Here is a 72,089-nt window from a genome sequence, read left to right as displayed (position 1 = left end):
GGAGGGTTTGTGGGTAAGGTACTTTTATTTTATTTTTATTTTAACTTCTTTTTCTTTTCTTCTTTCTTTATTGTTACTTTTGGGTTTGATTATTTGCACATTAGGTTTGGAAAAAGAAAAGGGCGTTATTAGTAGTAGTCTTGTTAGAAGAGGGAGTCAAGAACGCACCATACTTTGGTCTTTTTTCTTTCATTATTATTATTATTATTCTCTACATTCCCAGATTATTACTATTAGCTAGCATCATATATCATGGAAAATGTTGTATGGTTCGGGCATTGACTTCCTGTTCAGAGACATATATTATCTTCATAATTATTGTTATCCTGAAGCTATTGTTCATCTTTTGTTGTAATATCTCCCCCCCCCCCCCCCCCCTTCTTTCTCACCTTCTCTTTACATTAATTTTTTTGATAGCATAGACAAATGAGTTTTGTTTTGATTGTGTACGCTATTCTTCTATATGACGATTATTCAAGTAATAATTGGTATTATAGTTAGCTATTTTTGTTGGTATAGCTATACTTAATTAAATTTTAGTTTAGTTATTCTATTAGTCTTAATAATCTCATCAAATTTATAATTAAGTTTTTATATTTTAAAAAATTTGTAATTGTTTATTAGTTATCTTTAAAAAAAAATAATCCTAAAATATTTAATATGATTCATTTTAGAATATGGATTAATTGACAAATTTTTAAATTATAAAGATTTAATTAAAAATTTGATAAATTATAGAGATTAATAAAATCATACAAAATAATACAGGTTGTAATAATACAAATACATATTAAAAATAAATAAAAATATTACTTGCATACTAAAATTAGTAACTAAAATTAATTATTATGTATTTGTGCATAAATATATGTGTAGTTTAATTTTTTTTTAATGTGTATTTTGTATTTCAATTTATATTCTATTTAGTGGCTTATTTTAGTATATATCTAATATAATAAAAAATAAATTATATATATATATATATATATTTATATATAAATACATTGATAGTTGATTTTGATATATAAATAGTATTTGATATATATATATTAATTATTGGATTCAGGAAAAAAATGTTAAAGGAGAAAAATGTGCATAGATGAGCATGAGCTAAATAGTTGGTCAGGGATTTACGCAAGGAAGGAGTGGGGGGGCAGAGAGATATTGACAGTTTGGGTACTTTTTGTGGCTTGACATCATTAATGGGCTCCATGCATTTTCAAGAGAGTAATGGAACTTGAATATAAAGATGAATTAGTTTTCTGCATTTGGGTTGACAAGTTGATATTCTGTGAGGATTGATGAAGTAACATATCCAATCACCCTCCATTCAATTCAATGCTTAAATTTTTGCCAAAAAGAAAGAATTGTTTTTAATTTTTTTCAAACTCTGACAAACTAAGTGCTACTACTACTACAACACGGTATCAATATCATTCATTCATCGTTTTTGTTGAGCGAATTAAATATGCTTCATGACATGCACCTATATTTACACACACATATTAATCAGTTTTTTTTTAAATATTTTCCTTTAGTTTTTTTTTTATTTTTTTTTATTTGTTTAATTTTTTGTTTCGGTTTATAGTTTTAGCAAGGATATGTGATATGTGCTATTATTTAAGCTAAAGAAAATGGTTGCTTGGAAAATATTTTTTTATTTTTTATTTTTAGATTTTTATCAAGAAAATTTTAAAACGTGAAAATAGTGTTTTTACCCTTTTGTCTAATAAAATGCCAAAATTTGAGAAGAACTAGAATTAGAAAACATTTCAAAAACCAAATTGGTCATACTCTTTTAATCTCTAAAGCATTCTGATTTCGAATATATTTTCACCCTTGAGAAATTCTTATTAGAATTGTTTTCTTTATATATTGCATTTTAGTTTTAAGACAAGTATTTGATGAAGCTCTCTTAGCTCGAGTTTCATTAATGGACCTCTCAATAATAATTATTATGAGATTGTCCCCAATTTTATGTTGAATAATATATTTTTTTTTGTTTCTAATATTTAGAATAAATCTTAAAATTGTCTCTAAAATTTAAATTATATTATTTAATTTTTAAATTTTAAAATTATAATATTATCTTACCATTAAATCTATTAAGTATTAACAGATTATTAATGGAGTTGCACATGTAGAAATTTTTGTCCCTTGTGGCAAACCGCTCTCATACTATCGTCAGTGAGTAATTAAAAAATAAATAAATAAAGGCTAATACTAGATAATCAATAAATTTTTTAAACAACATGAATAATTACTAATCAAATCAAAACATACTACATTTTTAAATTACCCACCTAAATCTTAATATTAGAATAACCATTCGCACATTTAGTAAAATGAACATTCGATATATTTATTGTTCACATTATTTAAAATTTTCATTGTCTACCTATACTTTTCCATAAATAAATAATTGAAACAAAAAATAAGTTTAGCAAACCAAAACCCTAATTTCAACATGTTTGTTCCCTGCCCCACAACTGTCACTTTTCTCAATTTCCATATATCTTCCGTACCCTACAATTGCCTCTTCTCTCCATCACCATCTCCTCTATCCCATTTGGTTGCTACCTCCATGGCGTCTCAAGCCTCCTAAGTTACGCGAAGCAGTACCTAAGCAACGCGAAATAGTAGAGAAGCTCATCGAAGGAGAACAACCTATTATTGTGGAAAAAGGTCGGTGCATGGGACTTTCTCAACTACAGAGATTTCTAGACGCAGGTTATAGGCCGGAACTGCGTTAACTATGAGCTAAGTAGAAAATGTTGTGTTTGTTGTCGTTTGTAGCTTGAGAAACTACAATAAAAATATTGAATACCGTCGAATTTAGTATTGGAGGTTAGTAGGTGGATTTATCGGTGAATTTGGTAATAAATTTATCGGATAAAAAAGTTACTGTTGGATTCGTCTTTTCGACAATAAATTCGTCGATAATAATTGGAAGAAAAAAAAAGGAAAATTGGTACGATTATTACCGTCAAATTTGGAGGCAAAAAATACGACGGTAAGGTAATTAAATGAAACGCATTGTTTTGGTCACAGGTTGTGTGTTACTGGCGGATTTTTCTGACAGTAAATATGCCGGTAAAATTGACCCGAAAATTGAATTTGCAAACCCTTCCCCTCCATTTCTGCAACATCATCAACCTCACTTTTCTTTCTGTTCTCTTTCTCTCTCGCTGTCAGCCCCCTCATTGCTGTTTTGCTGTCATCGACCGCTTCCCACGACACCAGCCATTGTCGCCGTCGAGGAGCGTCTACCTAGATCTTGTTTCTGCTATGGTGGAGCTTGTTTCTCCCTTGCGAGTTGCTGCCTCTGTCAACTGTGATGCTACTCTTCCTCTTTTATCCAGGTATGTCTTATTCCTTTCCTTCTTTTTTTTTTTTTGACATTATTGGCATTTGCTAAATCTTAACCCTACACTTCTTTGTCCTTCGTTTTTATCTCTGAATTTCTAGTATCATTAGTTTATAGATGTGACATTGGTTGAACTCTTCACTCAAGATTATCTAATTGTTTTGATTTTTTTATTTTGTTATATTATATTTTTTTTGGAGACTTTAGTAATTTTAATAAGAATGTTGATAATAGTGTCTTGATTGTGTTAATTTGGAGGTGCCGTGCGAAATTAACATTTCAGAGTGCAAAGGTATATAATTCAGTTACTTTCTTCACTTGACTATGTTTGTATTATTGCGTGTTTGTATTTTTCTTTATTATTATTAATAATAAATTTTATTTTAGTGTTTTTATTCGTTGACATAAAATTATTCTAAGTAAATTTTTGTGTGTTGTATTTTTTTGCGCAGCTCATCATCCTAATATTAATATTGCTGTTGAGTTACTTAGACAGAATAATTTTTTATTGTTTTATTAACTATTTTCTTATTAAATAATTTGAAACTCATAATGTTGCTTGTGATTTTTAATTTTTCATTATATGGTGAATTATTTTGTTAGAAGTTTTAAATTATGTGGTGCATTATTTTATTGAAAGTTTTCTGCTTTAAAATTTATTTTAATTTTACTAGCACAAAACTTACTTCATGAAATTATTTGATGCACTGATATGCAACATTGTGATCTAAACTGAAAGACCATGGATTCAAATCCTAGATTGACAACATAAATCTATATTTTTAAAAATTAACTAAATTATCTACCCTCGATTTATTGTAAATTTGCAATTTGGTAGCTTCATTAATTTGGAATTACATGATACTATTGCAATGGAACTCAGAGGAAATGGTAGATGTTATATAGCTATAGTGAGTGCCTTTTTGTTTTGTCAATTCTCAATGCTAAAATACTGTGCTAGCAATTTTTTGAAAATTAATTTCTAGACAGTCTTACAACTTGCAAGTATCATAAATAGTTTGTTACGGCTGATTCTTTATGTAATATAGTAGCATTAGTATAGCCTAATCTCTAATGCTTATCAATATTGCTCTTTCGATTTCTAGTTTAATTTTGTTCAATTTTTGTAATTGAGAATTTAGTGCATTTCAAATCTGCACTACAAGAAATGCACTGAATACCGTCGAATTTAGCGACGGAAGTTATCGACAGATTTAGTGGCAGATTTTTTGACGGTTACAAGTGAAAATTCTCCCTTCGAATAAGTTACCATCGAATTTAAAATTATGCCGCTAAATCCGACAGTAAATAGAGGCGCAAAAATTAATTTTATTAGCTCTGAATTTACCATCGGATTTTCCGTCAAAAAATTCAAATGGTAACAGGATTTAGTGAAATGTGTCGTTTAGGCAACGACGAACATCTTACCGTCGAATTTTTTGGCCAGTAAATCCAACGATAAATTTGGGATAAAATTCAAACGCGAAATCTTTCTCCCTCTCACTTCTGCAATCTCTTTCTCTTTCTCTCTCTTTCTCTCTCTCTCTCTCTCTTATCTATCTCTCTCTGATCCATTGAAGAATGTTATGCCGCCGCTATCACTTGGAGCTGCCGTCGCCATCGGTAAGCCACATTGTCGTCGTAGATCAGCACGTCGTTGTCACTACTGCTGGAGTCTCTGTGGAAAGCCTCCGTCATGCCGCTGCTATTGGTATCCATTGCCGTCAATCGGAGGTCGTCGCTTTGTCGCTATCACTGTGGCTGATGTTCACCGCGCCAAGGCAAGGTTGTTGTCCATTTTTTGTTGTTGTTTGTTATGTTACTAAACTCTAACTCCACCACTGTAGGTCTCACTGATGCCTTCTGTCACCACCATGCTTCCACCATTCTGTAGCCACCATCAAAGGTAATTTTTCAATAGTTTTTGTATTTTTCATATTTTTGTTTGTTTGTTTCGGATTTTTTAGGCATTTTATTAAATTATTGATTGAATTTTTTAATGAAGTGTGTGATTAGGGTTTGTTATATTAATTTAGTGCAATTAGAAATTAAATAATGTTAGGTTAGGTAGGGCATAATTTAGGGTTTGTTTTGAGTTGATGGTGTTTTGGATGACTGTTAATTTTCTGAGTTTACTATTGTTTGAGTTAATTATTTTTTGAGTTAATTAGTGTTGATTGTTATTAATTCTCTGAGTTAATTTTAGCTTGTTAATCTTCTAAGTTAATTATTGATTTATTGTTAATTTTCTGAATTTATTGTTGTTTGAATTAATTATTTTCTGAATTAATTTTGCCGAGTTGATTGTTGTTAATTTTACTAAGTTTGTTGTAATTTACTCATTTGAATATATGAACTTTGATTTGTTTGTTTAATTATAATTTATGTGTTTATTATGTTTATAGTTTGTGTATTGATCATGTTTATAGTTTGCAATTGAAGGTGCACAGTCTGCTATTTCAAAAAATGCACCTGTAGACAGTAGGTTTATGATGTAAAATCTCCAACTAGGTTTGTAGGTTGCTGAAAGTGTATAAGCTTAAATAGATATACCATTTGAGAGACATACATATGCATGTTAGTGGATTACTTGAAAAATCTGTCGGTAAATATTTTTTTAATAAATCCGCCGATAAATTCAACGGTATTCGACAAATTTTTTGTAGTGCTGATTTTTCTGCTTAATTGAATTCTCTTTTTTTTTTAGTTTTAATAATAAAATTTGATATTTGAACTTATTTGTGAATTTTTAACTAAAAATTATAGACAAATTATTATACGAAATGGTTAATTTTAAAAATTTTTGTTTTATAAATTATTAAATTCAAATATTTAAAATTATATATTGAGTTTTCAAACAAACATTTTTAAAAAAGATTAAAATTTATGTTTACCGTTGGATTTATTGTCGGTTAAATCCGCCGGTAACTATTAATTTAATTATTAATAATAAATGATATATTACCGTCGGACTTACTGAAATAAAATCTGACGGTAACAAGTTCTACAATTTTGCTAATTAAAATTTTATATTCGTAGTTAAATCTACTGGTAGTTAGCGACGGATAAAAAAAATCGCCAGTAAATAATTACCAACAGTAAATAGATTACCAACAAATTTTTTTTGGTAAATCCAACGGTATCTGGCGACTTTTTTGTAGTGAGGGTATTTGTGTGTGACTGTGCTGCTTTTTTTTTTTTTGAGTAAATTGGAGAAAAATATGGATACTTTTTATGAATTATAATACGTATTTTAAACATTTGTGATATAAAGAGTGTAGATATTATTTAATAGTTATTAATTTATATTTTTAATTGTTAAAATGTTCAATTTATTTCTATGTATTTTGATTTTATCCATTTAGTTAGCAAATTGAATTTTATATTGTAGGATTACCATGTGTTCATAACACGCAGCGGAAGAAAAGAAAGTAATCCTAAAGATCTATTTTTGTACTTAAACTTTATTCCAATAATAAACAATCAGATCTAAATACCTTTAGACGCTTTAGTAAAAACTTTATTCTTCGATTGTACGAAGACTCTATGCGTATCCACACCGAGACCAACATTTGCTGTCAACTCGTTGACCAATGGACATCTGATCTAAATTGAGAAACCTCTTGCAACTCTTTGCACACCATAAAATTCTTCTCCAAGAATTAGGCTCACATACATTTATGTGCGTAGAGGTAAAGGAATAACAACCCTTGTTATTCTCTCTGTCTTTTTAATTCCTCTACTCTTGGCATACATATATATAGTATGAGATTTGTTACTGATTTTAAATTTGATTCTCAATTCAAATTTAAATCATATCTTGTTATTTTAAACTTGAATCTTTCAAATTTATGAATCATATCATAACTCAATTTGAAACAGAATCAGTTAGGATCTCATCCAAATTTAGAATTCTAAGTTTAGAAATAGAATAACTAATTATTCTCAAATCTCATATAATATTCTCAATTATCATACTATTATTATATTCTTGGTGCTAGCAAAAAATATAATAATATTCCATTTGAATTAATATAATTATTTATTTGATCAAATCAAATTAATAATTAAATAATTCTATAGCAAAGATTAGAACACTCGTTAGTGTGTGACCCCATAGGTTCAATACTAAGCGGGTAGTAAATTAGTCATACTAAATTTACTAATCAAGGTTGGCGTCTAGCAACACTCCTCAACGACCCGATAGTATGAAGTAATATATTTTTACTAAGAACCTCAGAAGAACAAAGTATAATTCCTTCCATCTTTCCAGCTCTTGGTTAACCTTTAGAGTATGGTTTAATTGTCAAACTCTAACTTGTTACCATTATTATAATGAACTGTGAATGACATAAGAAACTCATTTCTTCATTCATTCAATCCCCTTGGCCAAGGTTTTATTCATCTCAGTCATTATAATCATAGAGCTCAAACTCTTTACCGAGAGTTGACGGATTCCTTATTGACTAATCATTAATTCTACAAGTATTTAAATCATACCCAATATCCATTCAACTAGCACCCTAGGGTATTAGGTGTCCGGAATCAAAGTATAATAAATACATTTGTTAATTACTATGACAGTCGCAGGTCAAAGGAAACTCTATTACCATGTTCATCTTGAGAATATCCTATTGACAAATATGCGGTAATTATAACCATTAGGAATTCTCAAAGTGAGTCAGTTCAATGGTCATATCTCTATATGCACCATCTATATATATAATTTAATAAATGAGATCTATTAATCTTCATCCAATGAAGACCATTATATATATATTGATCTTTTCGGATTATTAATGTCCTTTTTAATAATCATATGACCAAGAACAATTTAGATTAAATTATAAAAGATTTATCTCTCAATATTATGATCACTATCACAATGATAAATCTCTAAATTTAATCAAGGACCTTATTATATTAATATTTTAATATAATAACAATAACAAATTATTTGACACATGATTGATTGGATTGTGGTCATACTCCTTATTCCCAACATATATTAATGGTTTTATGATTTTTTTTTTAATTTAATATGAGGTATATAAATATCTCCTTAAACTATTGCAACAATTAGAAAGAGATTAGAGGAATGTAAAATTTGTTTTTGATTTCGTAATTAAATTATGGTATAGATATGTGAGATTGAATGATTTTTTTTTTTTATTGTAGTAGGAAAAATTGGCAAATATTAAAGTGAGATTTATGTGTTTGTAGTAGCACTAACTCTGGTAGAATGGAGTGATGGACACTTGCACTAATCTTGCTGTGTGAAAGAATAGCAATCATAAAATTTGTGTGATTTTTATTGCAATGATCGATGCTAGAGTTTAGGGTAGAAGAATGTGAAAGGAAACAATAGTTTTTGGTAAAACAAAAATAGTAATTTACATAAAAAAAACACCTCTCGGATGAGAGGGTTTTAGCCTTTTAGGATAATTGGTTTTTAGCCAAAAAAAGACCAGTATGCTTTGAAAAATTGAATTTAAATATAGTTTGAAGTAATGAAGCAGCTAAATTGAACTGGTTATTGTTTTGACTTCAAGAATGATAAGATATTTGGAATAAAAATATATTGGTAAAGTAGTACACAAAAAAAAGGTATATTAGTAAAGTATTATATTATTTTAATTTTTAACGTTTAAATTAAGTCCTAATTTTATTCCTAATATTTAAAATATTTTATTTGTATTCTAAATATTTTATATATTTTGTTATGTTTTAGTTTTCTGATCAGAATTAATTTTTTTTCTAAAATTACATTTTTTATTGTTATTTTTTTCACTTATTATTTTGTTATTTTCATTCTCAAATCACTACAATAACTATTATGACCACTATAATTACGATTTTGATTACTATCTAAAAAAAAATTATAATGAAAAAAGTGTATTTTTAAAAGATTTTTTTTTTTAATTTTAACCAAATAACTAAAATAAAATGAAATGAAACAGTTGGAATAAAATATAATATTTAAAATATTAGGAAGAAAATTATGACTTAACCATACTTTACCCAAATATGTTTTAAGAAGCCGACAAAATGAAAACTTAAAATTATTTTCCTTTTTGAATTTTGACAAATGATATCATACATTATGTATTTAATTTTGTTATAGAGTGATATATGATAAAATATGTTTCAAAGATAATTTTTAAATCAACTTATGTATCTACTACCTCTCTAAACAAAAAGGAAGCAAGATCGTGTTTTTATGAACTAAGGTTTCCGTCTCATCTATGTAGTGCTAGCTAGCAATAAAATGGTGGGAAAGAGAGAGACCGAAGAATAATGGTACAATTAAGATTATAAGAAGAGAAAGATATGTAAGTTATAATTATTCAAAATAAAGTACTTGCTAGCTCCATTCATGGCTGAAATTGCATCAATTGCAAAAAATATAGGTTGCTGACATCTTTCTTGGATCATCAAAATTGAAAACCAAAGTCGTACATGATGAAATGAATGTGCATGTGTGTGTCCAGTTGCTCTCTCGCTTTGCATTTGCTCTTAACGCACACGCACTTACAACATTCCTGTGGGTTTCCAATGGCACTCTTTATGGGAAGAAAATGGCAATTCAAATTAATACATTTATTATAAGAAACAAAAGATCTTCAAAGCAGATGGCAAAGACGATATTCCCAATTTACTATTGTCCTTCAGTTTTCACTATTATGTCTTTTACATTATATTTGTTGTCATACTTTATTGCTTCACTTAAGTATTCATTGTGGTATTTTACCTATATGTATATTTATGGATATATGTGTTCATTGGGCCTTAGGCCCCTTTGACTATTAAAAAAAATACATATGTTCATTCATGTACCTCCTTTATTTTATTATTAATTTAAATTTAAAAAATCATAACATAATATAAAATAAAAGGAAAAAAAAAAAAAGAAGTGAGCTTATTTGTTGTGAACAATATTTGTATATACATAACACCACCAATGCAACAAATCCGGAATTGGCTCAACGATTTACATAAATACAAAAAATGACATATATATATATATATATATATATATATATATATATATATATATATATATATATGAGGTAATTTATATTATAAGATGAATGGAGATTAAAATTATATAGATATTTTAAATAGAAATTGGTTATATGTCTGTCTTAAATAATAGATCTGTATAAATTAAATCAGGCAAGCTCAATTTACGTAATTATACGGTAAATAATAAATTCAATTCGATTTATCAACAAAGTAAAACATCCAAGTAAATTTAAATTATTCCTATTCAATTTACTAAAGTAAGTGAAAAATTGCATCTAGACTAAATTTCTTGCTAAATCTAATTAATTAGCCCAATTCAATTTACTATTATAAGAAATACATCATAAATCGAATCAGTTCAACTCGATTTATTATAGTAAAAATAATTAATGTGGAACACAACCCTTCTATTTAAGTGGTGGTGGCGCTTTTCAAAGGATGAGTGTCCGCTGCAGAAGAAGGTGATTTGCTCTTGTAATAACCTGAACCTAAATGTGTTATTGTCCTCTCAGGTTTTGCCTGTCCGGGACCCCTAGAAGGATATCTGCCAGATATCAGCAAGTAAGACAGAAGATGATTACTGGGTTGGCTACGGAGGTTGGTGATGAGAGAGGGACTCGGTTTTGGGAGGATGTCTAGCTACGTGGTGGTTTTCTGAAAGATCAGTTTACGAGATTTTTCTCAGTTTCAAACCAAAGAGGATCTGTTATAGGGGATTGTGGGTTTTGGGATGGCGTAGAGTGGATATGGAACTTCTTCCAATGGAGGCGAGAGCTATTTCAATAGGAGTTGGATCTAGTGAACCAGTTGCATGATACATTAAAGCTGGTCAAACTGGTTTATGACAGAGAGTATAGAGTTGTGTGGAAATTTGATAAACAAGGAGTCTTTTCTACTAACTCTTTTGTGCAGGTATTACAGGCGGAAATAATTTCGGAGGATATAACGAGTATAAGAACCGCAATTAATCAACCGGTTAATTAAGTAATAAATATTGCCCAAAGTAGGATCTAAAAAGTTAGAGTGAGAATTTGAGGATTTAAATGTGATTTTTGGACTCAGTAGGTCTTTCTGAGTCAGAAAATGTGTTTTCTGCAAAAAACTGTGAAAACTGCGAACCGGTAGTTGAACCGATTCAAGTCTGCCCAGTGGCCAATGCTGCGTGAGAAAAAGTTAAAACAGTAAAAAACCTTAGAAAAATGTTAGAAATGGAAAATCGGGCGTTAATTTTAAAGGTTTGGCCCGAAGTTGGGACAAACGGGTTAAAAACACTAATAGGTTGGATCGGGCCCAAGTTGGGCTCAAGCCCAACATATATAAGCACTTAAGTGAACCCTTTTCACCCTCAAACATAACACACACAGCAAAAAAGAAAAGAGGGAGAGGAGAAGAAATAGAACACTATTCATTTCCATCTTCTCAAGCTCATATCTTGAGCTATAGAGCTCCGATCGTCGCACTGTTTGCGGCTACGCGTTCTTTGTGAAGAGCTCTACAAAATCCACCCAAGAAAATGGTAAGGAAAGCTTGAATCTCCCTCAGTTCTTCTCTTCAAAATTTTGAGTTCTTAGGGCTTTTGATTAAGTGAGTTTTTGTGATTTTGGATGTTTAGGTTCACTCTAATCCTTCCTTAGCATTGGATTTTGGCTACCAAAGCTATTGGAAAAGGTAAGAGGCATTAAACCCTTGTGAGATTATATTTATGTTGAGCCCTAGGTTGATTTGTGATGGTTTATGTATATATAGCTTGAATAATTGTGAGTTTGGAGGCCTTTGGTGATTGTTGGTGGCTTGGATTGTATCTGTTCCCTGATACTTGAGATCTTGATACAAACTTGATTTAAAATCTTGTTAAAAAACCCTATCGAAGTTACCAAAAATCAAGTGAAATAAATTGGCACACCTGGTGAGACCTTGGGTTAAGTAACTTGTCAAATCTTGCATGCGATTACACAGTGGCAAGTTAATAATGACTAATAGAGCCTCTACTTCAACTGATATGTTGAATAGGGATACTTTTGAAAATACAAGAGGCCCAGAGGCAGAGGCAGAGGCTGGTCCCTCAAGTCGAATGACGAATCCTGTTATCATAGAGGAAATTCTGTCGACTGTACCCAGTACATGGCCTCCATACGGATTGCTTCCAAATTATTCTCCACCATTGGAGAATCTCAACAAGGGATATATAGGAGGTACAACCACAACAAAGAATAACCCATTGTATAATCCTACACCTCCTATAGGATATCCTTCAGTGGGTATGCTAGCCAATTATAATCCTAATATGGCAAATTATAATGCTTATTTATATTCGATGAATAAACTCCCATATTTAGGGTCGATAACTATGTCCTTGCAACCTAATATAGCAGTACCAATGTTGTTTTGACACAAGGTACAAGGGCAACCCTAGTAAGGTTGCTAGTTGGTGGAGGACATGCCTCCATATTTCTAGAGATGTCGAGACAAGTTTCTATCAGAACAACGTCTCCTAAAACGGTCGAGTCTTTGGCTATGTTTAGACAAAAATTTGATGATAGCCATCATGATTTGGTCAATATGCTTACATAACAGTTGGCTACAATTTTGAATTCTATAATGAAAAATAATAATGCAAGAACAGAGCAGATAGCTCGACCTGTCGATGATATTGCAGGAGCAATCAATCGACCGTTTATAACACCAATAGGTGGAATGCAGGGTAATAATCCTCCATTAATGTTAAATAGAGGAGATGATCTAAATAGAATTTTGAACAAGGCTAGAGCAAACAATGATGCTGAAGCTTATGGTCAAAATATAACCCAAACTATCAAACAGATTTTAAATCGAGCAGGGTTAAATATTGGGGGTGACAAATCAACCCTATTTTATTTCTCCCTTTCCAGATTATGTCTTGCAAGACAAACTTCCTAGATAAGTCAAAACTCCCAAATTCCTCACTAAGTTTGCACGTGAAAGTGGAGAGTCGACAGTCGAGCATATAGCTCGCTATACAGTCGAAATTGGTGAGTTAGCTGGTAATGAATATTTAAAAAAGAGATATTTTCTCTTTTTTTTTTTGAAAAATAATGCATTCACATGATTTTCAAATTGGCAGCCTAACTCGATCCGTAGTTGGGTTCAATTAGAAAGGAGCTTTCATGATCAATTCTTTAGAGGTGAAATTAAAGTAACTTTGTTTGATTTATTTATGGTAAGAATGAAAAAATTTGAGTCGATCGACGACTATTTGATTCGATTAAATAATATGAGAAATAAATATTTTACTCCTCTTCCTGAACCTGAAGTAGTCAAAATGGCCATCAATGGTCTCGATTTCAATATTGAAAAGAAATTAGTGAACCAGCAACTCCTCAACTTGGCTCAGCTGGCTGATAAAGTTGAACAAATTGAAAAGTTGAATAAGGAAAAAGAAAAACTTGAGTCGAGAAAAAGAAACCTTTTCTTTAATAAAAAAGTAAATTATTAATTATGTCGACTGTATTAGTGAAGAAGAGTCGAGCAATGAGTCTGCCTTTGCTGTAGAATTAAAAGATGGACCCCACATGTGTGTCAATCTCTTAATCTAGCAAAAGACAAATCTCCTTTGACAAGAGAAAGAAGTTACTCTTTCGAATTGACAAAAGCTGAACAAATTTTTGACATGTTATTGAAAGATAAATAGCTTGTACTCCTTGAAGGAAAAAGAATGTTATCTATTTCTGAAATTAGAAATAAAAAGTTTTGTAAATTTAATTAAGTCTCCGGGCATTATACTAATAATTGTGTTCATTTCAGGGACCTGATACAAAAGACAATTGCTGATGGTCGATTAAAGTTTGTAGAGAAACCTAAGATGAAAGTGGATTCTGATCCTTTTAAGGTCACATCGAACTTTGCAGAAATAGAGGAATTGACGTTCTCGATTAACATGGCCTCTGTCGCGCCTATTGAAAAAAATGGTCAGTTCAAACTCGACATATTCGAAACAGAAAGGCCCATCTATTGAAAGGCAGGAGAGGACCTGTTGGATTTTTTGCTAAGGCAAAGAGAAGAGGAAGAAAATGTTGCTATTTGCCCTCGATGCAGTGCTTTGTTTGACACCTCAGTTGCGAAGGCTTTTAACTCATACAAAAAGTGTCAAGAACATGTTTCTTAAGAAGAGCTGAGACAAGCTCGACTGAAACAGGGAAGTAAGGGTCAAGACCTTGTAAATGTCCCTATTAAGCAACAGATGCATACGGTGGTCACAGTTGATTAGAAACCCCAAGGGGTGTCGAGTCGAACTAGACTTCCAGCTGCCAATGTGTCGAACAATAAATGGGTGCAGAACAATGCTCCAAACTACTCAAGGAACTACAACTTTAACGTTCCTAGAGGAGGTTTGGGAAATTAGGCTGGATACCAAAAAATAGCCACCTCTCAGCGAGGAGCAAGAAGAAGAGGTAGCAGTTGAGATAGGTCTCGACGTAACTTTTCAGACAGAGCTCCCTTCATTCCAAGAGTTGTGACTCAAGCAAAAAAGGGATATGTCGACATAGAAGGTCCATATTCTGAGTTGGGTAAAGACAGTAAGTCACCAAATAAGGAGGAACAAAAAGAGGATAAAGCATCCTCGACCCAAAACCAGGAATCAAGGGGTGTGTCGAAAGAAACACTCATGACCAAGCCGATTTCTAAGTCAAACGAAGATGAGGAAGCGTTAACAGAGACTTGCGTCCCTATATTTGAAGATGACTTGGGTGTCATGTTTGGTAAAATTGGTTTTGGTTATGTAGCAACAATGTCGGTACTCCCTTTTGAATTTTAGGATGACTCTGAAAGCCCTTAGAGTTGTCTTGAAGGGGATGATGATGATGCCATTCCAGGAGACGAGTGTAGGTTTGTTGAAAATGGTTTAATCAAAGAGGGGTTATTTGAAAGGCCTAATGAGATAACCAAGGGTCATCTTCAATCTTTACATATCAACGCCAAGGTGGAAGGATTATTGATCAATCGCATCTTGGTCGATGGAGGAACATCAATTAATTTGCTACCTGAGAGCATGCTTCCATTATTCTAGAAAACAGTCAAAGATTTGATTAAGACAAATTTGGCTATTATTGGATTCGATGGTAACTCCACAACTGCCGTGGAAATGATCCCACTCAGGATGAAAGTAGGAAGTGTCAAATGACCCACGGTATTTATAGTGGTGCCTACCAAGGCAACCTTCAATATGCTATTGGGGAGAGATTAGATCCACGAAGTAGGGACGATTCCCTCAGATCTGCATCAAAAGTTGGTGCTCTAGAATGAAGATAGAAGGATTGAAGAAATTGAAGCTGACGATAGCCCTTGCTATGTCAAACAGATGAACGTCAGCTTTAAGGAATATCATACTAGTGTTTCGACCACTAGATATTGATATGAGAACCTTTGACCCAGCTCTTATCAAAGGCTACCATGTCGGGACCCGTGATATGAAGTTGGTCCGTAACGCCAAAGAAAGTTTGGCCACAATATCTACTTAATGGATATATCGAGCCATTGGACTCGACTCTCAGCCTATATGGTTGAGAAGAGGGAGTGCACAAAGAAATGTACACTAGATTGTATATATGATCTCAACTCCTTAGGGTTTGAGAAGTCTGATTTATTTTCAAAAGACTTGCACAATAAAACAGTCAAAGTACAAGACCTTCTCGAGGAAGTCAAGATTGGTGGAGAAGCTTGAGTTACATATGTTAGCAAATACTTATATCCTATTTTTAAGGAGAAGCGAATCGAAGTGCTGAAGAGATATCACGATTGTTTTGCTTAGCAATATGAAAAAATGCCTGGGTTAGACCGATCTTTGGTCGAACATAAGCTTCTCCTTATTGATAATGCTCAACCTATAAAGCAAGCTCCTAGACTTTTTGCACCTGAAATCATGGTTAAAATCAAAAGGGAGGTCGAACATTTGTTGAGAGCTGGTTTTATTTGAACAACCAGGTATGTCGAATCAATATCTAATATTGTACCTGTCCTTAAGAAAAATGGAAAGCTGAGGGTGTGTATTGATTTAAGGAATTTGAATAAAGCGACACCAAAGGATTAGTATCACATGCCAATTGTAGAGATGCTGATCAACTCTGTAGCAGGAAATGAAATTTTGAGCTTCATGGATGGATACTCAGGATATATTCACATATTCATATTCCAGGAAGATGTGTCGAAAACAGCTTTCCGATGCCCTGGGGCCATTGGTACCTATGAATGGTTAGTTATGCCATTTGGACTAAAGAATGCTGGGGTAACTTACCAAAGAGCTATGATTTCTATTTTCTATTATTTTATTGGTAAATTTATGAAAATTTACATCGATGATGTAGTGGTGAAGTCGGAGTCGAAACAATCTCATTTGAATAACTTAGAAACTGCTTTTAAACAAATGAGATATCATCAACTCAAAATGAACCCATTGAAATGTGCTTTTCATGTATTTGCAGGAAACTTTTTGGGATTCATTGTGCAAAAAAAAAAAAAAGAATAGACATCGACACTAACAAATGCAAAGTTATCTTTGACTTATCACCTCCCAAAAACAAGAAAGAACTTCAATCTTTCTTAGGTAAAGTGATTTTTCTTCGACGTTTCATTTTAAACTAATCAGGAAAAATAAGGATATTTACTCCTTTGTTGAAATTGAAACATGGAGAAGAATTCAAATGGGAAGGTAAATACCAACAAGTATTCGACCAAATCAAGTAATATTTGACTTTACCACTGATCTTTGCTTAGCCTTATATTTTTCTTATACTAAGCTGAAAATGTAACACCCTACCATACTTAATCTTATACTTAAGTCATAAAACTGAGGTGGTGAGGTATTACAACCTCTAAAAGTAAAATTATATATAAAATATAGTTGAAAAAGAGGTTTATCTAGGAGTCTTGAAGAAAAGTTATTGAACGAAATACAAGCAGAACAATGCAACACTCACGATCAGATAGAATTAGAAAGGTAGATAAGATCGAACGAAAAAGATAATATATATATATTCCAAATATGCAATTAACAAGCTCTAGGCTCGGCCTGCAAAGCAAAGACCGACCAGAGTATACATATACATATATATACACCCCAAAGTAACCCAAAACAGAAAACCAACAACCTGTTTTTTCGAGTCAACCTCTAAAATGGACAAACATAAAATACAAGGTGGAGAATCTATATACATATATAAATATAAACAAAATACAATCCTAAGTTCCAAGAGTTCTTCACTTCCTTAGAGTCTCCAGAATACACCGTGTGGTGCTTTTCAACCTGCATATGAAAAACAAGAACACGAATGGAATGAGAATCGGAGGTTCTCAGCATGGTAGTGGTGCCCACATACATAATATATAAGGTCCCGAAAAAGTCAAAGGCAATACTAGAACTGTGACACTCAATTTTTAAAACTTAAGGATTTAAAACAGTAGCCATAAGTGGGGTAGCTCTCTAATTTTCTTAATCTTAACTAAACTCTAAGTTGAACCCACAACTATTCACCTTCCTCAACCATCCTCCAAAACACCGGTAGAACCACACAGACAAACAAAACAGACAATGACAAACACAAACAAAATACAGTTACAGCAGGTAGTGAATATAATAGATAAGCATGATAATCACATAGGCAAGCCCAATTAAATGCACGATCAAACAAAACATGCATATGCACATGATGATGCCTGCCCTATGGCTGATGATATCATCTGTCGGTTATATAGCCAACCTGACATGTTTTGGCAGCTAACCATGGACAAAAACACCCATGCGGAGCAAGTGGGTTTGAGCTACAACTTCCTTGCTACTACCCGCTTAACCCAGAGCGAGTGGAAGAACCACTACTAGCGTTACTATCCAGGCAGGTGTTTAAAAGCTCAACCTGGAGCAAGTGGAATAATCTACTACTACTACTACTACTACCTAGGCATCACAATCACTGACCTGGAGCAAGCGGGATGAACTACAATCCTTGCTACTTCCCAAGTATCACAAACATACATCTATTCATTCTTAATTGATTATCACCATTATCACATCTCAGACATTGATCTGGAGCAAGAGGGACGAGCCACAATCCTTGCTACTGCCCAAGTATCACAAACATACATTCAGTCAATCTCAATTCATATTATCAATTATAACTCATCAATATTTTTTTATTCTCATTCAGGTCATATTCATTATTCTCAATAATTCATCGCAAGACTTAGCATTTCCCACACTTCTCAACTTACATCACCCCTTCACAATCTTTCTTCACTCGTAAGTTATTATCCTCTCAAGGTTCAACTCCCTCACTGTAATTAAAACTAAGTTTTAGGGTCTTAGAGAGTAAAAATAGAGGCTTCAAAGCTTGAAATCACACTTAAATCACAAAAACTCATTGTTGCTGAAAACAGGGTCCCGCGTACGCATGCCATGTTGCGCATACGCGAGGGTGTAAATTTTCTCACTTGTGTACGTGAGCCCCCTTGGCTCAAATTGATTTCTCACGTCACGTGCATATGCCTGCGTACGTGAGTTCTGCAGGTTAGGTAAAAATTTATTAAGTGCTGTAGAATCCACTTTACACACCAAATTTTTGACGGGCATTAACTTCTTTGTTAAAAATCATTTTTAACCGGTTCTTCGAACGACGTGAACTTCACGGATCTAATTTTCATATGAAACAAGTTTGGAAAAAATTGTGGGTCTGGAAGCCGAGTTATGGCTCGCCAAAGTTCGGCCAAAATTCAGTTTTCTTTATCAGAAACATCAACCTCTATTTTTACTAAGTTTTCCAACTCAAAACCAACATTCTAAGTTTTTAATCACCTAAAACAAGCTAAATTCAATCTTAACCCTTCTCATACATTTCACAACCCACCAATATACTTACTCATCAACTTCAATCCCAAGAACTCATAATCAAACATAATTCCATACTCAAACATTAAAATAGCATTATTATTCATTCAATATATCATCTCATCAACCTTCCATCACACTCATATCATTAGCTAACACAACATAACTCATAATCAATCTTATAATCAATCCTCAACATTTACATTCTCAATCCTGACAATCCAAAATCCCACAATACATTTTAATCCACTCGTCAATCATCTTTCATAACTCTTCCATATTCACATACATATATTAATTCTCAAATTCATTGCACACATATACATATTAGTTCCATAATCACCTCAACAACCAAACATTCAATCCAAACTTATCCTATAGTCATCTAGCCTAAGTTTTCATGACACATTACATATTATATACGAGAAATCAAAACCATACCTTGGCCGATTCCTCATTAAACTCAGAATACCTCAAGCGTTCACGCACCACAAGCTCCACCACTCCATCCTGTCACCAACGAATTCAGCCTCCAAAGTTAAATAGCAGTCGAACCATGCATATAAATGGTAAATATCTTAAAAAATACCATTGTCACTAAAACAAAGTAAGTCGAGAATACTAAACAGAATAAGTGCAAAGAAAGGTAGAGTAAGCTCCTAAACATGAGTTTCAAATCCTCTTGACGTTGGTCCAGGTTGGAGGACTCTTGCGCTGCTTCTTGAGTATTAGTGGCTCGAGTGACTGCTTCCACTAAAGCAACTCGACTTGAAAGTTTGGAAGCATGAGCCCTTTCAATCGTTTGCAGTCGAAGAAAGATAACAACATTAGTGGATGCAACTTTATTTTTTCCTGATCTTAGATCAGCCAATTCTCTCTCAAAGACTGCAATCTTTATTGCAATCTTTGAGACTTATTCGTGTTATATTTTTTTAGCTGAGTATCACATTTAGTTAAAGCTTCAAGTGTCTTTCTTAGTTCTTGGTCAACATCATGGATTTTGCAAACATGGGAAGGGACGTCCTCAATAAATGAGCTAAGAGATGAATGTATATCGGAAGAAATACGTTGATTGAGAAAAGCAAGTGCATCAATAAGTCGAGCCTTTAGGAAAGTATTTTCATCTATATCCTCAATGGAATGGTCCAAACAATCAAGAACAATGTTGAGTCTATCGATAACTTGAGGATCTGGACTCGTGAGCACAAGGGAAGTGACTTTTTCTATAACCTCTTCTTCTTTGGTCGACACTGCCTGAGTTGACTTCTCAACTTGAGGGATAATAGTGCTCAGCTCTGGACCAGAAGACATCCCTATAGTTTCTTCATAGGAATAAACCTGTCGAGTTTTAGACAGGATATTTTCCAGGTCAAAGTCGACGTCATCGAAATTCAAATCTCCAGCTTCTGGAGAAGGAACATTAAAAGGTGGTTCCATGTCTTGATTGACGAATTTTTGTGTCGATAGTATGGGAATAGTATCTTTGTCGATGAATTTCTGTGTCAATCGTCCAGAAACAATAATGGCAGTTGCAGAAGTCGAACCTAATCCATATGTAGGCCCAAATTCTTGGTGAGTTTTAGCATCACTGGGAACAGGCATATAGTGAATCTGAAAAGGGCAAAAATATAAAGATTAGGTGATAGATGAAAGAAACTTAATGTTGAATATCTAAACAAAAGGAAGTACCAGATGAGAAGATGTCGAAATATGAGATGCTCTTCTCGACGATGGATTCTGAGTCGAAGTTAGAACAGGAGTAGATGGACTAATAGCCTGAGTAGTCTAAATAGGCTGAAGGAATTCTGTTTTAGCATAAACTGACTGATCCACTCCTTGATAAGGAGGATCGTTGATATTAGCAGCTTGAGAGTAAGTCCCTTTCTAGGATTGCTTCGACTACCATATATTAGAAAAAATAAAAATTGCAAGTACAAGGTGAAAACAGTTACGACAAACATCATTATATATACGTTTGAGGTTGTAGGTCGAACTTTTTGAAGCTTTGGTGGTCCATCTCCTATCAGAATATCAATAGGACCACGCTTCTTAGAGGTAAGGGTTGTACCACTCAACCTTCCTCTGCTTCATCTTCCCCCTTGTTTAGTCTTTCTCTTAGGTGGTACGTCCTCATTAATATCCCAGTTTTCCTAAACTGGTTGTGGGTCAGCAGCAACTTTAGTGATGGTTGTCTGTCGAGTAACTAAAGAAATCGAAAAGTAAGGTGAGTCGAGTATCAACATGATGCCTAAAGAAGTACGAAGTACTTGAAAAGAAATTAAAGATTTCTTCTATATGTTCACCTTTGGTTTTCTTTGATGCTATTTACACAGTAGAAAAAACCATATTAGAGAGGGCTTGGTTGATAGATGTATAGTAAGCAGAAAAATACTTTAACCACCACTCATGAAAAACAGGAGTCAACAAGAAATAACAATTGATATTCAGATATTGGTATTGAGTTGACATTCTTTGGTGGTTTATCTCTAACATATTGTCTAATTCTTTTGTCTCTGACACCTCACGGTGAATCATTTGGGCCTTAGAGTCAAGATACTAAGGAGAAGGTAGGGCTTGGGTTAAGCTAAATTGTCGGACTACATACTGAGTAGAATAAATGACTAGTTTCTTTTTAAGAGGCCAGGTCGACTCATGAGGTTGTCCGACAGGGAGAATTTGAGAAGTGTTCTATTCAAGGAACGACTCATTAAAACCTAGGGAACGTTATGTATTTCCAAAAAAGCGCGCGTCATTTTAAATGATGTGTAACTGTCCTTTCAATTTTTGAGAATTTGAAAAGGTTGAATGTGTCTGATACAAGAAATACTAAAACTTGTATTTTTGAATAAAATGATAAGTTTTAAAGTGGTAATTTGTTGGTACGAAAAATGAATTTTTTTCGATAAGAAGGTGTTTCTACTGCCAATGGTTTTGACTACAGAAGCAGTGTTTCGATTACAGAAGCAGAAACGGATAAGCTGATGTCAAAGAAAGATGGTACAAAGAGCGTCGAAGTCGAATGTTAGTTACTGCCTTTCTTTGAGAAATAAAGCTTGCTACTCGACCTTCAAGTTGAGTGGAGGACATGGGTGCGAAATTTGAGGAGCAAGCTGAAAAAATATGGGACTTAAAGACCAAGGAAGACGTGGGTGTCAAAACTTGGGGGTCAGATTCTTCATAGTCAAGGCAAGGTCATGGCTGAAGGAGGAAATAAGATCGTGGACAACATGCTCCATGGCAAGTCTATCTCCATGGTTTATAAATAGTAGAATCTCAGAAGAATTTTGGGACTTCTTCAAAAACACTAGATCATCACAGATAAGCCTCTGCCAAAATTTCCAGTCCCAGCGACGCAATGGAAGACCATGGAGCACAAGTGCATGAAAGTGTTGCAAGTCCACTTTTATTTGTTTTTCTTTTATTTTCTTTTTCCATTTCTTTTCATTTATTTGCTTTCTTTTCATTTATTTGCTTTATGCGTTTTATTTTTACTTCTGTTCTTCAAGCATTTTTGCTATCTTTTAATTGCAATTTTAAAGCTTCATCTATTTTATTGCAATTCTTTATTATATGCCACAATTCAAGCATCTCATATATTGACACAAACGCTAAGTAATTTCTGGGTCGAACCCACTCCTTTTCAGAAAAGTCGTATCTACTGCCAATACTTAAGATCTTAATACATGCTTGATTTGATATCCTGTCAAGGTTACTAAAAATCAAGTGAAACAAAGGTGTTTCAGGAAAGTTTCATGGTATCACAAGTTCAAGAATTCAGATTTATACACACTCAAAAAAATCGATATTTACAACTATAGCTGGACGTGATCGGTGCTTAATAGAATATGCCAAATTCAAGTTAGTCTTATGAAAATTGAGTTTGACTCATAACTTGATTCTTTAATAATCATATCTATTTGTAAAGCTTAAATAAATTTGCAAAGCTTGCGAATTGGTTCGAATGCATAATAATATAGTTCAAATAAAATGCACATAATTTATAATTATATATAAATCAATTATAACTTATATATTAAAAATTATTATTTATATATATTATTATTTATCAATTATAATTTATCTTCTCTATCAAAATTATGTATATAAATTATATATATTAATATTATTATTAATTAATTAATTAAAAATATAAAATACATTAATATCTATTAATATAAATATTTAGAATAAGTAATATATTGTTTAATTTTTATATATAATTGAGCGAATTTACTAATTATTAAATTGAACTTAAGAAACTTAAATTTGACTCCTTTAATATATAAGTTTAAATTCTAACTTAACTGCTTACAAGTTCATATATAAACTCAATTTATGTAATTATTAACAAATGGGTTCGAACTAACATACACATTGTCTTGATTCATTTTCAATCCTGTATGGTTACAAATAACTATTAAGTACACTAACTTATTATTCTGCCAACATCAATTTGCATATGTGATGTCCAAATTTTAGGGGTTAAATTTATACTCCGAAGAAGAAGAGGGCAAAAGTGTAACATCGTCATAAAGAGCATGCATGACGAATGATGATGCATATTTGGATGAGATATTCTCTATATTGATTTTTTTCTTCTTTTCGTAATGATGGATATTCCCTATATTGTGTGGGATTTGACACTCAATTTTGGAACAAAGCAGGCCCATTTGGCCTACACAAGACAAAATATTTCCTTGACTATTGAAGCATTTGAATTTGTTGGTCAGATGAGATGCAACTTTATGTTATATTTTCTCTTCTATTCCCCTGAACGGAGGTTCCCCAATTTGGGAGTCTATTACGCATTTTTACTATTTCTAGTCCAAGTTCAAAAGCATATATATACTTAGAGTTAGTATTCTTTTCGGTCGCAAATAATTTTTTTCAAAGAACAAAACATCCCAACGATTCTAAATGATCAAATTGGTCTCAATAATATAATTTATTAATTGATTTAGTTCCTGCAACTGACTGATAAACAGTAACGTAATATTGTGTCAGTCTAATATTTCACATGAATTTTGTTTGACCAAAATGGATACTAATTAATAGATTCTTGCAGTCACATAGAATACTAATTTGACACATCATCATGTTATTGTATACCAACCGATTACAGGGATTAAATTGAGTAATAAATTATATTGTTGGAAATCGATTTGATAATTTAAAATCTATAAAGAGTACTTTGTCCTTTTAAAAAAATGGTTAGAAACAGAAAAAGATATTAACACAATAACACCTATAATTATTAATAACCAATATACTATTAATTAAAAGGGTCATTTTGGCCGAATCCAAAAAAGTGTACAATATCCGGACAATATAATTATATATTTGGAAAATTAATATTAAGAGGGAACCTCTAAAAAAGAAAAAAGAAGAAAAGTTATTATCAAGAGAAAATCTCTTAAGACAAAGAAAATTATTATCATCATTATTTTATCATTATAAGAAAGAGTTCATCAGATCACATTTGGGTGAAACAAACTTACCAATCAACCAATCAAAAGAAGAAACAAGAAACAACAAAATACCTATTCTATTTCTATGTTATTTTTGGCATAGTTATCAATAACTATAGGAATTAACCAACACTTTACTCACTGAAATTATTAAATGACCTATCAATATTGTTTATCACCTCCGCTGTTTTATTCTTATATCAACAACTAATCACTTCTTGCGTTTTCTTTTTTCATTGGCACAACCCTAACTTTTAAAGTGTTGCTTTATATATGGTATTTAAAATGGTACTTCAGATATAATAAACAAAAATTTATAGATAAATAAATTAAAAAAAATAGAAATTAGGCAATGAGCTTAAGAATCTATTATTGTCCTACTCGTAAACAGAATGACTTAGACGGAAATTTTTTAGAATTAGACATAGATCATCAAAAATACGATTTATATCAATATTTTCGAAAAATTTGGAACAGTACAACCTTATTCTTCTTCTTATTTAAAATTCAACCATACTCTATCCGCGATTTGAGAATTTTTCAATCCTAACCCTACTTGTATCTTAAAGTTTTTCACCCAATCCTACTTGACCCTATTTGCAACAAATTATTTTTTTAATCAAATATAATATTTAATTATTTCATATTTCATAAACATACTAATAAAATAAAAAATATAAAATTAAATGTATATTAAAATTAAAAGCAACAAAATTATAATAAAAATTCATGTTAAAGTTACAAAAGAAAGAGGATGTGGGTTTGATATCTATCAATTATTCACTGTATATGTATGATTCCGCTAACCCAACTAGCGGAATCCAACTAGAAGGATAGCCAACTAGAGCCAACTAGTTGAAAAACAGAAAATTTATTAAAAAAAAAAAAGAAAAAATAATTTTTCACTATCTTAATTTTTCGAATTTCAAAATTAAAAATACAAAGAATTGACTTGAATTGACTTATGTTGTAGTTGGCTCCCTAAACTTTTCTATATATATAATATAATTTTTAACTACACACTATAATATATTAAGGGTATAAGTTAGTCGGGTAGGATTAGACCTAAATCCTCACCCGATCATGCTATTGCTCAATCCGTTCGACTCAACTCGATTCATTGCAGATGAAATTGTCAACTCTACTTAAATGAATTAAATTGAATTAGATACCTACAAATAGCGTTAGTATTATCAATCCTATAAGGATGGAGTCTATTAACGCACTGATCTCTTTGATTTCTTTGACATGTACTTGCTTAGACTAATATATAAAAACATTTTTATAGTCTCTTTTTTGTGGAACTAAGTTTAAAACATAAATTTAAATATACAATATTTTTCAATAGTGTCATTAATTTCATTCTTCGCCTAATTCTTCCTTTTTCGTGCTTAAAAACAAGAGAGATCAGACCATATCAAATAGGATAGTTAAGTGTTGTTGATAAGTACATTTCATATATTTAATTGAATTGATTATTGTGTTATGCACTTCTTTACTTTTGTTCACTCACTTTCTTTTATTCCTTGGTTGGGTAGACGAAGAACTTGTAGTTGCAACACTAGAAGATGGAGGCTCCTAATACTATAATAAAACCAAAATCAATCTATTTGAATAGGCATTATTTGATATAATCATATATCAATAACTTAAACATATGTTCTTAGTCCTAATGTTTATAACATAGAAGTTTTATGATGTTATTTGATTGATAAACAGGGACTTTATATCCAAATCAGACATAAGTAATTTATACCTTGAACCACAGGTTTGAAATTGCTGTGCATCTAGGATGATAATGGTCGAGACACCAATTTCACTTGCTTCCATATATTTGGCATGTTTAGCTTGCAAAAATGACTCCATTTTTGGCAAAGACAGTTAACTTTTATTCATAAAATAAATAAAAGGTATGGTGTATGGTCCATCTAAGACTACATAGAGGGAAATAAAAAGAAGGGATCCACCCAAAAATTAGAAACACTTGATGATTTATTACATCTTGCTAAGAAGAAGTACAAGCTAAGCTGCTAAGGGACATTTCCTTCACGAACGGCACGATGGCCGTGGAGCTCTTCTAACCTTCAATAACAAGAGAGTTTCTCGATTTCCACCGGATCCAAGCCAAATTAGCTTCCAATTCCAATTGTTGCTTCCAATTATCTGATTTTTGAGTTCTATCCATCCTTTTCAGGGCTCGACAATCTGGTGATTGGGAGACCCACGATACTCTAACTTAAACAAATTGATAGAATATGAATCTAACTTTACATACACTATAATCATATGATAGAATATTAATATAACAAGAAAATAAATACATACACTTGCAGATTATGACAACTAAAAAATAAAATAAATATTAGCATAAATAATCTTTAGAATTATTTTCATATTCAATTTCAATTTCATTTAAATTTTTATATATGTTCCATTCACTTGATTTAAGTTAAGTCTGTTTCACACTTAGTGCTTGTTTGGGCGCCGTTATTTTGTTAAAAAATTTCTTTTTTTAATGAAAAAATATCTTTTTTTTTTAATTTTTTAGCGTGTTTGGCAAATTTCTAGTAGTAAAAGTAAAAGTACTAGAAAAATTAAAAAAAAAATATCTTTTTTGAGAAGCTGTAATTTACATCTTTTTTTAAAAGATCTTTTTTCCTTAGAAAAAAGATGTTTTTCATGTAATAAATAAACAAAAAGTACTTTTATATTGTTATACCCAAATATAATTGATAGATAAAAATATCTTTTTGTATGAGATATCCAAACATAAAATTACTTTTACTTCTCCATAAAATCTTTTAAAAAAAGATAACTCAAAAAAAGATCTTTTCTTAGAAGCTCACTCAAACAAGCCCTTGGCCTCCATTGTAACAACTATTTGAGCTATACTTTCTATAAAGAAAGGATTTGTTGTAGAGGACATCAATATTAGAGACTAAAATTAAAAAAAAAATAAATGCTAAAAAAAACTAAGACATATAAATTTGTACTAAAAAAAAATTTTTAGAATTTATATTGTTTAATTCATTGAAGATTTGTCCCTCCACCACAATTATGTTTTCTTTATCATTCTAACTAAAATCGTTTCCAACTATGTTTATCATCTCAACTATTGCAAATTAATTTTCTTTAAGCATTTCACTCTTGATTCAATATGTGGGTTAGCATGAACATAATTGTAATCACTAAAGATAACCATTATAAGTATATCTTAACATCATATCTAGGAAGTTTTTCTTTGAGTATTTTCTTTAAATGTTTTGTATATCATGATTTAAACACGGCAAGAAAAACGTTGAGTATCGTCAAATTATCGTTAGAAAAACGAATAAAATCTGATAATAAATTAACTATGGACGGATTTACCGTCAGAAAGAATCCAACTGTATAAATTTCGTCAGTAATCAGTTACCGTTAGATTTTTTTGTCCGACAGTAATTATCATCGGATTCTGCGACGGATTACTTGTCCGAAAAATTATTTGGTTACTGGTGAATTTTTTTTATGGTAACGTTGGCACCCCAATATCCTGTTTCCTGCATTATTACCATCGGATTATGCTCTCGGTAAATCTGACGATAATGTCAAATTTTTTTTAAATATTGTGACACAATTTTTTTTAATTTTTTTCTTTTTAATTTTAATTTTTTATTTAAATTTATTTTTCACACAATTAGTGGTCAAATTATAAATAATAGAAATCAATTATGTAATATTAAATATCAAATGTTCAAATAAATTAAAAGTCATATAAAATCAAATAAATACAATGAAATAGTAAAACAAAGCCCTAATCACTAAAGATCCTAGTAGCCGTCATCGTCATTTCTGTAGTCATGCTGAGGCGGTGGAGAAGGCAATGATATCTGTGTCCCACTGGCACGCATCTAGGCCTGGTAATACCGCCATCTGTTGCTCCATCTGTTGAAGCCGCTCCAGCTGCTTCCTCCATTCCAGCCTGAGGTCATCTATGTCTGTCACGTGTGTGAGGATCTTCTGATACCTCTCTCGAGTCCCAGTCAGCTTCTGAGCCTGTTCGTGAAGGCTTCGGGTGAGCTCCTACACCTGCAGTCTCAAATTAATGCCTTCCTCGGGATTGACGGCTCAACTGGTGGCAGAGGCGGACGTGGCCTCAACGTGGAGGTGCAGAGGCTGCTAGCGAAAAATAACTCCAACTCGTATACACGGTTCTTGTATGGCACTAAGGCGGTCTCGCGCTAAACCGCATCGGGACCGACCACTGAAGCAGCTAGAGCCACTAGCGTCCTCCCCACTTTGTTGAGATTGCTGAGTTGCGGCCCCCAGTCTCTGCATGTAGGACCCCTGTGTAACACACGTTATTATAATTAGGACGACCACTATATAGTTAATTGAAAATATTATATCACAAGATCAGATGTTTATTCACATAATGACCCGCAGACCGCTGATCATCAAATTTTTCTTTGTTCTCTTTCAAAGTGTGGGTGTACACGAAGGCCTCTGCTAATGTCGCATCGCGATCCAACGACTTCGACTACACATGTTGTATTGAAACAATATGTTAGACTGCCTACTAATGATATGTCAAACTCATTTAACTAAGTTAATAACAAAATTAGCGAAGGTCGCTGAAAGGCGCTGTTCTATTAATCATCTATCAAAGAATTTAACTACATATCATCCTGGTCTTAGTCTATATGAAGGTCACTGAGCCACCAGTATACTTGGATGACCTAGCTGATGCTCTGTTAGCTCTGCTTATGAGACGCCAATGCCTGAACCCCTTATTGGTCTCCCAGTGAACGTACAGAACTTTCTTGATTTTCAGGCGGAGCCAGGTAGTAAGGTAGTCACGCTTCTCACGTACATCCTTCAGCATCTGTTACAGTTCGATGGTCGTATATCTTCTTGATGACGGCATCATACTCCTTGTCCTATATAAAGAGAAGCTGCACAAAAAAAACTTTAAAATTAGTTAATTCAAATATATCGTATTAAACAAAATAAAAGATATAAACTAGCTAATAAGGTTTGAATATATTAAGATTTTACCGCCCACTTCTAAAACCATCGCTATCTGGTCTCAAAAGGGATCTTCTTATAGCACGACCATGGATGGTCGTACATCAGCTTGATGATGTTGGTCATCTCTTGAGTACATGCGTTGTTGTTTAGTGCAAACCTATCAACAATGCACAAACAAACTATTATGGCAATATAAATTAAACTTCAGAAGAAAATAACCATAATATATAGAGTTTTTTAGACATTTTTGCAGAGTTTCATTTATAACTAGAATGCGCCACAAACTCTATCCATCAACAATTAACTTAAACAGTACCAATTGTCAACAATCAATGAACACTAGTCAATAATTAAGAAGTAAAATTCATAAATTAACTAAATCCACTAAACTAGAATCAAAAATCAATAATTAGGATATAACACTTTCAACAATTCAAACCTATAATCCTAAATCCCCTAAAACTAGAATCAAGAATTAATAATAAGGATATATCAAACACTTTCAGCATATAAAGGACTTAAAGTAATACTCATGCCGTGCCACTATCAGGCCAGATCGTCAACAATACGATGGGAGGTAGTGAAAGAGCATCAGCTGGCTGGTTTCCGTGAGAGGATTCCGGCGCCGCGGTGTCCTCGATGGAGGCAGCGTCGCCGAGACAGTAGGCTGCAGAGTAGATGGAGGTGTCGTCATCGTCGCCATAGACACAGGAATGTAGTTGGGGTTTGACACTATGATAAATGGTTGTTCCGATGCACCCACAACTTGTGACATCATCAGGGTAGTCGGATTAGAGGGAGAGGATCCAGAATTTCCAGAGGTACCGGCAGAAACCTTCCCTCTACCACGACCTCTAGGCTGATCCGCAACACCTTTACCTATCGTTATATCCGCGAACATCATACAAATTAAAAATGTGCTAAAAATATTCAAAACATCATTCAAAATTCTTAACCAAAATAAACTACGTTAAACTTAGTTAAAGAAATACATTATCTGACACAACATCTTATATTCCTACGGTGAAGAGACATGTTGTGAAAAGTTCGCGCACGAGCTATTTTTTTAATGGAGGTATTCCAGGGATCCTAACCTTTAATTTAAATTAAGTTTCATTGCAATCGCTTTAAAGTTGAATTTTGTACAAATTTTTAAAGTTCTGTCCATGTCCTAACAATTTCTAAAAAGCTGCAAGTAGCAAGGTTTTTACAAAAATCATGAAAAATTTAATTCTAACTCATTGCTCCTAAATTTTGGTTGGGTTATACTTGACACCTCCAAGTTTGATTTAAAACAAGTTTCAGACTCATATCACATTATATGAGAAAGTTATGTAACTTTAAATTCTATTTTATTTTAATCTTTTCAATCATTATTAAGGCAACATACAAGGGTTCAAATCCTAATCTTCAAGCATTGTTACTAATTAACTCAAATGCACACATTTGCTAAATTTTCAAAGTATTCTAAATTTGTAAAACAAACAAACCCTAAAACATATTATTTATTTTAATTTCTTCATTATCAAACAATTTTTTATAAATTCTCTAACTGATTCTAAATTATCATCTAATTGAAGCAGCAAGTAACTTAAAAAGGAAATTAAAGCACCAAAAAATAATTTTCAAGTAAAAGATTAAGAACAAATTAACAATAATGAAAAAAATATATAATAAAAACTTCACTAAACAACCTGAATAATCAATACAAATCAATAATAATCAATAATAATTAACACAAATCAACAATAATTGACACAAATCCTATTTTATAAGAACTAGTAACAAGTAAGAATAGCAAGAGTCTCGGCCTCACGTTGTCACCGAGAAGAAGAAGAGCGGAAGCGGCAACAGAAGCGTTTGCAGCGGCAACAGAAGCGTTTGGAGCAGCAACAGTAGTAGAATGGTGAGAGGGTGTGATCGGAGGGGGCTGCGGGAGAGGAGGATGTTGATGGAGAGGAGAGATGAGAGGGTTAGAGAGAGAGAGTGAGAGATGAGAGGTTAGAAAGAGGGAGAAAGGAAGGCAAGAGGTTAGAGAGAGAAATTCGAAATGAAGGGTGAGAGGGTTCACGATTCTAATTTAGGGAACGATTACTGTTGAATTTACCATTGGATGCTGTGCGGGTAGCCAAAACGCAGCGTTCCACTAAAATGTTTATCGTCAAATTTTTTCGACAGTAAATCTAATGCTAAAATTCATGCCTATTTTTCTCATTTTTTTTTCTCCAATTATTAGTGATAATTTACTGTCGGAAACAAAAATCTGCCGATAATTATTTGACATCACGAATCCCACACTAAAACCATCGTTAATCCACGGTTAGAGTCACGCTAACGTGTGATGCTAAATTCGAAAATAAATTCAATGGTACTCAACATTTTTCTTATAATAAAACTTGTTATTGTTATATTTATAAGAAGGAATAGTTAGCTTAATCAAATAAAACTAACCTTGCATCCTCATGTAACTTCCATTTAGATGAAGTGAGAACTCTCTTCCATTATGCTTATAAGTTAAAAAAGATACTAAATTAAAAAATAATGCAATTGAACTGAAAACAATACTTTAAGAGTAAACAAATAATTCATATGAAATCAAACTAAAATTATTCTTAAAGTTAAAAAAATTATAAATACAAAAAGCACATGAAGCACAACTGCACAAACATATCAGGTTCTTATATAAGAGTACTCGTTGAGTACATAAACATATATCACGTCCTTATTTTAGTAAGATGTAAGTTTTTGAACTATTAAAAAGAATTTTAGAAAAAATAAATAAAAAAAATTAAATTTTATTATATAATAATTCAGAAATTTCTCTAATTTATGCTTCTTCTATTTGTTACAGGGTTGTGTTGATAGTACCTTATTAAATTTTTTAGAATAATTTTATTAATGATTAATTTTTTGCTAAATTAATTTTTTAATTGTGTTGTTATGTATTTTGTTGAGTTGATTTGTTTAAAGTCATTTTTAAGTGTGTTGTTGGTTGTATGTTAAAAATGGAATAACTACAAAGTAAATTTTTAATGATAAATTATAAATAATTTATTATATAAAATTATAAAATTTAAAATTTTATTAATTTAAAAATTATTAAATTTAAATATTTAAAATTATATATTAAATTTTTAATAATTTTATTTTATATTTAATTAAATTAGTTAATTTTTGATTAAATTTTAATTATATTATTAAACTATTAAACCAATTATTCTATTGATTTATTATTGACCAATTCAGTTCTTACAATTTTTTTTATAGCCGATCTCCAATCTTATAATTATAGTTAATTCTTTAGAGATGCTTTAAATATCACACCCTTAGAATTTTTTTTAAAAGAAAACTCAATAGGCAAACTCCTAACAATAAATTATAAGGTCTCAAATCCTCCAAATTAAACAAATAGATACTGTATAAAGTAAAAATAAATGCATAAATTGTTTGGTTTTGGTTTCAAATTCATGAATACCTTTCGTAGTTTGGTTTCAAATCTAGTATTAGATAGCATTTGTTTTATTTAAAATTATCCATGTCGTTGTGACTATAATTGAGTTCTTATATGACACTTCTTTATTTCTAATTTTTCAACAAACTAAATTTTTATTTCAAGTACTTCACAAGGGATTCCAAGTAATTCAAATACTCAAGTCTCAAGTGCATTTATATTAAACTTTTATTAAACTATATGGCAAATATTTATAATTGGTTATCTTATTTTACAACTCCCATGAGAGCAAAACGAGGGTCAACTAGAGGCTTAAAGGTTCAGAAAAAAATATATTAAACTATTTTGAATGAGGCTAGAGACTTATTTCGTTTGAGCGATTTAGGTTGCACAATTATTATATGAAGTTTGTAACAAATGAACAATAACTACAGAATAGGCCAGCTTACTTAGGGATGTCAATGGGGCGGGGCGGGGCGGAAGATGCCTCCCTGCTCCCCGTCTCCGCCCCCAGAATTAATCCCCGTCCCCTCCCTGTTTTCCGTCATGGGGGGATAGAGCCCAATTTCCTATCTCCTTGGGTTTAACATTCATATAGAAATTATAGTAAAAAATATGAAAAAAACAAAAAAATAAACTAAAAATTATTATTACAAACACACAAACATATCTTATCTAAGATCATAAGTCCAGAAATACAACATAATAAATCATAGTCCATAAAATAAAATCTTAAAATACAACTTTCATTATAAAAAAAGCAATAAAATAAAGTCTTTAACATCAAATATTCTTTCATTGTTAGCATAAAACTTCCAACAAACATCTCCATGTTCTCTGTTAAAACAACAGAGACATAAATATGTTAACATACAGTGACGAGAATGGAAACAAACACGCAGACGCAGAAGTGGAGAGGGGAAGGACGTCGTGCCTGAAGAGAGAGAACGACGCAGTGAAGCTGCCAGGGTGATAGCGCAAGAGTGGCCGGTGGCGAGTTGTGAGGATTTTGAAGTTTGAACAAAGTGGAGAGTGAGTGAGTGACTGGAGGCTGGAGAGTTGGGGCTTGGGTGGGAATCGAGAGTTAGAGACGGCGCAGCAACAAAGGCGAGAAGGGAAGATAGGGTTAGGATTTTAATGAGTGAAATTACTAAAATACCCCCTATGTTAGAAATAAAGTGAGGGTATTTAAGTAAGTTTAACAATTCGAAAATTTATCGGGGATGGGGCGGGGATCCCCGCTCGGGTCCCCGTGCCTGTCTCGAGAAAATTTTGCTCCCCATCTCCATCCCCACGGAGAAAATTATCCACCATCAAAACCCCATTCGGAGTGGTCCTCGCGGGATCCCCGCCTCCTGAGGATTTTTGACATCCCTAAGCTTACTTAACAAAGGTCAATGGGAGTTTTTGATTAAGAATTTTAGTACATCAGATCTTGAGGTATTAATGTTTACCTATATAATATGATAATTGTTTTATATAGCAAATATTTTATATATGAACTTGTCCTTATTATGAACAAATATTTTTCAATTTATTTTCATGTGACAGAAAGTTAGTGCAATAAGGAACAAGTAAATCAGAGCAAAACAAGTAATCAATCATTGTTGTGTTCCAAAAACATTCTAAGCATTTAGCTATGAAAATGTAATAAACCAATTTATCTTATTGTCTTATGATAGGCTTTTGTTTTTATACTAATTTGTTATACCATGTTTGGGTAGAGAGATCCACCAATAGGAATAAAGCCTAATTATCACCAACTATGGCAAATAGCTCATGTTAAAAAGAATGAAATTTGGAGAGACAAAGATTACGAGGAAGGTAGACTTGTTTTAATAAAATTGTTATTTTTTAGAAGTAGTTTATAAAAATTAGTTTATAATATGGATGTGGTGATAATTTTATTTTTAAGATGTACCAGAAATTGAATTATTCGAATGCCTGAAAAGGTATCATTAAAATATGGAATAGTTTAAAAGTTAAATAATTTGGAGAATTGACAACCGTAATAACATTTTTTTAGAAAGATGATTCCAGGTTTTAAATGAAGGGATAAAATTGTTGTTGGAATCATCTTTAAATGATTCAACACAAGATTTTAGTGCCACTCCTTTCTTTTTTGTATCATTTTTCATGTGTGTGATTTCATATGCAAGTAACTTTCTTCTCAGTTTATCATAGGTTATTTTGTTCAGGTTACTGCCTTTGGAGATGATAGTAGCCTTGGTTTCCCACTCTTTGGTTAGACTTCTCAGAACTTTCGTCACAATCACCTGTTCACAATGAGTTATTTCCGTAGTATCCAAGTTATTTATGACGACAGAGAATCTCTCGAACGTTTTATCTATGTTTCTCCTTCCTTCATAGTAAACATTTCATATTCTTTACTCAACATATCAATCATTGTCTCTTTTACTTGTTCAGTGCCCTCATGAATAACTTGGAGTTTATCCTAGATTTTCTTTGCTATTTTGCATCTAGATACTTTCTGGTATTCCTAAAAAATGATTGTGCAGTTCAGCATTTTGACAATTTTGGTATTTAACCCCACCTTCTTCTTGTCCTCGTCATTCCATTATGTATCTTCTTTAGGAGTTATAACTCCTTTAATGCTTGTTTTGGTTGGAATTTGTGGTCCATTCATGATGATCTTTCAGATGTTGTAATCTATAGAGTGGACAAAGATCTTCATTCTGTAACACTCTACCACACAGAGCTTTACACCTAGGATGTAAAATAGAAGTGGCGAGGCACTACGACCTCTAAAATAAAAATATATATAATAATATTGAAAAGGATATAGTATACGAGAAGCCTTGAAAAACGGATAAAGCAAAAATCGTAAAATAAAAAGCTCAACGCTCAGGAAATGAGATTACTTATGTGTGAAGAAAACTAAAGCTCTTAAGCATAACTATACAGGAAATTGGTATAGAAGGTCAAAAGTACAAAATAACAAGCTCCTAACTCAGCCTACGAAGCTAAGGCTGGCCGGAGGATAATTACATACATATATACATAGCCCGAAGCCTAAAAATACATACATATAAGCCTATTTCTCTCCATAAACCTCTAAGAGGTACAAAAGTAAAGCAGTAATATACACAAGAGGAGAGTCTAACACATATACATATCAAAATATCATAAATAAGCCCCAAAATCAAACCACTTCGCGGTAGAACTCCAGACGCCTATCGAGATGCCTCTCGACCTGCATCTGAAAACAACAACACAATATGATTTGCATCAATTTAACCAACATTTAAAATGCCTAGTCGCAACACGGTTAGGAAAGACATCTTGAAGATGTTTGGGGATGAGAAGCTGAAGTTAACTCTTCAACTAGATGAAAATGATAGTAGAGTTGCAATAACAAGCGACATGTGGACTTCCAATCAAGAAAAATGTTACATGATTGTCACAGCTCACTATATCGATAGTTCATGGAAGTTGCAAACGCGCCTATTGAGGTACTTCAAAAACTTCATAAACTTCTATATATTGTGTTGTCTTTGTATGTTGACATCTAAAATGCATGCATGTTTGTTTTATTTTTCAGCTTTTGTTATATTCCTTGTCCCCATACAAGTGAAGTTCTTACTCAAACATCGATGAAAATATTGTTAGAATGGAATGTTGATAGAAAACTGTCTACTGTTACATTGGATAATTGTTCTACTAATGATGCTATGATAGATGAATTGTTGGGGCGGCTAGATTCTTCATTCTTGATGTTTGGGGGGTAAATTGTTGCATATGCGTTGTTGTGCTCATATATTGAATTTGATTGTGAAGGATGGTTTGAGTATAGTTAAGGAAAGTATTGAAAAGATTTGTAGTAGTGTATTGTATTGGACTGCAACGCAGAAAAGGAACGAAATTTTTGTGAGTTGGTGTGCTAAAACAGCGATTCCATTTACTAAGAAATTGGTTCTTGATTGTCCGACTAGGTGGAACTCAACTTATCTGATGTTAGACACTGCATTGTTGTATAGAGCTCTCTTTCCTAGGTTAAGGCAGAAGGAACCCCAATATAAAACTGTGCCAAGTAATGAGGAGTGGGAACTTGCCAAGGAAATATGTGATAGATTGAAGTTGTTTTGTGATGTTAATCAACTGTTTTCTGGTTCTAAATTTCCGACTGCCAATCTTTATTTTACTCTGGTTTGTAAAATAAAAGTCTCATTGAATGATTGCTAATATGACATCTAGCATGAAGAAAAAATTTGAAAAGTATTGAGATGAGATTCATGGCATTATGGGTGTTGCTGTTGTTTTAGATCCTAGGTACAAGATGGTTGGGGTTGAATTTCAATTTGAAAAAATGTATCCAGATCCAATAGAATGTTCCAAGCAAGTTGACAGAATTCATCAGTTGTGTAATGAGTTGGTAAATGAATACAATCAAAAAATGAGTTCTAATGTGTCACATGTTGGTACAAAAGAAGTTGATGAAAGTGGAAATACAAGTTTATTTGGGGGTGATGATTATATGGTGTATCTTAAGAGAAGAAAGATGACAAGGGGTTCATTTGTGAATGTTGAGTTTGATCATTATCTTGAGGAGGAAATTTATCCTCAAAATGATCCTAACTTTAATGTTTTGAAATGGTGGAAGAACAATCAAATGAAATTTAAGGTTTTGGCAAAAATAGCCAAGGATATATATGCCATTTTGATATTCACTTTTGCTTCTGAATCTACTTTTAGTACAAGTGGTCGTGTGATTTCTCCTCATCGTGGAAAGCTCAAAGAAAGCATAATTGAAGCTTTGATGTGTGGCCAAAATTACTTAATTATTCATTTATGTTAATTTTTTACATAATAGTAATTAGTTTATTAATTACCATCTCTTTTGATTTTTAGGTTTAAATCTTGACCTTCAAACCTTTAATGATGATGAAGATGTGGAAAGTGATCAACAATGAGAATTGAAGACTTTTTAATATTTTAATGATGTAATTTCTTTATGTTTGTATTTTAATTTAGTTATGAATTTTAAGTTTGTATCTTAATTTATATATGAATGTGTAATAATTAAAATGCCATTTAATTTTTATAGGGGCGGGGCGGGTAACCGTGGGGGCGGGTAGTAGTGGAATGTAAGGAGGGCGGGGCGGGGTCGGGTAGGACAAAAATCCGCCCCACTGCTACCCTTATCCTAAATCTCTTTGGGATGCATTTTATTTAAAACAAAATTATAAAAAAAATATGGAAAAATCTGTTTGCAGAAAATTCAAAGCCAAAATTATCATCTTATACCATCATATTCAAAACCAAAAACGTTTCTCAACAGAAATTCCATATCAATCACAATTTCAAATTTTAGATTCAGAATTTCAAGCAAAAATCACAATTCAGTGCTCCATAGTAGACAGATAGAAAAGCCTTCAACAGACCACAAAATTAGAAGCAGAATTGTCAATCAGAAATCAAGCTCAAGCGGCAGAACCTTTGAACGCTAGCTGTCCTACGTGGTGGAGAATATAACCAGTTGAGGAGGGCGACGACATCCATGGTGGCAGAACCACTCGGAGCAGTGGCGGCAGGCTCAGGAAGGCCAACAGTGGCGCCGAGGATGACGCCTTCGCGAAGGGGAAGGTGGATGACACAGATCTATTGGATTGGGAACCGACACCGAAGCCGCCTTGTTGGTTTACGGACGTGGTGGTCAGAGGTGGAGCAGCTGCAAGAAAGCCCGCACTGAAACCAAGACAGCAGAAGACGAACGACGTAGTGGTAGTAAGCGGCGCATTCGCGAAGGGAAAGCTCGTGACGACCCAAGTTGACGAAGCGGCGAAGGTTAGAAGAGGCTTTCTGTTCCATTGTGTTCCCTCAATCGTGGCCAAGCCACCACCACTCACGGTGGCAGTTTTTCCGTGGGACCGCGAGACAAGGTGTTATCTCCGTGGGTGGCGATGGACCAAGCAGCAGCACAGGAGCCTACCCAAGCAAAGCAGACAGTAGAAATGCATAGTGGTCAAGAGATGAGTGGTGAGAGGAGCTGGAGTGGTCAAGAGATGAGTGGTGAGAGGAGTTGGAGTGACAGAGAAAGCAAGGCAGTTACTAGCCATGGTTGCCACCAAGCCATCTTTCTTTGAGCAATCAATTCAGGCTACACCTCAGAACAGGTTCAAATTTTGAAGCACATCCATTAGGATATACACAATATCAGGATTTTTTTCTCAAATAAAATAAAATAAATAAATATTTTTCCAAAAGCTATTTTCTAGCTTTATTTTTCAGGATACGATTTTTCTTTTGGGTAATTAGAGCAAGTTCGCCATGCCCCGTCTAACTCTATTTAAATTATAGAGTTTGCCATACCTCCGGCGAACTCTCTATGTTGAGTTCAGCGCACTATATAAACCCAGTGGAACCATGTGTGTTTGTTCTTTTCTTTTTCAATCTCTCTTCCAAATTCACTCTCTTCCTCTTTTATCCTGTCTCTTCGACAGACGTGAAGTTCATTGCAGACAACATTCTCAGTTCCAGATCAGTAAATAATAGTTTAGTTAGAGTTGATTTTTTTTTAACTTAGTTAGATTTAGTTTTTTTTAGTGTAGTTAGAGTAACTGTTGACATGTTAGTTAAAATAATTAATTATAGGTTGTATGTTAGTAAGAGTTACAGATTTACTGATGACATGTTAGTTAAATTTACTGTTAAGTATTTTTTACGTTAGTTAAAATTTTTTATGTTATTGTTTTTAAGTATAGCTGTTGTTTGTTGTCTAGAACATGTTAATTAGTGTAACGAAGTAAATTGTTAGTTAGTTTAGTCAGAATAATTAGTTTAACTTAATGACTCAGAAGGTAATTACTTTGGTGGAATAATTAATTAGGTTAAGTTGGATTAGAAAGAAATTTGATTTGAAAATGGAATAATTAATTAGGTTAAGTTGGATTAGAAAGAAATTTGATTTGAAAAATTTAAAGTTCAGTTAGTTATTTATTAATTAATTAGGTAGTTGACCGCATCAGTTAGTTGGGTCAGAATTAGAATTATTAAATCTATAAGGTGAGTTAAATAATTAAATATATTTTTTTAATAATTTGGTTAACATAAAGGAGCTAAGTCTAGTGTGTGATTTCATTTTATTAGATTGTATTTAGATGGAGCAGCAGTTGTTGGGTTATGAGGGTAAGATGTATAGACTGGATCACGCTGAGCACATTGCTGGCAGGCTTGATAGAGTGATACATTTTTTTAATTAGTTTTTATTTTATTATAATTAAGTAGCAATGAAATTGTTATTTAAGGTGTTTACTGTCTCTTTTTTATGTGGTTTTTGTTTCCGTTTGGTAGATGCCTCAGATTTTGCGCAACAGGCGGAATTTGATGGCACGGTTGTCGGAGCAGATTCGGCCATATCTCAGACGAGCTGGATTTGAGTATGTGGCCTATATGGTCGAGTTTGAGCACGACTGGTCGCTTGCCTCGGCTTTGATAGAGAGGTGGAGGTCTAAGTCCCACACATTTCATCTACCGTGCGGGGAGATTACTATCACCCTGCAGGACGTAGCCTATTAGCTGGGGCTTAGGATAGACAGTGACCTGGTGAGTGGATGCATTGGTGGGTGGGAGCAGAACCATCAGGGACGCACCATTGAGGAGTTATGTCAGCAGCTACTCGGTGTTGTTTTGGGCCCAGTTGACCAACAGTCACAGACGAAATGGACAGTGAAGCTAACATGATTCCAGAACACAGTTTGTGGAGAGCTGGAGCAGGACGCCACATAAGAGCACTTGATGAGATGCAGGAGAGGGTACATCATGCAGCTGATAGGGGGTATCCTGTTCCCAGATGCCTCTGACTTTCGGGTGCACATCAATGGAAATAAGTGGCTTGCAATGCTTGAAAGCTCAATACACGGTGGAAATGTCCAAAAGACTTGATGAAACATGACAGTATCTGTGGAACTAGGCCAAGGCTGAGTCAGCAGTTGCACCTAAGTACCTAAAGAGACAAATTTAGTTGCCTTACTATACACACATGAATTTCTTAACGGTGAATAACCAACATTGAAATAAATCTTACCAGGAAAATACATTTGTATCACGAATAACCAACGAGGAAGCTCCTTGTATGACTCATCCCAATTGTCATATATTCGGGCGATTACTCTCTGTTTTGCAAGCCAAACCTTTCTGTAAGACGCCTTGTAACCAAAGTGGTTCTCCACACCTCCTTGGAGAACCCTGATGCTGATTGTTGGATTGGCTTTGACCATCGTGAAGATGTGTTGCGCAATGACCTTCAAATCCAACCTACCATGGTCTTGTCCAATTGAAGTTTGCATGCAAGAATGAGGCCCAGTGTATCTCCTAACCTCCTATTTTTTTTGCTTTCGGCGATATGATATGAGTATGTTCCAATTACAACCGAGCCCGAACTGGATACATTGTGCATTATACCTCAACTGGTCACTCTCAACTATTTTGTAATCCACAGCCCTCCTAATGTTGTACTACTTAACTGCCAACATTACTTCTTTCTTGTCCTTAAATTGTTGTCCAACCTCAAACTCATTGCTTGGATCCTCTTCAGGGCCTCCCTGGGTGGACGACCAATCCGAAGTCATTGCATCGAGATTCAACCTCGTGAAATGATTCGCGGTCATATGGTTGAGAGATGGCTGGCTGTGTAAGAGCGATCTGAGTGTTACCGTAATAATTCATCTCATCTTCCTCGTCACCATCATCGGGAATTTCAGCTGATTTTTCATCGGCAACATTTTCGTCATCAGGGTTAACTTCATATTGATCCATCATCGGATCTCTAACAACAGAACCATCATGACTTTCAACTCCATCGTCCATCAAGTCAACATTACGAGCTTCAATATTAGACCCCTTCTGACTTCCCTCGGATGGCATATTTAGATCCACCATAGTCCTTCTAATAGTTTGTCTAACAGCTCCACTCAGCGGACTATTATCGACAGTATCTGCAGATGATCCTCGGCCACCCACCTCAACGAGATACACGAATAATTCCAACAGATGAATATTTGTCCATCGGTTGTGCCACGACCGTATGAGACGTATGTCATCGTCGTCGCGCAAACGGTACCTAATCCAACACAACAAACCTATTTCTCACAACCGTTATCTCATAAATATAATAGTAACAGAGGCAATACGAGTGTAATATACCTTTTATAAAACAAACTGTCATTTACTTCGGTCGGATATCTGTAGTAAATTTTTTTCACTTGCTGCCCAACGGAATGCAATATCAAATTCTTCAAAGCTGTTAAACTGTCAATCTCTGGTGTCATAGGTGAATATCGGTTGCCCCGATCTAAAAACTATAGAGCTTTCTTCGTCATACACTATTTCATCATCGTAATGAATGGATAACAATAGATTTCTTGACATTGTAGAGAAAATGTCAACCTTAAAAATGAAAACCAATATTGTGCTTTGCTGATCTACTCTCCAATAGCCATGTTTTTATTTTCGAAATCCAATATATAGTTCGTCGGGGGTTGCGGCGAACTTTATATTTTATATAGAGTTCTCCGGAGGTACGACAAACTTGCTCTAATTACCAAAAAAAAACGTATCCTAAAAAATAAAGCAAAAAAATGTTTTTTTGGGAAAATATTTATTTATTTTATTTTATTTGAGAAAAAAATTCCACAAAATCATTGTATTGTTAACCTCAATTTTCTACTAAAGCTAAAAATATCAAAGCTTTTTATATTTTTTTTTAATTGGGTGATTAGTTCTTTTTTATTAAGTATAAATCCAAATTCAAAAGAATTGTTGAACCACATATTTTTGTCATTATTGCCAAAGGAGTCAACATGTTGATTTTAGAAGATTTTAAGATTGTGGAGCACAGTGGCGGAACTTGAAACAAAATTTTGGGGGGGCCACATAGAAGATAATTCTCAAAATACTTTTGATATGGACCCATTTAAGATAAGCTCGTCTAATCTCATCTCTCTGGTTTAGGTGATATTGCCAAATTTAAAGCCATTTTTCAGGGTCTCGTTCTAAAAAATTAAGGTCAAACTCATCAGATGTAACTATTTGAACTTTTGAAGGTTGTATCTCACTTTTTTCGTGATTCATTAAAGTATAAGAACTATCTATAGGTATTGATATTGTAAAAATTATATGTTCTCCTTCTTAAATATTAGGCTTCCTCTTAAAAAATGCATCAATTCTTTGATTTTTTTTATTATTATTTTATATAAAAATTTGAATATATATCATGTAGAATATGTAAAAAAGAAGTTAGAAGGATAAATATTAAAATTTATAATATTTATTAAATTTTTTTGTATCAATTTATACAAATACAATAATATTAATACTTATTGAATATTCTATTATTTTTTATCATATAAAAAATTAAATTAAATAAATAGTAAAATATAAAATAATATTAAATTAAATAAATAAAAATATCTAATTTTTTATATTTGAACTTAAAGGTAGAGAGAGGGTTGCTTATTGAACTTGTTCCTTGCGAGATAAAGCTTTCGAAGTGTGATCGGCTACAAGCTCCGTCAGGGGCTCGGAAGTATTCTCCTCGGAACTGAAGACCTCGGCGTGGAACCTGCAAAAAGGACTCCGACACTCAAGTTAGTGCTCGGTAATATAAACTTCAACAAGCAAAAGTAAAAATAAGGAATTTGTAGGGTTTGGTGCTATGAAGTCGTTTTTCCTAGTAGTTTATGATCACTGTTTTTCACTTGCCCCAGACGAGGTTTGCTCGTCTGTTTAAATAGACCGCGTAGTAAAGGAAGGTGGACGTTTGAGTAGTGTTTGGCTTTTTAGGGTTTGTTACCGGAAATCGATGTATGAGTTTGTTGATGTGAGATTCTTGGCACTTGCGACGTGTTTGACCTGTTCTCGATTGTGAGTTTTGTTAGCCGAGGATATCAGTAAGGTACAGAATTTATTGGGTACTTTAAGTCATAGTAAAGTATTTAAACCAATTGAATTATTTTTTATCTTTTGAAAAAGTACTACTAATTTTTTTATAAAAAGTTTGGGGGGGCTATGGCCCCCCCTTGTCTGAACTAAGCTCCGCCACTGGTGGAGCAGCTAATTAGTGTTTATATGAAAGAAATATTAAATTTGAATGAGATAGCAACTACAAGAAGACACTACATTTGGTAATAATTAAAGATGCTAACATTCAAGCCTGAAGATATATAACATTATCTTCAACTCCTTCGCTTACATTGTATAATTGGATGAGATTGAAATTGAGTTGAAAAAAAAAGAAAAAAGAATTGAGCTTCTTCATTAATTTTCGTTATATTTCAAATAATATTCTCTTCTGAGCAGTTTCTTTGTTTTTATTAGCAATCATAACAATGTGAACACTTGGTGCATAGTGAGCATAATAATGTCATATCATTGAAAGATAAGAGGCAAATATCAAACTCTTCTAATTGTTGCATAGTTCATGCAGGGAGGGAGGATTCACAGCAACAGTTCTATATTAGTATGTTATGATTTGGTTCAAATGAACTTTCTAGAGAAAAAAATTTACTTTATTTGCAAATGAGCTACTTGAAATTTAGCTTATTACTCTTTAAAGCTTGTGTATCTATTGTAGACTATTAATATTTATTACTTAGTATCTACTAATTGAAAAAAAAGAGCTTATGTTTCTATAAATTTTCTTAAATTTTATATTTGATGAGTTGATAGTGGTTTGAGTAAAGATGTATGCAATCACTTGAGTTTTGGTGGACTTTGACTCATTTCTAATATTAATGTATAATATTACGATGATGGAATAGCCCTTCCATCTTAAAATGTGTCTTAACAAATTTTTACAAGGGTGCTTAACAGCTTAACTAACACATCAATTAACTACACTATTTATATGTCTATACACACAAAAATTTCATTATGTATTCCATAAGATATCTTAGTGTTATGGTTTAGAAAGATTTAAAAATTTACATATCAACAGAAAATAAAAATAACTCTAGCAAATGGACGTTTGAAAAACGATTATGCCAATCTCTAATTAGTCATATGTCTTCGTCATCACGTATTCGATATCATGGTCAAATGAAATAATGTTAAAAGTCATGTTTACATATACTTTTTGATAAGGAAATAAAAGATAAACAAAAAGATAATGATTCAAACTAAAAAATGGATACATTAAAATTGAAATAAAAAAGGATAGATTGAAATTGAGTTCAAAAAGAACCACTCTATTTTCTACCCAATTTCTTGACGCAACAAGAAACGGACTCCTTAACCTAACTTGTCAACGCCATAGTTTGGGAATTGAATCGAAGGGACTCCTCAACCTTCTACTCAATTTCCCGATGCAACAAGAGAGGAACTCCTCAACCTCAATTGTTCACACCATGGTTTCATCACGAAACCAAAAAAGGAGTTTTCAAAATCTCTAAAAATTCTATTCTATGACTACAATAATTAAGAAGGTATTTATAATCTCTTATTAAGTTAAAACTAAGAAAAACCCTAAAGCCCGTAAACATAAGGTCCAATCTAGTAATTAAATAAACAAAATCAAAATACATTAAATTAAAATACTCTAAAAATGTAAACTAATATCTTCTAAATAATACTTAAACTCTTCATATCTCGAACATTTGAAGCACGTATCACCTTTGTAAATTAAAGTGCCGTTTACTTTTGTCGAATATTTGTAATAGAATTTTTTCACTATGTTCATGATTTATAATTTTTTAGCATTATCACCTCTCTCATTTCAATAGGTAAGTATATAAAGGTTGGTTGTGTAAAAATTCATCCACATCAAACGTAATTTTACCATCATGATGAATTGATAATAATGTTACTCCAGACATTATAGAAAATAGAATAATGAAAAATGTAAAAGAGAAAAAGTGAATATAGATGTGAATGAAAAGAAATCAGTATATGCGAATATATAATATATGTGGGAAAAAGTTCGCAGTTAATTAACATAAAGTTCGCCGGTCTAGGGGATGAACTTTATAGGAATATTAAAGTTTGTTGTCGCAATGGTCGAATTTCATAATAATACACAAGTTCATCATTGCAGTGAGCGAATTAGGGCTGTCAAATGCACTAGTCTGGCCCATTTAGGCCCGGCCCATTAAACCCGTAGGTTAAATGGGTTGGACCGATTAAGCCCGTTTTAATCGCGGGTCTTAATTTTTCAGCCCGAACCGTTTATGGTCAGCCCGTGGGCTAAACGGGCCAGTCCGTTTATCCTTTTATTTTATTTTTTAAAAAATATTTTGACAAAAAAATTACTTTTAGGTCAAAAACTTTAAAAAAAAAATTTTTTAGTTGATGGGACGGATCGAGAAAAATATCAACTAAAAGTGCTACTTTTTTTAAAAAAATATAAAAAAAAAATTAAATGGGTCACCCATTTAGTCTACGGGTTAGCCCGTTTAATCTGTCATTTTTTTGCGGGTTAAACGGGCTCAGCCCATTTTGCCCGAAATTTAAACGGGCTTAATTTTGGAGACAAAGTCTGCCGATTTAAATGGGTAAACAGACTGACCCGATAGATTTGACCTATTTTGACGGCTCTAGAGCGAACTTACTTCAAACTCCAAAAAAATTATAAAGCTTATAGTAGACAAACTTCATAATAATGAACAAATTTGCTATTGCAATTAGCAAACTTACTTCAAACTCCCAAAAAAAAAAATTCTAAAAATTAAAAATAAAATTATTTGTTTTGAAAAAGAAATAATTTTTAAATTCATTTCAGAAAAATTTCGGAAACATCTTTAATAAGATTTATCTTAATTTTTTTTTTCGGACAAATCTTGAACCAAAGGATTGGCTCGGCGAGAACAAACGGGGTTTGCATACGATCTTCAATAACCGAAACCCTAGCCTACGTCTCCCTTCTATCTCCCAGCCTTCTACATCACAAACAAATAAATCCTTTCTTCTCTGTGTTCATATTGTTGATGATGGAGTCGGCGGAAACAGGAGAATGCCTGTGGATGGTGACAGACGAATACATCTTTGGCATCCGCGTTGAGAAGTTAGAAAAATTGGGGAAGAATGAGGATAGGGATTGGAAATCCCTTCTTGAGCGGGATCGGTTTGATTTCCTTTTCAAACTTCCAGAGTCCCGCACGTGGGATCACTTTATCTTCGACGGGAAACTTTTCTTAGTCGATGTTCAACCCGTTTCTGGCACAAAGATCTACCAAATCTCCTATGTCGGCGGCAACACGTTGGGCATATCTGAGGCAGTAGCGACGGGCGCAATCCCTCCGCCACCGACCAGCTACCACAGTTTCCTTGCAAACATTAAAGATAAAGTTTACATGGTGGAGCATACTGTGGCACCACCGTCAGGAAGAAAGAGGGGGTTATGGGTTTTACGTTCGGGTTCCAGTCCCCCGAACTGGCATTCCTTGGCCGTTCCTCCAATCGAACTCGCCTCTGATTATTCGATTCATGGTTTCGTGTTAAATGATAAACTTTTCTTGCATGGCGGATCCACACCAGGAATTGCCCATGTCTACCACCCAAAATGTGACGCATGGTCGGCATGGATTAAACAGGAGGGCGTATTTTCTCTTCCTGCTTATGATGTTTTCTGGCCTGTGTCGTTCCTTGGAGATGTAGGCGATCGCAGTGTGGTGCTGACATGGAACCTGATGGGTCTTCCCGGACCTGGTGTGAAATATGAGATACACGCTTTGCTGGTGGATAATAAAGATTATTGCATTCTTCGCCATCAATTCCTTGATGAGTTGTGTGAGGCGATCCAACCATCCTTCTTTGATGATTCGTGCTCAAATCTCAACTTGGTTGACCTTGGCAACAGCAAAGTATGCGTTATCATCGGTGGTCTCGCAGAAGGCATTCCATCCCTTTTCATTTTAGTAGTTGAATTAGGGTTGGTACAAGAGGAGGAGCAGCAAAGGTTCTTATCTGTGCGTGTACTCGTGAATCGAGTCTTCCATATGAAGCGTCATCTCTCAGAGGACTTCTTTCAATTGCCCTGGACCTCCTTTCTTTTCTCGCTCAGAAAGGGAACGTCGGACATAGACAGGGATGCCGTGAAGGATCATATAGGTAAGAAGATTGATAAAGTGTAGTCTTTGTTTTTTTTTTTTTTTTCTGTGTGCTTATGTTCTCATGGTTTTTTGATTTATATTGCTAGGTGAGAAAGTTCCCACCCTGACTTCGGCATCTCTGAAGGCCTTTTCCAGGAAGAGGTCATCCGGGAAGGAAAATAATGTGGTCAAGGTTGCTCAATCTAAGGAGATTAGTTTAAAGAGAACAAAGCTAGAGTCAGCTGTTGTAGGTCTTGATAAGTACCTGGCGGTTTCTCAATTGAAGGATAGGGCTAGAGAATTGGGTATGAAGGACATGACCGAGGCTTTGAAGCCGAAGGAAAAAGAGAAGATTGAGGCGGCATTAACTCTAAAGGTGGGTGAGCTGGAGAATGCATTAAAGGATGCTAAAAATTCAAAGGAGACAATGGCTTTTGAGATGTTTTGGAAAGGGTTTGATCGTGCTGTAAGTCAAATTAAGGCTCTTGCGCTGGATGTTAATGTGGATGATATGGATGTATCCAAGATTGTGGTAAATGGAGTATTAGTGGATGCTGACATCCTGGAAGGTGGTTGTGATGAAAATGCTGCAGATGTTGAGAAGAAAGACCCATAGTGTGGTTATCATATGTATTTTAATTATTTGCTGTTAGTATGGATGATGATGTAGTATGTTGGATTCTAAGTATTTTGCTTCTGGCTTTTTGATGAATACCAGTTCGGCTATTGTTTTACTTTTTCATTTGTTTGCATGATTTGCTTCACTGAGCTGTTGCCGTTAGAAATCAAATTTGAGGTCCGAACTTGTTCGTGTCGGTTAGGTTGCGGCTGTGCACGTTGCATATAAGGACTTGATGCATGATTCTCATCACTAAGGAAACTTACTTTTTGATCTATCCCATCCAAGTCTTCATAAGGAATATGCCATGGAGGTTGTGCATTAGCCTTCTTGACATCAATTTCAATCTTATTGGAGGGGTACTCTACAATTTTAGATTTCCATGGAGGTTCAGCATCCCCTAAATCTTCAACCACTTCTTCCTCTGCAACTATTATGGCTTCCTCTACTTGTTCCAATACAAAGCCATGTTCCTCGTTGTCCACCGGAGTTTCTAGTGTCTCTTTCATGCTACGCTCTTCTTTTGATTCTCCACATATAGCCATGGGAGTACTTTGAGTGCTCAGATGTTGGAAAGCTAATCGATTTATTACCTCGGTAAAGGCAGTCGTGAATTCTAGTACTCCCCGTTTCATCTCTTCTTGCTCTTGAAGAAGAACACCAATACTATCATGCATTGAAGGTTGAGGTGGATGTGAGGGCTCATTATTTGGGAGGAAAGGTTCATGATAAGAGGGTGGTTCATCACTTTCCATCTTTTCTACTTGTTGCACAGCACACTTCAATTCCTTGCTCTCAAATTGAGATTCCTTAGCCATGAAAGCTTCGGGTGCTGTTTGGTTTATCGCTCGGTCCAATTGACGCAGGGTTGCATGAAATTTATCCACTGTTTCCTTGAGACGATCCCTTGATTCTTGTCCAGCTTGAATAACATGATTAGGATCATAAGACTCTTGGATTGATGGATATAGATGTGGTGTATATGGAGGTGGTGGCTCTTGGGAATAATTGGGTTGAAATTGGGATGGATCTATGTATGGCTCATATGGCTCATAGGGTGGTTGATATGGTGGATAAAAGTTAGAATCATGTGATGATGTTTGGTAGTCGGGGGCTTGTGAGTATGGTGGTCCAGAGTTGTGTTGAGGAGGCGGTTCATAATCATATGGTGGGCCTTGTTGGTAACTATAAGGAGGTCCACCATAACTATTGTTCTGACATGCATTATTGAATGGTCGTCATCCATGATAGTTTGGAAGGTGGTGTTGCCTAAAGGGTTGATCAGATTCTCGTGACTCCGTCCATCTCTGATTGTCTTGACATCGATGCATGTTCCTGTTATAGCTTCCATTCCTTTCAACATTATTAGAACCAAACTCAAAGCGATAGGAGTGAGAATTCATAGTAAATAATAAAAATTAAAAGCGAAAAATAAAAACAAATAAACAAACAAAAGAAAATACTTACAATAACCAATAATAAGGCACACAGTTGCAATTCCCCGGCAACGGCGCCATTTTGACGAACTGATTTTCTGTTGGTAAAGAATTTTTATAAATATAATCGCGTTGTAAGTATAGCTTCTAAACCAACAGAGAATCCTTTCGTACAAAAGTTTTGCTTGTCACAAGTAACAAATCCCTAATAAAATTGATAACCGAAGTATTCAAACCTCGGGTCGTCTTCTCAAGGAATTGCAGGGAGGTATGATTTATTATTGGTTATGCAAAAAGGTAGAATTTTGGGGGGTTTTTGATATAGGGAACAAATAATTTAAATGGCAGAAAAATAAATTAATAATTATAAAAATCTCTTGGCAAAGTATGAGAAATTGAGGTCCTATCCTAGTTATCCTTATCAGGTGTGATGAGAATTGGGTTTTGCTCCCACTTTATTTAACCTCTAACTATGAAGGTAAGTTAAGTGGATGAATCAAATTGATTCCTCAGGTCCTAGTCAATTCCTAAGAAAAGACTAGAGTTATTGGAATTCAAATCAATCAGCAAATTCCAATGTTCAAACAATAGCTGAGTTTGATAACTCAAGTGTTATCAATTACTTAACCAAAGCCAAAAGGGAAAAATAAATCTAAATTGAATTGAAAGCAATTTTAAACAGAATAAAACAATCATAAACCTGAAATACCTCAAATTGCATTTAAACATAAATTGAAGTCCTAACATGGAAAGGTTCATAAGCCAATTGGACAACATAAATCATATACAAATAAAAGTATTAGAGTAAATGAAAGTAGAAAATAAATATTGAAGGAACATAGAACCTGGAATGAAGAAGTAATCCTAAAATAAAGAGAAATCCTAATCCTAAAACCTAAGAGAGAGGAGAGAGCCTCTCTCTCCAAAAACTACATCTAAAACCTAAAAAGTGTGAATTATGAATGTCGTATGATGAATGGATGCATTCTCCCACTTTATAGCCTCTAATCTATGTTTTTCGGGGCAAAAACTGGGTCAAAAACAGTCCAGAAATCGCCCCCAGCGATTTCTGGTACGTACAGGTTGCGGAAAAGTGACGCGGAAGCGTCGTCCACGCGTTCGCGCGGATTGCGTTTTTGCGAGGTCACGCGTCCGCGTGATCCACGCGTTTGCGTCACCTGACTTCGGGGCAGCTATGGTAAATTGTATATCGTTGCGAAGCCCCGGACGTTATCTTTCCAACGCAACTTGAACCGCGTCATTTGGACCTCTATAGCTCAAGTTATGACCGTTTGAGTGCAAAGAGGTCAGGCTGGATAGCTTAGCAATTTCTTCAACTTCCTGTAATCTCTGAAATCACTTAACACACATATCACAGAATGGTAATAAGAGATGATTAAAATTAGCTAAATTAAAATCAGAGAAACATGTTTTCAATCATAGTACAAAATCAGGAAGGAAAACGTAAAACATGCGAATTGTATGAATAAGTGGGCAAGGACTTGATAAAAACCACTCAATTGAGCACATTATAAACCATAAAATAGTAGTTTATTAGTAAGCCCATAGTAAAAGATGTCTAACTGTACCCACTCTGAAAATATTTCAGATGGGCATTTCCTTAGCATCCCTCTGTACCTCTCCCAGGCATTATAAAGGGATTCATCATCCTCTTGTTTAAACCCTGGATGTCCAGCCTTAGCTGTGTCATCTTTTTTGGAGGGAAATATTGATTCAGGAATTTGTCTGATAACTGTTTCCATGTTCTTATGCTTGCTGTGGGTTGGTTATTTAACCACCTCTTAGCTTAATCTTTTACAGCAAATGGAAACAGCAATAATCTGTAGACATCCTGATCTACTTCCTTGTCACGTACTGTGTCAGCAATTTGCAAAAACTGTGCTAGAAACTCAGTAGGTTCTTCCTGTGGAAGACCGGAATACTGGCAATTTCGCTACACCATGACAATGAGCTAAGGATTTAGCTCAAAACTACTTGCTTTGATGGGTGGTATACAGATGCTACTCCCATATGCAGTAGTAATGGGGTTAGCATATGACCCCAGAGTCCTTCTAGACTGTTCATTTCTACTTTGGTCCATGATGGAAAAAAGGGAATTAATGTGAATTGTAAATAAAATATATTTTTATTTTTATTTTATTTAATTAAAAACAAACCGAATAAATAAAAAAATAAGATAAAATAAAATAATTAGAAATTAAAATATAAATTTTGAAACTAAAAGAAAAAGGAAAAATAATTTTGAAAACTAAAATAATTACTTAATTAAGAAGATTTGAAAGACTTTGGATATGATTTTTGAAAAAGATTTTGAATTTTGAAATTTTAAAACTAAAACAGGATAAAATATAAATTTTAAAATAGAAATCTAAATTTTTTTTAAATGAGATTTTCAAAAATTCAATTAAATAGAGAGAAAAGATATTTTTGAAATTAATGAGGAAAGAGAAAAACAATAAAATGACACCAAACTTAGAATTTTTAGATCAAAACAAAGAAAACAAACAAGAAAACTTTGAATATCAAGATGAACACTAAAAGCAACTTTTGAAAATTTTTTAAGAAAACTAAAACACAAAGGACACCAAACTTAAAATATGAAACTAAACTCAAACGGAAGACTCTAAACCAAAAAGAAAAAATTTTTCTTAATCTAAGTAACAAAATAAACCGTTAGTTGTCCAAACTCGAACAATCCTCGGCAACGGCGCCAAAAACTTGGTACACGAAATCGTGATCGCACACTTTTCACAACTCCGCACAACTAACTAGCAAGTGTACTGGGTCGTCCAAGTAATACCTTATGTGAGTAAGGGTCGATCCCACAGAGATTGTCGGCTTGAAGCAGCAATGGTTATTTTGTAAATCTTAGTCAAGAGATTAATGATAAGAGTGATTATATTTATGAAAAATAAATAACATAAATTAAACAATACTTGTGATGCAGTAATGAGAAATAGGTTGAGGTTTTGGAGATGCTCTGTTTTCTGAATCTCTGCTTTCCTACTGTCTTCTTCTTCATGCACGCAAGGCTCCTTCCATGGCAAGTTGTATGTTGGTGGATCACCGTTGTCAATGGCTACCATCAGTCCTCTCAGTAAAAATGGTCCAAATGTGTTGTCACCGCACGGCTAATCATCTGTCGGTTCTCACTCATGTTGGAATAGGATCCATTGATCCTTTTGCATCTGTCACTACGCCCAACATTCGCGAGTTTGAAGCTCGTCACAGTCATCCCATCCCAGATCCAACTCAGAATACCACAGACAAGGTTTAGACTTTCCGGATCTCAAGAATGTTGCCAATTGATTCTAGCTTATACCACGAAGACTTTGATCTCACAAATTCAAATGCTCTGTTGTCAGGAGAGGCAATCAAACCCATGGACCAGGAACCAAAGAGATACACACTCAATCTAAGATAGAACGGAAGTGGTTGTCAAGCACGCGTTCATAGGTTGAAATGGTGATGAGTGTCACGGATCATCACATTCACCATGCTGAAGTATGAGTGAATATCTTAGAATAGAAACAAGCGTGATTGAATGGAAAACAGTAGTAATTGTATTAATCCATTGAAACACAGCAGAGATCCTCACCCCCAACCATGGGGTTTAGAGACTCATGCCATCAGAAATACAATATGAAGTGTAAAAATGTCATCAGATACAAAATAAATCTCAAAAATTAGTTTTTATACTAAAACTAGTGACCTAGATTTACAGAAAATGAGTAAACTAAGATAGATGGTGTAGAAATCCACTTCCGGAGCCCACTTGGTGTGTGATTGGACTGAGCATTGAAGCTTCCATATGTAGAGACTTTTCTTGGAGTTAAACGCCAGGTTGTTGTGATGAGCGGATAATTTATACGCTTTTTGGTATTGTTTTTAGGTAGTTTTTAGTATATTTTATTTAGTTTTTAGTATATTTTTATTAGTTTTTATGAAAAATTTATATTTCTGGACTTTACTATGAGTTTGGGTGTTTTTCTGTGATTTCAGGTAAATTCTGACTGAAATTGACGGATCTGAGCAAAAATCTTATTCAGGCTGAAAAAGGACTGCTGATGTTGTTGGATTCTGACCTCTCTGCACTCAAAATGGATTTTCTAGAGCTACGAAACTTCGAATGGCGTGCTCTCAATTGCGTTGGAAAGTAGACATCTAGGGCTTTCCAGCAATATATAATAGTCTATATTTTATTCGAGTTTAGATGACGTAAACAGACGTTCAACGCCAGTTTCATGCTACATTCTGGAGTAAAACGCCAGAAACACGTCACAAACCAGAGTCAAATGCCAGAAACACGTTGCAACCTGGCGTTTAACTCCAAGAGAAGCCTCTGCATGTGTAAAGCTCAAGCTCAGCCCAAGCACACACCAAAGTGGGCCCTGGAAGTGGATTTCTGCACTTAGACTTATTTCTGTAAACCCTAGTAACTAGTTTAGTATAAATAGGACTTTTTACTATTGTTTTAGAATCTTCGGAGGTTTAGTTCTTAGACATTAGGGGCTGGCCATTCGGCCATGCCTGGACCACTATCACTTATGTATTTTCAACGGTGGAGTTTCTACACACCATAGATTAAGGGTGTGGAGCTCTGCTGTACCTCGAGTTTTAATGCAATTACTACTATTTTCTATTCAATTCAGCTTATTCTTATTCTAAGATACTCATTCGCACCAAAGAACATGATGAAGGTGATGATTATGTGACGCTCATCACCATTCTCACCTATGAACGCGTGATTGACAACCACTTCCGTTCTACAAGCAACAAAGGCTAGAGTGTGTATCTCTTGGATTCCTTAACCAGGATCTTCGTGGTATAAGCTAGAATCCATTGGTAGCATTCTTGAGAATCCGAAAAGTCTAAACCTTGTCTGTGGTATTCCGAGTAGGATTCAGTGATTGAATGACTGTGACGAGCTTCAAACTTGCGAGTGTTGGGCGTAGTGACAGACGCAAAAGAATCACGGGATTCTATTCCAACATGATCGAGAACCGACAGATGATTAGCCGTGCAGTGACAGCGCATTTGGAACATTTTCACTGAAAGGACAGACGGTAGCCATTGACAACGGTGATCCCCAACATACAGCTTGCCATGGAAAGGAGTAAGAAGGATTGGATGAAAGAAGTAGGAAAGCAGAGATTCAGAAGGAACAAGCATCTCCATACGCTTATCTGAAATTCCCACCATTGATTTACATAAGTATCTCTATATTTTATGTTTTATTTATCTTTATAATTTTGAAAACCCATAATAAACTTGAATCTGCCTGACTGAGATTTACAAGACGACCATAGCTTGCTTCATACCAACAATCTCCGTGGGATCAACCCTTACTCACATAAGGTTTATTACTTGGACGACCCAGTGCACTTGCTGGTTAGTTGTGCGAAGTTGTGAGAAAAAGTGATATTAACATTGAGCGTACCAAGTTGTTGGCGCCATTGTGATCACAATTTCATGCACCAAGTTTTTGGCGCCGTTGCTGGGGATTGTTTGAGTTTGGACAACTGACGGTTCATCTTGTTGCTCAGATTAGGTAATTTTCTTTTTGTTTTATTTTCAAAAATTTTTCAAAAAAACCTTTCATAATTTCTCCCTCTGTTTTTGAAAAATCCTTCAGAGTTTTTAAGAATGAATTCTAGAATTTCAAAATGGTATGCTAAAGCTTGGCTGGCCATCAAGCTTTAGAATAACCTGGCATGATTCCTGGAATTTTGATTGAGGACTTTGAATTCATTACTTCCTTTTCCCTATATGTTTTCGAAAAAAATAAAATAAAATACAAAAAAATTAATAAAATCATAAAAACAAAAAATATTTTGTGTTTCTTGTTTGAGTCTAGAGTCAAGTCACAAGTTTGGAGTCAATTGCATGTTTTAATTTTTTTAAAAAAAAAAAAATAATTTTCAAAAATTTGCATGCATGCATAGTGTTCTTCATGATCTTCAAGTTGTTCTTAATGAATTTTCTTGTTTGATCTTCATATTTTCTTGTTTTGTGTTGTATGGTGTTTTTCATATGCATTCTTGCATTCATAGTGTCTAAACATGAAAGATTTCTAAGTTTGGTGTCTTGCATATTTTCTTTTCATTAAAATTTTTTCAAAAATAAGTTCTTGATGTTCATCATGATCTTCAAAGTGTTCTTGGTGTTCATCTTGACATTCATAGTGTTCTTGCATGCATCATGTGTTTTGATCTAAAAATTTCCATGTATTGAGTCTTTTAGTATTTTTCTCTCTCATCATTAAAATTAAAAAAAAAAATATATCTTTTCCTTATTTTGCTCATAATTTTCGAAATCTTTGGGTTGACTTAGTTAAAAAATTTTTAAAATTAGTTGTTTCTTGTTGGTCAGTTCAAGATTTCAATTTAAAAAAAAAATCTTATCTTTTCAAAATCTTTTTCAAAAATCATATCTTTTCCATTTTTCTCTTTGTTTTTGAATTTTTCTAAAATCTTTTTCAAAATTTTTTAAAATCTTTTTCCTATTTTTATATCATATTTTCGAAAATTACATCAACAATTAATGTTTTGATTCAAAAATTCTAAGTTTGTTACTTTCTTGTTAAGAAAGATTCAAACTTTAAATTTTAGAATCATATCTGATGGTTTCTTGTGAGTCAAGTCATTAATTGTGATTCTAAAAATCAAATCTTTTTCGAAACTAATTTCAATTATATCTTTTAAAAACCATATCTTTTCAAAATCATATCTTTTTCTATATATCTTTTTCAAATAATATCTTTTTAATCATATCTTTTTTATCATATCTTTTTAATCTTATCTTTTCAAACATATCTTTTTCATATCATATCTTTTTCAAACTTTAATTTTAACATATCTTTTTCTAACTTTTATCTTTTCAAAATTAAATTCAAAAAACTTTTTCAAAATCATCTAACCACTTTTTCAATTTTTATTTTCGAAAATTTACTAACCAATTTTTCAAAAAAAATAAATAATTTTCGAAATTCTCTCCCTCTCATCTCTCTTTCTAATTATTTTATTTATCTACTAACAATTCTCTTTTCTTTAAAAAAAAAGGAAAAAAATTTTTCGAACCCTCTCCCTCTTTCTATGTTCAAATTTTTCTCTTCTACTCTTCTTCCCTTCCACTCACATAAAGGAACCTCTATACTGTGGTAAAGAGGATCCCTATTATTATTTTCTGTTCCCTCCTTTTTCATATGAGCAGGAGCAAGGACAAGAACATTCTTGTTGAAGCAGATCCTAAACCTGAAAGGACTCTGAAGAAAAAACTGAGAGAAGCTAAAATACAACAATCTAGAGAAAACCTTACAGAAATTTTCGAAAAAGAAGAGGAGATGGCAGACAAGTCAAGGAAACAAGCTTATGGATTGGTAGAGGACATGTTAGTGAAGGTTAAAGGCCTTTACATCCCTGCTGATTTCATAATCCTAGACACTGGGAAGGATGAGGATGATGGCATCATCCTTGGAAGACCCTTCCTAGCCACAACAAGAGCTGTGATTGATGTTGACAGAGGAGAGCTAGTCTTTCAATTGAATGGGGACCATCTTGTGTTTAAAGCATAAGGATCTTCCTCTGCAACCATGGAGAGGAAGCATGAAAAGCTTCTCTCAATACAGAGTCAAACAAAGCCCCCACAATCAAACTCTAAGTTTGGTGTTGGGAGGCCACAACCAAACTCTAAGTTTGGTGTTGGGAAGCCCCAACCTTACTCTGATTATCTGTGAGACTCCATGGGAGCTCACTGTCAAGCTAGTGACAGTAAAGAACCGCTTATTGGGAGGCAACCCAATCTTATTTGATTATGTTTAATTTTTATTTCTCCTTGTTATTTTATGTTCTCTTAGGTTGATGATCATGTGGGGTCACTAAAAAATTGCAAAAATTAAAAACAAAATAAAAAAACAGCTAAAGAAACAGCACACCCTGGAGGAAGAGCATTCTAGCGTTTAAACGCCAGAAACATGCATCTGTCTGGCGTTTAACGCCGGAAACAAGCAACAACCTGGCGTTAAATGCCAGAAACAAGCTACATTTGGGCGTTTAACACTAGAAACAGGCAGCAGTCTGGCGTTAAACGCCAGTATTGCATATAGAGGGCATTTTACACGCCTAAAGGGTGCAGGGATGAGAAATCCTTGACACCTCTGGATCTGTGGACCCCACAGGATCCCCACCTCTCTCTCTCACATCTTGGAAGTTCCTCATCATGAAATCCCTGAGATGCCTCAGGAGATGCACTTTCCTCCACACAACTATTGGGAGCAAATCAACATCTCTTTGGAGGGGTTGAGTTACAACATGAATCAACTAAGGGTGGAGCACCAAGAGCACTCCATCATGCTCCATGAAGATTAGAGAAGATCAAAGAGCCATGAGAGAGGAGAAACAAAGGCAAGGAAGAGACATAGAGGAGCTTAAGAGCACCATTGGTTCTTCAAGAGGAGGAAGACACCACCCTCACTAAGGTGGACTCGTTCTTTAATTTCCTTGTTCTTTTATTTCTCTATTTTTCGATTTTCATGCTTCATGTTTGTTTATGTTTGTGTCTTATTTACATGATCATTAGTGTCTAGTGTCTATGTCTTAAAGTTATGAATAATTCCATGAATCCTTCACCTTTCTTAAATAAACTGTTTTAATTGCAAAAGAAAGAGAAGTACTTAAATTTCGAAATTTATCCTTAAAATTAATTCAATTATTTTGATGTGGTGACAATGCTTTTTGTTTTCTGAATGAATGATTGAACAGTGCATATTTTTGATATTGTTGTTTATGAATGTTAAATATGTTGGCTCTTGAAAGAATGATGAACAAGAGACATGTTATTGATGATCTGAAAAATCATAAAATTGATTCTTGAAGCAAGAAAAAGCAGTGAATAAAAAAAATAAGCTTGCGAAAAAAAAACAAAAAAGAAAAGAAATAAAAAGAAAGAGCAAGCAGAAAAAGCCAATAGCCCTTAAAACTAAAAGGCAAGGGTAAACAAGGATCCAAGGCTTTGAGCATCAATGGATAGGAGGGCCCAAGGAAATAAAATCCCGGCCTAAGCGGCTAAATCAAGCTGTCCCTAACCATGTGCTTGTGTCATGAAGGTCCAAGTGAAAAGCTTGAGACTGAGTGGTTGAAGTCGTGATTCAAAGCAAAAAGAGTGTGCTTAAGAGCTCTGGATACCTCTAATTGGGGACTTTAGCAAAGCTGAGTCACAATCTGAAAAGGTTCACCCATTTATGTGTCTGTGGCATTTGTGTATCCGGTGGTAATACGGGAAGACAAAATGCTTCGGGCCACGGCCAAGACTCATAAAGTAGCTGTGTTCAAGAATCAACATACTAAACTAGGAAAGTCAATAACACTATCTGAAGTCTGAGTTCCTATAGATGCCAATCATTCTAAACTTCAAAGGATAAAGTGAGATGCCAAAACTGTTCAGAAGCAAAAAGCTACTAGTCCCGCTCATCTAATTAGAACTAAGCTTCATTGATATTTTGGGAGTTATAGTATATTCTCTTCTTTTTATCCTATTTGATTTTCAGTTGCTTGGGGACAAGCAACAATTTAAGTTTGGTGTTGTGATGAGCGGATAATTTATATGCTTTTTGGCATTGTTTTTAGGTAGTTTTTAGTATATTTTATTTAGTTTTTAGTATATTTTTATTAGTTTTTATGCAACATTCATATTTCTGGACTTTACTATGAGTTTGGGTATTTTTCTGTGATTTCAGATAAATTCTGACTGAAATTGAGGGATCTGAGCAAAAATCTGATTCAGGTTGAAAAAAGACTGCTGATGTTGTTGGATTCTGACCTCTCTGCACTTAAAATGAATTTTCTGGAGCTACAAAACTTCAAATGGCGTGCTCTCAATTGCGTTATAAAGTAGACATCTAGGACTTTCCAGCAATATATAATAGTCCATATTTTATTCGAGTTTAGACGACGTAAACAGGCGTTCAACGCCAGTTTCATGCTGCATTCTGGAGTAAAATGCCAGAAACACGTCACAAACCAGAGTCAAACGCCAGAAACACGTTGCAACCTGGCGTTTAACTCCAAGAGAAGCCTCTGCACGTATAAAGCTCAAGCTCAGCCCAAGCACACACCAAAGTAGGCCCCGGAAGTGGATTTCTGCACTTAGACTTATTTCTGTAAACCCTAGTAACTAGTTTAGTATAAATAGGACTTTTTACTATTGTTTTCAGAATTTTCGGAGGTTTAGTTCTTAGATATTGGGGGCTGGTCATTCGGCCATGCCTGGACCACTATCACTTATGTATTTTCAACGGTGGAGTTTCTACACACCATAGATTAAGGGTGTGGAGCTCTACTGTACCTCGAGTTTTAATGCAATTACTACTATTTTCTATTCAATTCAACTTATTCTTATTCTAAGATACTCATTCGCACCAAAGAACATGATGAATGTGATGATTATGTGACGCTCATCACCATTCTCACCTATGAACGCGTGATTGACAACCACTTCCGTTCTACAAGTAACAAAGGCTAGAGTGTGTATCTCTTGGATTCCTTAACCAGGATCTTCGTGATATAAGGTAGAATCCATTGGCAGCATTCTTGAGAATCCGGAAAGGCTAAACCTTATCTGTGGTATTCTGAGTAGGATTCAGTGATTGAATGACTGTGACGAGCTTCAAACTCGCGAGTGTTGGACGTAGTGACAGACGCAAAAGAATCACGGGATTCTATTCCAACATGATCGAGAACCGACAGATGATTAGCCGTGCGGTGATAGCGCATTTGGAACATTTTCACTGAGAGGACGGACGGTAGCCATTGACAACAGTGATCCTCAACATACAGCTTGTCATGGAAAGGAGTAAGAAGGATTGGATGAAAGCAGTAGAAAAGCAGAGATTCAGAAGGAACAAGCATCTCCATACGCTTATCTGAAATTCCCACCATTGATTTACATAAGTATCTCTATCTTTATTTTATGTTTTATTTATCTTTATAATTTCGAAAACCCATAATAAACTTGAATCTGCCTGACTGAGATTTACAAGACGACCATAGCTTGCTTCATACCAGCAATCTCCGTGGGATCGACCCTTACTCACATAAGGTTTGTTACTTGGACGACCCAGTGCACTTGCTGGTTAGTTGTGCGAAGTTGTGAGAAAAAGTGATATTAACATTGAGCGTACCAAGTTGTTGGCGCCATTGAGATCACAATTTTGTGCACCATGCTACCAGTTTTTGGCGTTTAACTCCAGTTTTTATGCCAGTTCTGGCGTTTAACGCCAGAATGGGGTAGAGACTTGGTGTTAAACGCCAATTTGCGTGATCTCAACTCAGGAAAAGTATGGACTATTATATATTGCTGGAAAGCCCAGGATGTCTAATTTCCAACGCAATTGAGAGAGCGCCAATTAGGTTTCTGTGGCTCCAGAAAATTCATTTCGAGTGCATGGAGGTCAGAATCCAATAGCATCTGCATTCCTTTTTCAACCTCTGAATCAGATTTTTGCTCAGGTCCCTCAATTTTAGCCAAAAAATACCTAAAATCACAGAAAAATACACAAACCCATAGTGAAGTCCAGAAATGTGATTTTTGCATAAAAGCTAATAAAAATATACTAAAAAGTACCTAGATCCTACTAAAAACTAAATGAAAATACCCCCAAAAAGCGTATAAAATATCCGCTCATCACTCCTCTCCTCATCATCGAAGGCAAAACTCCTCGCTTCGCCCATGTCAACTCCACCTCCGATAGAAGTATTGGGTGTTCCTCTTCTTTCTTCAGCCATGTAAGTTTTGTTTTTTTTTTTGGACCATACCAAACCAGTGATCCATTTTTAACAAAATTATTAATAACCCAGCACTTGAGCCCATCATTGGTTTCAAAAAAAATTATAACATAGAGGCCCATCTGGATTGAGCCAAGTCCAACCAACTATGTTCCAACCTGACCCGCTCGACCTGGAAAACATTCTTCCTCTCCTTCGTCATCCTCTCGCCCACCATCTCCACGCCGCTTCGATCCTTCCTTATTGATCGTCTCCGGCAAAGCCATACATCTAGCCGAAACATCATTCATTGTTATCCGACAGTGATCGAATCCAGATCCAGTGAGGACACTATGCAGAGCTTCATCCTCCGAACCAACGAGTCGCGACAGATCTGAAATCGATTCTCCTCCTTCGTTGGTTTTCTCATTCTCCAGCTTCTCTATGCCGCTGCGATCTTTCGACTCTGATCTTCTCTGGCAAAGCAAATACTCTGCATGAACCACCACTTCTTGTTATTCGTGGGGATCGAGTGCTATTCTGGCGATGAGTGAGTGGCAGAATTGTATGTATGCGTCAAAAGACATCGACGACACATCTCCTTCCTTCACAGCCTAACTCCATCGTGTTTAGTTAACGAAATACACAATCATTAACCGTAATCAATTTCAACTTAAGAATTCATAAATTTTTTCTACATAACCCCATTAGTTTTCGGATCTAACAAAAAAAAACCAGCAACAAAATAAATATTGCAAAACAACCCCTCTGCAACAAAAGCAGCAAAAGTAACCAGTAGCCAATCAGAAGAGAAAAGTAACAAGTGATCTGTACCGTCGAAAGAAAGATCCAACAACTCTCGTCTTTTGGCGCACCGGTATGCCAAAGATAAATGCTATGCGCACCGAAACGCTAACATACACGGCACATAGAATCCGTGCCCCTCTATCTCTCACCACATGTGGGGACTTTCTCTCCAAAAATAATGAGAATATATATATCACCAAAATATTAAAAAAATAGTCACGTAATAAAGTCTAAATATATAATAATCATGATTTTTTATGATAAAAATATTAATATTTCAAAATAAAAAAAATACTTCAAATAGGAATTATTTAGTATTTATTATAATATTTTTTATTTTAAATTAAAATTTATATTTTATATTAATTAATATTATTTTTATTATTTTTACACACATTTAATAAATAAAAAAGGAAACAATAATAGAATTAAAAATTACATAAAAATTATTATTAGTTTATTGTAGACGAGAAAGTTTTTCACATTTCCGAGTAAAACAAATCAATAAAAAAGAAAGAAACGTGAGATCGACAGAACAATTCATATATCTATCCTTGCAGCTAAGGCTAGTAAAGTATTTTTGCAGCCAAATTCTTTACTCTTAAATAGATAATTTGAGGTGAGAAGTTCAATCATTGTTTGTGAAACTAGCAATTATTTGTGACATATACTCACATGGGGCTTTGAATAATTTTAATTAAGTGAGCCGAGCTATATCGATTGTGTCTAAGCCTAAAGCCATTTCCAAGTCCACAAGTTCAAAATGTCATCTCAGTTCTCAATTAAGTATCTTCCATCCTTTTATTGCTTAGTTGTCTGAAGAATACATATGAGAGAGAGGAACATGGTTTTCAAATGAATATTATTTAATTTCCTCGTAATGTAAGAAATGATACCGCACAGCACACACACCACATGCATGCTATAATATTAAAAAAACATGCTTGCTTTGCACAAGTGGAAACTGTTGATGGTAACTGAATAACGAGATTTGTTTCATAAACTCATATTTGATATATAATAATGAGTATGATTTTGTCTGCGAGAGTAGTTAGAGCTCTCGCATTTATTAATATTATTAAACTATTCTTCTATTTTAGTTTATGATAATAATAAAAAAGTTGTGACCTATAAATTTAGTCTACAAAAATACATAAATTAATTCTAATTGTAATCTTTATTATTTTATCTTATTTTATCTTTATTTTTATTTTTCGTAAGTGATATTTTATATATATTTAGTTTTATCTTCACAATTCAATTCAATTCAATCAATAAAAAAATACAAAGTGTTTCGTTCTGGCTTGACCGAGGTATATGTCTCTTTCTATGACTGCTGCTTGCCTCTGGGGAGAACTATAAGTCGTTCGAGAGGAGAGTGATGATGGACCTCGGCAACTTCGAAACACGGTGGCAGGAGCACCTGCAAAAAGCATTCTGACACTCAAGTCAGTGTAAGATATAAAGAGAGTAAATAAAGGGAAGAATGTGAAAGCAAGTTGTGACCTGTCTTCACTAGTTGTTTTTGCTCGTTTTTATAGGCAAATGGAGGGTTTATCTGCCCTCTGCTTGTGCCGATATTCTCGGTCAGGTGAGTGCCGTTACTTGTAACGGAAAAGAGATGATAGCTGACTCATGTGGAGCCGTGCTCTATAGTGGTGCTTTTCGGATTATTTGGTCGGTTTTGTTGGTGAGATTTATCAGGTTTTAGTGGTACACGTCATAGCCCCAAGCTTGTCTGGCTCTGTGTTTTAAGTGACAGGCAAGCTTTGATATGCTCGGCTTAATTGTATGTGTGTACCTACGCGTAATATTTTTTGGTTATTCGGCTGTTTTGTGTGTGTGTGTTTTTTTTTTGAAAGTAAAAGGGAAGTTAAGGGTTTTTCTACCATGTAAGAAGTGCCGTGATTAATGCGCCCTTTGACCATTTTGATTTTCGATGCTCCTTAACAGTTACCATTTTGTTTTACCCACTAAGTTAGTGGGCTTTGTAGTGATATTGATTGTTGCTTTGGAATTTGCTGCTTCACATTTTTACAGTTTAATCCCAACCATGACTTCAAAAGGTTAGTTTTTCTTCTCCTAATTTTTATTGGTACTTTTGTTTTTTATTCATGGCGAGAGAGAAGGGAAAGAGAAACTAAAAGTAGTTGAGGTTAAGGAGGGTGATCCATACCATTGGGTGCATGACGACGTGAGGACTCATTCCTCTTTGTTTACCAGTGTTGAGTCTATGTCTGAGTTGAGGGTTCTGAATCTTGTAAGAGGTGGTTTGAATGTTGCCGTCGAACTTCTCCCCTGTTCGGGTGGTGACAGGGTTTGTGAAAGGAGGGGTGATTGGGGGTATTTTTATATGTATACCCCCTGTTTGATTGAGCTGGGTGTAAGATTTTCTTTTTCCACTTTCGAATGTGACGTTTTAACTCAATTTAATTGTGCACCTTCCCAACTGCATCCAAATGCCTGGGCCTTCCTTCGTGCTTTCCAGTGTTTAATGGAGTTCTTGTCTGTACCTTGCTCTCTTTCTGTCTTCTTTTCTTTATTTCAATCTAAAGGGGTTCGAAAGGGGTTGTAGGTGTGTTTGAGCAGTTTTCCTGGGCGTTCTCTTTTTCTATTATATAAATCTTCTTTCAAAAATTTTAAGTCTTTGTTTGTTAAAGTTCGTTCCGTGGAGGCGGAGTACCACTTTTATTTGGACGAGGAGCTTATAGAAAGGTTTCCTCTTTACTGGTGTTCGGAACTGTGTCAGATTCTCGAGGCTATTGAGCGGACTGATGAGGAGGAATACTTGTCAGAGTTTTTGGTAGAAGGTTTTGCTGGTGGGAAGTGTTTGTCAATTAGCGAGTTGCTTGGTTTTTATGATTCTGGTGATAGTGTGGGTCTGCAAGCTTATATAGGTAATTTGTTGTTTTTCATGGTTTCTTCTTTATTTGTGTACTATGTTCTGACTTTTTTGTTTTGAGTAGGTGGATGACTCCCTCTTATCGATCCTTCTCGGTTTCAATCCATCTTAAAAAAGAAAAAGGAGAAGGATGCTGTTGGGGAAACAGGAGGTTCGGGAATTCCAAGGGGCGGGGTTGGTGGCAACACTGCTCTTTCCGCTGCTCAGCCCGCGTCCTCATATAAAAGGAAAAGGGATGAAACCGATCAGTCTTTGGAGGTCATCTCTGAAGGGGATAGAGAGGCCATTGGCAGTAAATCTGTTTTTGATCGGCAGAAGAGGTTGCATGGTTTTCTTCCTGGTTCGAGCCCCCATTCTTTATCACAACTCCGCACAACTAACCAGCAAGTGTACTAGGTCGTCCAAGTAATAAACCTTACATGAGTAAGGGTCGATCCCACGGAGATTGTCGGCTTGAAGCAAGCTATGGTCATCTTGTAAATCTCAGTCAGGCAGATTCAAATGGTTATGGGAAATTGATAATTAAAAGTTGAATAAAACATAAAATAAGATAGAGATACTTATGTAATTCATTGGTGGGATTTCAGATAAGCGTATGAAGATGCTTTGTTCCTTCTGAACCTCTGCTTTCCTATTGTCTTCATCCAATCATTCATACTCCTTTCCATGGCAAGCTTTACGTTGGGTTTCACTGTTGTCAATGGCTACCTCCCATCCTCTCAGTGAAAATGGTCCAAATACGCTGTCACCGCACGGCTAATCATCTGTTGGTTCTCGATCATGTTGGAATAGGATCCATTGATCCTTTTGCATCTGTCACTACGCCCAACACTCGCGAGTTTGAAGCTCGTCATAGTCATCCCTTCCCAGATCCTACTCGGAATACCACAGACAAGGTTTAGACTTTCCGGATCTCAGGAATGGCCGCCAATTGATTCTAGCCTATACCACAAAGGTTCTAATCTTAGATTAGAAACCCAAGAGATACACATTCAAGCTTGTTTGCATGTAGAATAGAAGTGGTTGTCAAGCACGCGTTCATAGGTGAGAATGGTGATGAGTGTCACATAATCATCACATTCATCATGTTCTTGAGTGCGAATGAATGTCTTGGAGAAGAAATAGGCTTGAGTTGAATAGAAAAATAATAGTACTTTGCATTAATTTATGAGGAACAGCAGAGCTCCACACCTTAATCTATGGGGTGTAGAAACTCCACCGTTGAAAATACATAAGAACAAATAGGGTAGACATGGCCGAGTGGCCAGCCTCCCATGGAGGTCTCAGAACGTAAAATGAAAACTGAATGTGTTCTAGAGATTTAAAGTCTGAAAATACAATAGCAAAATGTCCTATTTATAGAGAACTAGTAACCTAGGGTTTACAGAAATGAGTAAATGATGCAGAAATCTACTTCCGGGCCCACTTGGTGTGTGCTTGGGCTGAGCATTGGAGCTTTAACGTGTAGAGACTTTTCTTGGAGATAAACGCCAGCTTTTGTGCCAGTTTGGGCGTTTAACTCCAGCTTTTATGCCAGTTCTGGCGTTTTGACGCTAGAATTTTTATGTTGACTTGGAATGCCTGTTTGGACCATCAAATCTCGAGAAAAGTATGGACTATTATATATTGCTGGAAAGCCCAGGATGTCTACCTTCCAACGCAATTTTGAGCGCGCCAATTAGGCTTTTGTACCTCCAGAAAATCCACATCGAGTGCAGGGAGGTCAGAATCCAACAGCATCTGCAGTCCTTTTTCAGCCTCTAAATCAGATTTTTGCTCAGGTCCCTCAATTTCAGCCAGAAAATACCTGAAATCACAGAAAAAGACACAAACTCATAGTAGATTCCAGAAATGTGATTTTTGAATAAAAACTAATAAAAATATAATAAAAACTAACTAAAATATACTAAAAACATACTAAAAACAATGCCAAAAAGCGTATAAATTATCCGCTCATCACAACACCAAACTTAAATTGTTGCTTGTCCCCAAGAAACTAAAAACAAAGTAGGATAAAAAGAAGAGAATATACAATGAATTCCAAAAATATCTATGAAGATCAGTCTTAATTAGATGAGCGGGGCTGTTAGCTTTTTACTTCTGAACAGTTTTGGCATCTCACTTTATCCTTTGAAGTTCAGAATGATTGGCATCTATAGGAACTCAGAATTCAGATAGTGTTATTGATTCTCCTAGTTCAATATGTTGATTCTTGAACACAGTTACTTTATGAGTCTTGGCCGTGACCCTAAGCATTTTGTTTTCCAGTATTACCACCGGAGACATAAATGCCACAGACACATGACTAGGTGAAACTTTTCAGATTGTGACTCATCTTTACTAGAGTCCCCAATTAGAGGTGTCCAGAGCTCTTAAGCACACTCTTTTGCTTTGGACCACGACTTTAACTGCTCAGTCTCAAGCTTTTCACTTGACACCTTCACGCCACAAGCACATGGTTAGGGACAGCTTGGTTTAGCCGCTTTGGCCAGGATTTTATTCCTGTGGGCCCTTGGTGCACGAATTTGTATGTTAATGTTACTAAAAGAGTTGCTATCCAAATTCGCACAACTAACCAGCAAGTGCACTGGGTCGTCCAAGTAATACCTTACGTGAGTAAGGGTCGAATCCCACGGAGATTGTTGGTTTGAAGCAATCTATGGTTATCTTGTAAATCTTAGTCAGGAAGTCAATTATGTTTATCAGTTGAATTGCGAATAAACAGGAGAGTAAGGATTAAAGGTTACTTGTTACGCAGTAATGGAGAATATGTTGGAGTTTTGGAGATGCTTTGTCTTCTGAATCTCTGCTTTCCTCTGTCTTCTAATTCACACACGCACGTCCTCCTATGGCAAGCTATATGTAGGGGTTCACCGTCGTCAATGGCTACATCCCATCCTCTCAGTGAAGAATATGCTCACATGCTCTGTCACAGCACGGCTAATCATCTGTCGGTTCTCGATCATACTGGAATAGGATTCTTCATCCTTTTGCGTCTGTCACTAACGCCCAGAACTCGCGAGTTTGAAGCTCGTCACAGTCATTCGATCATTGAATCCTACTCGGAATACCACAGACAAGGTTTAGACTTTCCGGATTCTCATGAATGCCGCCATCAGTTCTAGCTTATACCACGAAGATTCTAATTAAGAGATCCAAGAGATACTCATTTAATCAGATATAGAACGGAGGTGGTTGTCAGGCACACGTTCATGGTTTGAGGAAGGTGATGAGTGTCACAGATCATCACCTTCATCACAGTGAAGCGCGAATGAACATCTTAGATAGGAACAAGCGTGTTTGAATGGAAAACAGAAATACTTGCATTAATTCATCGAGACACAGCAGAGCTCCTCACCCCCAACAATGGGGTTTAGAGACTCATGCCATCAGAGAATACAAAGTTCAGATCTAAAATATCATGAGATACAAAATAAGTCTCTAAAAGTTGTTTAAATACTAAACTAGTAGCCTAGGTTTACACAAAATGAGTAAACTATGATGGATGATGCAGAGATCCACTTCTGGGGCCCACTTGGTGTGTGCTGGGGTGAGACTTAAGTAATTCACGTGTAGAGGCCATTTGTGGAGTTGAACGCCAGTTTTTATGCCAGTTTGGGCGTTCAACTCCAGCTTTTGATCCTTTTCTGGCGCTGGACACCAGAATTGGGCAGAGAACTGGCATTGAACGCCAGTTTACGTCATCTATCCTTGTGCAAAGTATGGACTATTATATATTTCTGGAAAGCCCTGGATGTCTACTTTCCAAAGCAATTGGAAGCATGCCATTTTGAGTTCTGTAGCTCCAGAAAATCCACTTTGAGTGCAGGGAGGTCAGAATCCAACAGCATCAGCAGTCCTTTTTCAGCCTGAATCAGATTTTTGCTCAGCTCCTTCAATTTCAGCCAGAAAAATACCTGAAATTACAGAAAAACACACAACTCATAGTAAAGTCCAAAAATATGAATTTTTCCTAAAAAATAATAGAATTAAACTAAAAATTAACTAAAACATCCTAAAAACTATATGAAATTAACCCCAAAAAGCGTATAAAATATCCGCTCATCACAACACCAAACTTAAACTGTTGCTTGTCCTCAAGCAACTAGACAAATAAAATAGAAGACTAATAGTTTGAGAGGCAATAATATCTCAGAGTTTTGAGTGAAGCTCAGATTCTAATTAGATGAGCGGGACTAGTAGCTTTTTGCTTCTGAACAGTTTTGGCATCTCACTTTATCCATTGAAGCTCAGAGTGATTGGCATCTATAGGAACTTAGAATTCAGATAGTGTTATTGAGTATCTTGTTTCTGTATGATGATTCTTGAACACAGCTATTTCATGAGTCTTGGCCGTGGCCCTAAGCACTTTGTTTTCCAGTATTACCACCGGATACATAAATGCCACAGACACATAATTGGGTGAACCTTTTAGATTGTGACTCAGCTTTGCTAAAGTCCCCAATTAGAGGTGTCCAGAGTTCTTAAGCACACTCTTCTTTTTGCTTTGGACCTTGACTTTAACCGCTCAGTCTCAAGTTTTCACTTGACACCTTCATGCCACAAGCACATGGTTAGGGACAGCTTGGTTTAGCCGCTTAGGCCAGGATTTTATTCCCTTAGGCCCTCCTATCCACTGATGCTCAAAGCCTTGGGATCCCTTTTTTGTTACCCTTGCCTTTTGGTTTTAAGAGATATTTGGCTTTTTGCTCTTGCCTTTTGGTTTTAAGAGCTTTGGCTTTTTCTGCTTGCTTTCTCTTTTTCTTTCTCTATTTTTTTTTCTGCAAGCTTTGTTCTTTGCTGCTTTTTCTTGCTTCAAGAATCATTTTTATGATTTTTTCAGATTATCAATAACATGTCTCATGTTCACCATTCTTTCAAGAGCCAACATATTTAACAGTCTTAAACAACAAAATCAAAAGACATATGCACTGTTCAAGCATTCATTCAGAAGACAGAAAGCATTGCCACCACATGTAACTAATTAGAATTTCTCTTATTAAAAACTCGAAATTTTATTGCCTCTTATTCAAAAGATCTACTATTTTATTCATGTTTAATGATGATGAGAAAAATAGACTATAACTTAATTGGAGATAAAATCAAAATAGATACTAATTACTACTATATGACTCCTAAGGTAAAACTAAAATGAGAACAATTATCACAGAGTTAAGGCTAAGATTAGAACTCAACAACCTTGAGGTTTGGAAGTGGATGTTCCTCTAGTCTGTGAGGCGCTTGGTCCTTGCCTCTTGGAGTGGGTTGTTTTCCTTTAGGGGCCATGATCTTAGTGATCACGGATAAGCACACCAAACTTAGAGCTTTGCTTGTCCTCAAGCAAAAGAAAAGAAAGGAGATGGGTAGAAGGAGAGCTCCTGCCCACCATCCTGGCGTTTGAACGCCCAAACACTGTCTGTTTTGGGCGTTCAACGCCCAAATGCTGCTCTCCTGGGTGTTCAACGCCCAGTTGTTGCCCGTTTCTGGCGTTGAACGCCAGATAGCTATCCTTACTGGCGTTCAGCGCCCACTGGATGCCCATTTTGGGCGCTGAACGCCCAAAAATGGCCTTCACTGGCATTTTCTTGCCAGTGAGCTCCCTATCTCTATTTTGTGTGCAGATTCCTTCTGTAACCCTGTAAACTTATGCAAATGATTCTTTACCTTAGTGTCAGTGAACTTTATATAAACAAATAAAAATAAAAATAGGGCAGAATGCTTAGAGGATTGATGCCCCATGGCTGGGTTGCCTCCCAGCAAGCGCTTCTTTATTGTCTTTAGCTGGACCTTGCTGAGCTTTTAATCTAGCTTCAGCGTTGAGCATTCTTGCTCAATGTTGCCTTCAAGATAATGCTTGATTCTCTGTCCATTGACAATGAACTTCTTATCAGAATCAATATCTTGAAGCTCCACATAACCATATGGTGATACACTTGTAATCACGTACGGTCCCCTCCACCGGGATTTCAGTTTCCCGGGGAATAGCCTGAGTCTAGAGTTAAACAACAGAACCTTCTGTCCTGGTTCAAAGATTCTAGATGACAGCTTTCTGTCATGCCACTTTTTTTATTTTTCTTTATAAAGCTTGGCATTTTCGAAAGCTGTGAATCTAAATTCTTCTAGCTCATTTAGCTGGAGCAATCTTTTTTCTCCTGCTAATTTGGCATCAAAGTTTAGGAATCTGGTTGCCCAGTAGGCTTTATGTTCCAGTTCCACGGGCAGGTGACATGCCTTACCATACACAAGTTGGTATGGAGAGGTCCCTATAGGAGTCTTGAATGCTGTTCTGTAAGCCCACAGAGCATCATCCAAGCTCCGTGCCCAATCCTTT

The 72,089-nt window shown here is 34.6% G+C and overlaps 2 protein-coding genes and 1 long non-coding RNA gene across 3 annotated transcripts in view; 2 read left to right on the top strand and 1 right to left on the bottom strand.

Moving 5' to 3' along the window:
- The window catches only part of LOC112750834 (homeobox-leucine zipper protein HDG12), a 4,785-nt gene extending 4,443 nt beyond the window's left edge, over positions 1 to 342 (top strand). Inside the window, exon 11 of the mRNA XM_025799706.3 lies at positions 1 to 342. This exon is cut by the window's left edge and continues 874 nt beyond it. The gene's annotated coding sequence lies outside the window, so the exon portion shown is untranslated.
- Positions 343 to 29,114: 28,772 nt separating this feature from the next.
- LOC140179547 (uncharacterized) lies at positions 29,115 to 29,879 on the bottom strand. The gene is made up of 2 exons (XR_011873063.1): positions 29,750 to 29,879; positions 29,115 to 29,646 (listed from the first exon to the last, which is right to left on the bottom strand). It is a non-coding gene; the product is annotated as an uncharacterized lncRNA (long non-coding RNA).
- A 17,101-nt stretch (positions 29,880 to 46,980) lies between these two features.
- LOC112748995 (uncharacterized) lies at positions 46,981 to 48,948 on the top strand. Its single transcript, XM_025797256.3, has 2 exons — positions 46,981 to 48,233; positions 48,322 to 48,948. The coding sequence occupies exons 1-2, from the start codon at positions 47,111 to 47,113 to the stop codon at positions 48,828 to 48,830; spliced, it is 1,632 nt and encodes a 543-aa protein (XP_025653041.2). The 5' UTR covers positions 46,981 to 47,110; the 3' UTR covers positions 48,831 to 48,948.
- Positions 48,949 to 72,089: the final 23,141 nt, after the last annotated feature.

Source organism: Arachis hypogaea, chromosome 15 (genome assembly GCF_003086295.3).
Source record: "Arachis hypogaea cultivar Tifrunner chromosome 15, arahy.Tifrunner.gnm2.J5K5, whole genome shotgun sequence".
NCBI lineage: Eukaryota > Viridiplantae > Streptophyta > Magnoliopsida > Fabales > Fabaceae > Arachis > Arachis hypogaea.
Note: the sequence above shows the minus strand (reverse complement) of the source record. Positions and strands in the feature narration are given on the sequence as shown.

What these genes read in the sequence shown, in the direction of transcription:
- LOC112748995 (XM_025797256.3), top strand. Translation starts at nt 47,111, where the DNA reads ATGATGGAGTCGGCGGAAACAGGAGAATGCCTGTGGATGGTGACAGAC. An exon ending in TGCCGTGAAGGATCATATAG is followed by an intron (nt 48,234 to 48,321) that starts GTAAGAAGATTG and finishes TTATATTGCTAG; the next exon opens with GTGAGAAAGTTCCCACCCTG.